A 72089-nucleotide genomic window follows, 5' to 3' on the forward strand; every position below is an offset into this window, starting at 1 on the left:
CAATACCTAAGCGAGATCCTACCCCGCTGTACCCTACTATACGAGGGGGATAGACTACGTCTATTTTAGACGAGAGGTATTTAAGGGCCCTTGCTCAGCATCGTGCGCCACCTCTCAACGGTGGATTAAATTGGCTGCTTTTGACTTCAGAAATGTGGGTTGGAGTCTTAGATTATCACCTATATGGCATATCAAACCAAGCCACCACATACCGTCTGATTGAGTACGCTCGAGAGGTATATGGGTGCACTTGAGCAAGTGTGGTCAGATAAATTGCATTGCACGTAGTAAACCTTGAGTCTAGAAGCCTTCTTATCTATGGGTGTTCCCGGGTTATTCTATTTAATCCAACCAATAGGTAACTGAGTGGACTAATCCAGATCGTTCAAATTAAACCCACTATATCGACCCAACCCAATTGGTGAAATATACCGATCAATTTGAACTAATTAAACCAGTTGGCCCAATTGACAAATGGATCAAACTGATCAATACCAAATCAGTTTGACTAATTAGTTTCACTTTTAAAGATCAAAATCACTTTATATAGAAAGATTCGATCATAGGATCAAATTAATTTGTTTAATCAAAGGTTCAATCCCAATCAGGGGTAGACCCGTATTTAACATTTCTCACTTTCTTGGTCACCATAGACTTATAGTGCATTTGGATTAGATATTTCCCACCGGACTTATGCTATTCTATATCAAAACTTTAATCATATGGTTAAGAGCCAAACCTTTAGAGTCAATGGTTAACCTTGGTTTACTTCCAATCAAGTGATAATTGGTCACAAACGTTCTAAACCTCCATCTGTACCACTTTGGGTCTGTGAAAAAAATCGTCTTTCCAGAGTACCATTGTCAAGTAGTCAGTCTTTGCCCCAAGAAGAAACTAGTATCATGGATGAAGCTGCGCTCCGTTAGATTTTAGAATCTTTTATAGCACAGATTATTGCTTCAGTCCAAAAACAAATTGACTCTCTAAAATTAAAAAGGGAAAAGATAAAGATATAGAACCTCAGGATGTATTTGACCTTGTCGAAAACCAAGAAGATGATCAATGACCTGTCGACCCTATCTTAGCTCATCGAATAACTCAGGTTGAAACTGCTTTGAAAAATATTAAAGACCCCAGCAATCTTATTCTTGGATTAGAGGCAATGACCTTGTTTCTCATGGTCCATCTGTTAGAGAAGTTCACAATGCCAAATATGGAGAAGTTTGATGGTATTGGACGCCCTAGGACTCACTTAAAAGTATATGTCGGCATAATGCAATCTCAAGGTCTGAGTGAAAAACAGATGGCTCAACTTTTTCAAAGAACCGTTACAGGTCCTACCCTACGCTGGTTAATGTCATTGGACTCATCTTGAGTAAGAACATGACATGAATTGATGAAAGAGTTTATTAGTCGGAATTAATTCAACACGAATATTAAACTCACAAGAAAAGACCTAGAAACTACTAAACAGAAACCCGAGGAAACTTTCATTGAGTTCATTACTCGATGGAGAGCTAAAGTCGCTCAATTGTGGGACCAACCTCAAGAGAAGGAACAAGTCAATATTATCCTTAGGAATCTCACTCCAAATTATGCCAAGTACTTGATGCCTCAGTACCTTCTCACTTTTCAATCCCTCATTGAGGCTGGAAATCAAGTTGAGAATGCCTACTCTTCGGGACTTTTTGGTAACCCGTCTGAGTCAAAACCCAAACATTTTAAACCTAATGTCAATTCCTTAAAAGTGGCCAACACCTCCTTCTCACTATCTCCTCAAGCTAATCAGCCTTCACAAGCCAAGCCTATGAGACAATTTGCTAATCTTGAAATGTCCTTTAGTGTTGCTTATCAAAAATTGATGAAAAGGGGATTGCTGACACCTTTACAACCTAAGCCTTTGCCTAATCCTCTTCCTCCAAACATGGATAATAGGCAATTATATGAATTCCATCAAATGCTTGGTCATGTTCTTGACAGGTGTATTACTCACCGATATGCTATCCAAGACTTGATTGAACAAGGAAATGTCACCATACCCGCTCCTACCGCACCTAATGTTAAAACTAATCATTTACCTACCTTTCAAAATCAACATCCCCTACTTTGAACCTGATATCCCTATTCAAATCCTATTCGGTTGACCCAATTTCCTTCATTTATTCAGTCGGTCCCTAACAGTGTACCCCCATCACACCGAGATGAGCATATCTATCCCAAGGCAGTACTAGAACTAAAGAACAGAGAGATTATTGAAGCAACGGGTTGTCCCGCATATGACAGGCTTGAATCGGAATATGAAGAGATAATAAAAGCAGGCAAGTTCAAGTCATCCATCAAAGATAACCGAAGTGGTATAGACCCTAAAATTGTGTCCTTCCATTCAGAGTGATGTCGTCTTTTTAAGTCTTCTTAATTTTTTTTAGCTTCAGTTGCGTCAATCTTTGAGTTCAATTAGTCATCTTTAGTTTTGGGCTTTAGTAAAGTTTTGTCAGTCTATGTTCTTTTCTAATAAATAAAGAAGCTTTTGATTATTATGTATGCAAAATGATGTGAATATAAAATCTAATATGAGAAATGACTTAAAGCTCACTAACCAAATTTGATAAATATTATAATTAAAGAGTACACTCAAGAAGTACAAATTGATGATATGTTCTTGCATGGTCTCATAAGGATATATGGATAGATCACACAAAAACATAGATCAAGACATAAAGTCGATGGTGAACTTCAAAGTTGAAGTTTATCGGTCAAGAATGATGTAAATGAAACCATCGACAAAGATGCTAAGACCCACAAGAAGAGATCCCTCATGTTTTTCACTCGAGAGAGAGAGTTCTCATTCACAAAAGAATGAAAGATTTTCTGGAAATTCTAGAAAAGTTGAATAGTTAAATACAAAGAACTCAATCACACTCAATTTAGTAGAAGAAGATTTAAGATTACTCTTTTTCAGAAGAAGATTGAAGATTTCTCATTCACAAAAGAAGACCTTACTCGACAGAGCCATCAAGATAACAAGTTCATAAAACCTTGACCAAATCAAATAGTTTTTCACCAAAGTAGGCCTTCTTTGGTCGAACTATTTTCCTATCTTACCAAAAAAAAAAGATAACTTTTTTTAGCCCCTCGCAACCTCTAAAAAAATCAAATAGCCTGTTTCTTTCTAAATCACACTGATCAACCTTGGGAGGAAATCTTAGTATGAACTACGTTTTAATCTGATCCCAAAAGAAAAAAAATATTTGGGGTGCGTAGGCAACCTAAGAAGTTACTTCAGACCCAGTCACGTAAAAAAATGTATTCTCTTGAGAAAACTGTCATCCAAAAGGAAAATCCCCTATTGAACGGTTCAAAAGAAGAAAAAAAAATACCAAACTAGGGGCATTAAAAAAAATTGACAAAAAAAATGCCAAACTATGGGTATTAGAAAAAAAAAGAGTTAAAAGAATTTACAAAAAATAATGACAAAAAAAGATAATATTAGACTAGAGGCATTTTGGGAAGTCGAGCATTTTACCCTTTCTTTCTAAACCATGTCCTAAGCCTACCTATTAAGTCATCCTGAATACAAATTGACTAGGTTAAGGTGTAGGGAACCAAGAAGCTGTCGAGTTGAATATTCAAAATCATTGAGAAAAAAGATAAGCCCGCTAAGTCAAAAATCCGAAAAGGTGACTTAGACAAAAATTAGGGCATAATCATAAAAAAAAACCTGCTAAGTTGAAAACCTGAAAAGGCAACCTAGGCAAAAATTAAGGCATCTTTAGAAAAAGAAAAGAAAAACCCGCTAGGTTGAAAACCTGTAAAGACAACCTAATAAAAAATTAGGGCATCATCAAATGGGAGGAAAGGTCTCATTAAGAAGAAAAATTCAGAAGAAAGCTTGTGCAGAAATTAGGAAATGCAGAACCATTCAAGCCACAACATTCGATGAAAACAATGTTGAAGTCGAAGAAATTCATAAGCCATCTTGAACATTGTAGAATATTTAGGAGTATATTTATTTATTCAAGTGTTCGCCAAAGGAAAATGTAGAATTATCAACCACTTTGAAAAGGAAGATCTTTTATTCTAATATTTATAAAGATTTTTTAAGTCTAGCTCAAGCATTTTTCAAAATAAATTTGAAAGAAACTGAACAACCCCTTATTGCACATATGATAATCTTAAGAGTCTTAAATTTAAGGGAATGTCAGTTCTTCTATCTGTCATACATCAGAATTCATATTTTTCAAGCGTAATCCACTCCATCAGTCTCATAGTCAAGTTCTAGTTAAAGCCAACCTTGAAACTAGGGGCATTTTTGAAAGTCATTTAATTTCAAAATTTTATTCTTAATTACATGATAAAAAGGAAAATCTTACATAAAAGTCTGATGAAGTCCAATGATAATTATGAATCCAGATGCATGATAAACCAATAAATGCCCGATCTTTCAAACTTTGAGCTCGATTTTGAATCATAGAATGAATTAATAGGATTGTTTAAGTTCCTATAAATCTAAGCCCGAGAAACGTGGCTTAGTAAGTTCGAGTCGGATAAACGAACTCCAATTTTTTTAATCATAGAATGAGTAGGCTTTTTGAAGTGCCTACAAACCCAAGTTCGAGTACGAGAAACGAAACTCCAACTTTTTGAATCATAGAATAAGTAGGCTATTTGAAATGCCTACAAACTTAAGTCCGAGTCTAAGAAACGAGATTCCAACTTTTTGAATTATAAAATGAGTAGACTTTTTGAAGTGTTTACAAACCTAAGTTCGAGTCTGAAAAACGAGACTCTAACTTTTTGAATCATAGAATGAGTAGGTTTTTTGAAGTGCCTACAAACCTAGATTCGAGTCCGAGAAGCGAGACTTCAACTTTTTAAATCATAGAATGAATAGGTTTTTTGAAGTACCTATAAACCTTAATTTGAGTCCAAAAAACGAGACTCCAATTTTAATAGGATTGTTTAAGTTCCTGTAAACCTTAGCCAGAGTCCGAGAAACGAGACTCCAACTTTATTTGAATCATAGAATAAATTAACAGGATTGTTTAAGTTTCTTAGCTAGAGAAGCGTGACTACAATAGGCTCGAGTCCAATAAACGAAACTCAAACTTTTTCGAACTCTAAAAAAGAATTTCAAATAGGATTTAACGAAGTTCCTACAATGTTATGATTCCAATTACCTCATTGTTCAACCTTGTCATAATTGTTTTCGTTGCATAAACACATTTCAATTTTGAATCATTATTGTCAGTGAGAGAAGATCTCTAGACCTGACAAATTTTACTCAGTAATCATCACACTATTGTACACACGTGCACTTTTGCATTAGTCAAGGATAATTTTCTAAAATTCAAGGATCTGACACTGTCAGTGAAAACTCACGCTCGAGGACCTGACAACATTTTTGTTTAGGGAGAGTTTTACGTTCAAGGATCCGAACGCCCCGATGAATTACTAAATCATGTTGCGAAATGAACTGTCACTAGTTTTGGCATTCAGATATCGCACTATCTACCAAAATAGATTTGCTATATAATTTGCTTCAACCCTCTGCCAAAGAGGGGCATCTGTGGACACCCCATTTTTGCACTCGCCTGATTAATCTACTCGTCAACCTGATCGCAACGGTTCCCAATGATGGATGATCATTCCAATGCTTTATTTGTTACTAAATATGTTTCAAAATTTTGGATGAGGTATTTCGAACTAACAAAACTATAGAAACCACGCCACACTAGGAATATATAACTCCAAAAACATAGAAATTATCATCTTACAGACAAAATGAAGTTTCACAGTAAAAATCACTAAAAAATAATCAAATTATCAAAATACCCCTAACATCAAAACATCTTTAAAGCTTACATTATGCTTACAAAAATCTATTCAAATACATAAAACAACAAATCGAAATCAAATAAGTCATTTCGTCAATTTTCACAAAATTTAATAAAATTATGAAAATGCTCCTCATAAAGTTCATGACCATTTCACACAAAAAATTTCATAAATGACACAAACCAATATTCCCATTGAATTTCGTACGAAAAATCGATTCTAAAATATCCTGGAACATCAAAAACCGACTTGAAACGCAAAAGTTCTCTTCAGGGACAAAATGATAATTTTTCAATTAAAAAAATTTACAATTCTAAATTAATAAATAAAATATTAAATAATGTAAAGTGAAACATTAATCAAATTAATTTAAAATTTTAAACTAAAAAAATCGATCAATCAGGCTCTCAGAAAAAATTATTGATGGTTGCCTAGATATTTATTAAAGGACCCCTCAATTTGGGGGCCCAAAGAATTAAAGATATAATAAATGGGGGTTCTCCAAAAAATTAAATTCAATCAAGTAAGATTAAAGTCAATCAAGTAAGACTAAAGTCAAGATCTTAAAGTCAGTCAAGTAAGATTAAAGTCAATCAAGTAAGACTAAAGTCAAGATCTTAAAGTCAACCAAGTAAGACTCAAGTCAAAAAATTAAAGTCAATCAAGTAAGACTAAAGTCAAAATCTTAAAGTCAATCAAGTTAGACTAAAAGTCAAAATTCTAATAGAGTTCTAATTAAACAATAACTCTATTTAAAATAATCCTGATTAAATAATAACTCTAGTTAAAATTATTCTAATTAAAATATAACTCTACCTAAAACAATTACAATTAAACAATAACTCTCTCTAAAAGAATTATAATTAAACATTAACTCTATCTAAAAGATACTTAAAAAAATCTATAAATAGGGGTCCCTACAACTTATTTTCGTATGAAAAAATAAACCCTAGAAAAAGTAGGTCAAAAAGCTTCCTTAACCTCCCATAAACCCTAATTTTGAAGTTCTAACTCCTTACCTAACATCCATACCCCAACTTTAGCTCAAAAAACACTTAGAAGCTCTTCAAAAATACCTAAAAATCGAGAAAAAGTCAAAAAGTTCATATCTAAGAAAGAAGTACCTCGTCTTGAAGATATGAAGCAAATCTAGTGACAAAACGAAGCGAGGAGTGATGTATAAGGAATTGTTTTATCAGATTTGAGGGAACAAAATCGTTGCGTTTGTAAAGGTACACATTTTTATTTTTTATTTTTATTACTTAGGTCTTTTTAGCAATGTAGTTTTATTTGAGAATTAGTAGAGATCGACGTTTGCCGGGCGAGGTTGGTGTTTAACACCTTCCAATCCCGTAATGTAATCCCCGGACCTATATTTTCTTTCGTAGATTAGTATTATTTTCCTTTTAGAGTCATTGTTCGATTCCTAGACCGTAATAAGTAGGTGATGACTCCCAAACCTCAAAGGTCAAAAGCGGATTCATGCACCCCGCGGATCAAGGGCGCGTTTGATAAGAAGAGCCACTCGCACGTTTGACAAGAAGGTCAAAGTTCGTCACTTACAAGTCAAGGATTTAACCTTCAAACTTCAAAGAAAATCGAGCACCCCTCATCGATCATAGGATGAAATCTAAATCCAATTAGAGAGATTCATTCATCAGAAAGGAAACACCGCCTGAAAAAACCATTAGACATCAAAGAAAATTGAACACTCCTCCTCGACCATAGGAAGAAGTCTTAACTCAATTGGAGAGATTCATTTATTAAGGAAACATTACCTAAAAAAGTCATCAGACTTCAAGATCATGATGAAATTAAACTACCAGAATCAACCAACCTTGACCAGATCAAGTAGTACTACATTTAAAGTGGTCATCTTCGACCAAACTAATTTTCCTGTTACCGAGCTCAATGTTTCCCTTCTCAGTCCTTTACAGTCTTTTTTAAAATAATAATAATAATTAAAAAATATCTTTTTCTTTCTCAGCCCTGTCACCCAACCTAGGGGAGGGAAATCTCAAACTATATTTTGGTCTGATCCCAAACATTTGGGATACGTAGGCAACCTGAGAAGTTACTTCAGGCCCGACCACGTCAAAATAAAAAATATATATTCCCCCACAAAAAAAATATCCAAAAAAGGATATTGTCAAAATATGAAAGAAAATTCAAAGAAAAAGAAAAATTTAAAAGAAATACTACACAAGGGGCATTCGGGTTTTTTAGCCTCAAACTTCCTTTCTTTTTATGCCCAGTCTAAGCTTACCCATGAAAGTCCTCCCGAGTATCGTGCGAAAAAGTCAAGGAAGGTAGCAAAGCATGATCAGACAGTAACTCCAGAAGTTCAAAAGGGAAGAAAAAGAAAAAAATGGGGTCTACTAGGTTGAAAATTTGAAACGGTGACTTAGACAAAAATTAAGGCAAGCATGTAAGGTTGAAAATCAGAAAAGACGACATTGTTAACAATTAGGGTAAAGAAAAAAAAACCAACTAAGTTAAAAACCTAAAAGGATAACTTAGGCAAAAATTAAGGCAAGCTCACAAGGTTGAAAATTCGAAAGGACGGCTTTGACAATAATCAGAGTAAAAGAAAAAAGAAAAAGTAAAAAAGTTATAATGCTAGGGATCTAGGCAAAATCTTGAAAAGGAGATCTAGGCAAAAGTTAGAGCACGCTTGTTAGATTGAAAAATTAAAAAGGCAATCTAGGCAAAAGTTAAAGCAACAAAAAATCAAAAGAAAATCTTCGTTGAGTTGAAAAGCTAAAAAGACGATCCAAGCCGAAACATCGGAAGTCCGAATGACCATGTATCAATACCCAGCTTAAACCAGGTAAAGATTCAGAAGCCACGATTATCTTGTCCACGATTAATTTGAAAATTTTTTTTCTTCCCTAAGTGAACTAAGAGGGAGAATGGTATATTCTACGATGAATCTCAAAAGAAAATATTTTGTTCTCTTGAGCCTAACTCAACATCTTCAATATAAAAAGTCAAAATTAAAAGTTTAATCTTTATTACACTTGTGATAGTCAAATATTTCAAACCTTCATAACAAGAGGCACTTTCTTTTTCTATAACATGTAGTTTTTCCCTTAATACTAAGGGTATTTATTTTTTCAAATTGTATTCAATTATCTCCAGTGCAATGTTTCCTATCAAACGAGGGGCATTTTGTTCTTAAGCTTGATTAATGTTGTTCGTAAAGGATAATGGGAACCCCAAATTTAAGATTACCCACTTAATAATAATGTTTTAAAAACCTCCGAAGTTCAAAGGAAATTAAAATTTGGGTTTAAAATTCATAAATTTTTTGAAAAACCTTAAGGTTCAAACAAAAGCATTTCTAATCTCATATTTAATTTTGCCTACAGAATAGTTCATCACCATTTCACCCAGAATAGTAGATAGGGTATTCATTATTTCTCAGATTTATTTATTCTTTTTCAGATTTATTCATTCTTGCTCAGATTTATTCATTTTTGTTCTCTCTTATCAGATTTTGCTCAGACCTCGTAGAGATTTTTTTTTCAGATTTTGCTTAGTCATGCTCAAATATGCTTAGACATCGCTGAGATTTTTCTCAAATTATACTTAATTTTGTTCAGATCCCACTAAGATTTTTCTTAGATTTTGCTCAGATTATGCTTAGTTATGTTCAGATTATGCTCAGACCCCACTGAGATTTTTCTCAGATTATGCTCAAATTTTGCTCAGTTTTTGCTTAGATTTTACGCAGACCTTATTCAGATTTATCATACTCAGTTTTTCATTTTGAAGTTTATCATCTACTCATCATGAATGCACAAAATGGAGGCGTCTTTTTCAAAATTATCATTACACAATTGCACACACATACTCATTTGTTCCATTTGCATTGGTTAGGGAGAATTTTCTGAAATTCAAGGATCTGATGTCATTAGTGAGAGCTCACGTTCGATGACCTGACAACTTTCGTTCGGGAAAAGATCCGAATGCCTCGACGAATTGCTGAATCAGGCTGCAAAATGAACTATCACTAGCTTTGGTATTCAGATATCACACTATCTACCAAAGTAGATTTACTATCTAATGTGCTTCAACCCTCTACCAAAGAGGGGCATTTGTAAACACCCCCATTTTTGCACTTGCCTGATTAATCAACTTGTCAACCTGATTGTGACGGTTCCCAATAATGGATGAATATTCCAATATTTTTTGTTGTTTACTAGATATGTTTCAGAAATTTGGATGAGATATTTCAAACAAGCAAACTTTAGAAATCACACTACACTAAGAAAGTTGACCTAAAACATAAAAATCATCATTTTAAGACAAAAAGAAGCTTGACAAGAAAAATCACTAAAAAATGATCAAATTATCATAATACCCCTAAACATCAAAACATCCTTAAAGTCTACATTATGCTTAGGAAAACCATTTCAAACACATAAAACAACAAATTAAAACCAAATAAACTATTTCGTCAATTTTCACAAAATTCAACAAAATTACGAAAATGCCTTCATAGGGTATACGAGCATTTTACGCCGAAAACCCATAAGTAACAAAAATCGATACCCTCATTGAATTCCTCACGAAAAATTAATTTTAAAAATATTAAAAACAACATCTCAACGCAAAAATCCTCTTTAAAGGCAAAACGGTAATTTTTCAATCCTAAAAATTCAAAATTTTGAAATTAAAAATTAAAACATTAATTAACGTAAAGTAAAATATTAATAAATTAAATTAAAATTTTAAAAAAATAAAATCAATTAATTAAGTCTACAGGTCAAATTTTAAGTAGTGATCTATTTATTTAAGTGGGGTCCACATGATATTTATTAAAAAACCTTCCACTGGGTGTCCCAAAGAATTAAAAATATAATTTAATAAAGAACCCTCCATCGGGAGGTTTCACTAAAAACTAAAAAAAAAATTTCTCATTCTACCTAAGATTTAAAACTTTAATTCAAAACTTAATTAAACTTTAATTAAACAACTTAATCTTATCTTGAAGAGACCTAATCAAATCTTATTTTCTCAAAAAACTTTATAAAAATGAGCCTCCACAACTTAAATTTATAGTTTAAGAAAAAAACATAGGAAAGAGAGGCCAAAAACTCTCCTAAGACTTCCAAAAACCCTAAATCTAAAGCCCCAAGTCCTTACCTAACACCCAAATCCCATTTTTTACCTAAAGAAAACACTCAGAAACCCTTACAACACTTAGAAAAACTAGAAAATATTCATATTTAGGAGGAGAATATCTCATCTCGAAAATCGATAATGAATTTAGTGACGATGAAAAAAATAGGAAGACTCACACGAAGAACGCTCTTCACCAGTTCTGAGGGAATCGACCATCGCAATCACCCAAGTAAAAAATATATTTTTTATTTTATTTTAATTTTTAGGTCATTTTTTTGCAATGTAAAACTTTTGAAAAAAGTAGAGACTGGCGTTTGCCGGGCGGGATTAGTGCTTAACACCTTTCAATCCCGTAATGTGATTCCTGTAAAACCCTGAGTTTTCAATTCGTATCTCGAGAAAAAATAAATAGTGAAATTTTAAGAAAATCTTGAAAGTGAGACTTAAGGGTAAAATTTCAGAATGTTTCTGATCATTTTTAATGGAATTTGACCTCACCATTGATTTAAAATGATCGAAAAACATATTTTAGCCTGTAAGCACGCTCAAATGCGAGTCCGAACATAAAAATTACAAAATCCTCGATTATCGAGTCGGATCAGGCTAAAATAGTGACTTTTTACTAAAGAAAGAATTATTAAGATTCGATCATACCATTGGGTTTGTAATAAAAAATTATTGAACATGAACAATTTATTTATTATTTTTGGAGATCAAGAAGTCGAATTATCATCGAAAACAAAAATAACGTCAGCTTTAGGGGTCATCTCAGGCTAAAAAATGTAAATTTTTGTTAGAGATATAATTTATAGAAATTGACTACACTATTAGATCCAGAACAAAAAATTAGATGAAATAGAGTATTCATTTGTCAGTTTTGGAGTCCAGATAGTCAAGTTATCGTCGATCAAAATAATAAGCGAAATACCAATTTTGTCCCAAATTTTAATATTTTTTTATTACTTCGTCTTCTCCAACCCGTCCAACAACAATCAAAATTTTTTTAAAAAAAAATTGTTTTTGTTCAAATTCAACCTCAGATCTCTGACAAACGGTATACCGTTGACTTCCGACATACAAGGGAGAAACGTCCGTACCCTCGACATCTACAAAATCCACCCAAATTCCTTTCGTTTTCTTTTCTTTTTTGTCCCGTATCATCAAAAAATAGTTGTATATATATACGAGGGCTTCGTAACTTAGATTTTGGATTTCATCTGTTTCGGGGTTAAACCGTCTTTCGTCACAGAATGGAGAAAAGGCGACGGCGTCGAGATTTTCGAAACCACCAGGTTAGATTTAAAAATCAGTCGTCTCAAACTTCGAACCATCTCGATTTCTGCATTATTCGCCTCAATTTCCATGAACGTGCTTCGATCCTTTCGCACAGAGATTGTAAGGAACTCTCAATTTCTGTTAGTAATCGTAGATTGTGAAAATTGCATTTAAGATTTTATTAAAAAATTATGGTGAGTTTTCAAAAATATAAAATTCAATTGGTTATTTCAAATTCACGCCAGAACTTACATATTTGATATGTTTAATTGTATTTTTTTTATAAATTATACGTAGATAAGGATATTTCAACGGGCTATTTCTGTTAGTTGGGTCCTATGCACAGCTCGGACCCCGTTTTGATCTAAGTGTTGTACTTTTTCAATATTATTGATGAAAATAAATTTTATAATTGAAAAAAAATGATTTAATATTCAATGAACTCAATTTGAGTTGATGAATATCAGAAAGTGGATATTTTATTTGAAAGATTGAAAACGATAAAATGAAAAAAAGATAAAAAATGGTATGAAATGATAAAATGTCAGAGTCACACTCGAGGGGTGATCTCTGCATTTTACATTTTCGTGTTGTATGTAAGTTGATGAACGAATATCCAGGGATAATGTTACTGGTTGCATGTTTATTTACTTTCTGTTAGCACGAGGTGCTGTTTACGTTTCCGTTATGTTATTTATTTTAGGCCGTTTGGCCATAGTTTCATGGTAGGAAACTGGATATCCATTCTCAACCTTGTATTATTAATTTCTCTTTTGTTTTCAAATAAAAATAATATATATATATCTATATATATATATCTATATATATATATATATATATATATATATATAGCTATTTTGTGAGCTGTTAAAGAGTCTGTGAATGCTTGAAGGGATAGTGCGTCATATCATCCGGAGTGGTGTACTGTTCTAGGATGTACGGTAGGGACCACCAAGCTCATACGTGGTATGAGACGCGTATGAGAGTGGAGTCACAACTGGAATCCGGATTTATTCCTTTCTATCTTTATTAGTAAACTTGTAATGTAAAGGTGGTCGTATACGAATGGTTTATATATTTGGGAATCACATGTACGCCTGATAGGCATAGATGAAGATGATTAGTCAGTGATCACTAATAATATATAGTAGTCAAACGTTCTGGCACATCAAAAAGAGACCCATTGCTTACAGTCACGTCAAACGGCCAGCCTGAACCAGATAAATGATCAACCAAGTGTGGTAAGTGTAGCGATCGACCACAAAATCAGGAACTAAAAGCTAGAGAAGAATTATAACATCATGTCCTGACTGGGAGCGATCTAGTCGTGAATCCCAACTCTCTAATTCCAATACTCCACCATTGTGTATTATGTATATATTGCCTTATTTATATATATAAACTAAAATGCATGTTCAATGTTTCCATTTAATCAATTAGATTTGTATAAAAAGATAATGTTATAGTGAGTACTGCTGATCGATGTAATGTGAGTTTTAAAATGTTTAGTTGCTAATCCTTAGCTATATGTACCAGTTAATCGTAATTTTTTTTTATAAAATTTTACATATTTTAAAATGATTCAATATGTTTATTCGTTCATGTTAGGAGAGGTTATTGACAGAAATTGTTTGCTTCCTTACTGGGTAACCATTGTTACTCACCCTTTCATTCTCTATTTTTTTTAGTTTCAGATCCGAAGCTTAGCGAGGCAGGTGTAGAACATAAGTGAGAATCATCTGGTGGGTCAGATAGACAGTCAGAGTCCGTCACTTGGTAAGTATTGTGGTTATACCCCCTAGTGGTATTGATTTGTCCAAAAGTATTATAGATTTTGTTCTGAGCATTAGGATTTTGTTAGAGTGAGAAATGTTTGTATAATCCCGCGTATAAATTTCTTCTTCCGCACTCAGATCTATCGTACGTTATTAGATGTATATAGGCTTCTGCTAGTACTATATTTTGTTTGTTTATATGCAGGATTGTATGTCGTTTATTAGCTGCAGGTTGAACGCCTTGGAATGCTAACATAAACAGATGAGACCATGCCAAAATTTCGAAGTGCCACCTAGTACCTCGAAATCTGACATGGGGATTTGTGTTAGTGTTTGGTGGGGCGTCACAATTCCCAAACCCATTTTTTTCGTAGATCAATACTTTTTATCTATTTAGAGTCATGTTTCGGTTCTTAGACTGTAAAATTAGGTGGCGACTTCCAAAAAATAAAAAATGGATCCGCACTCACGGATCGAGAGTGCTTTCACTTAAATTTCTGGAATATGCATTTTTACTCATATTTTCAATTTCAAAAAGCATAATTGGATTTTTTTTTCCACAAGATTAGTTTTCAAAAATAGTGTTGGCGAAATGAGATTTTGGATTCTAGAAATTAGTTTCTATTGATTTTGACAATCCATAATCATAATCAAGAATCGAGATCTACAATCTGAACCAAACCCCCCCTTAAGTTTCCTAATGGTGTTATCATGAATAACGAATGAAAATGATATACTACTTTTTTTGAACTTTTAGATGTTTTTTTTTTCAATGATTTATAACAAAAAAATGAAGCTAAGGTTTTTCAATGGTTTGGCTTTTTCTTTTTGATGAAAATCGATCAAGGATGGTTACTTTAATTTGAAATCATCTCCACGAGTCGTTATATCAAGTTTTAAGTCAATCTTTCCATGTATTTTAGTTGGAAAAACTCGAAAAAATAAAAACAAGTGGGTTTTATAGCGTCGAATTTGACATTTATATTTTAAATTATCGACCTCTCTAATTTCTATTGTTGAGTTCGAGAATTTTAAAAAAAAATGTTGAACTCGACAATAATAATATTAAACTCAAAAATAAAAATTGTCTAACTCAATGCTGTAAAACCTACTCGTTTTTCCAATTAAAATAAATGGAAATATCAACTTAAAACTTGACATAATGACTTAGATGATTTCAAATCAAAAGAACCATTCTTGATCAATTATCATCCAAAAAAGAGGCAACAATTGAAAAACTCCAATTTTTTCATATATCTTCAAAAAGCTTGAAAAAATTCTTGAAAATGACTTCTTTTTCTTTCTCAAGTACTTTCTATTGAAATGGAGTCTTTAAATTGCAATGGGAATGCTGGAAATCCAATTTTTTTGGACGAAAATGATAAGTTTGAAGGTTAAGGTAATTTCAACATTTCAATCGTGAGAAATGTCTAGAATGACGATCAATGACTGAATAGAAAAGAGGGATTTATTAAATTGTTTATTTAGCTATTTTTTTTATAAGAGTTATTTTTCCTATTTTCTTTATAAGTTGTGTTGAAGTAACATTGAAATTGACATTGTTTCATAGATTGGTGCACACATAACCATAGATGCTTTTCACTTGTATCTCGATAAAAAGCATTTATGGGTATGTATGCACATCGTTTCAATGTTAAAGTAACATTGAAATGAACATTGTTTGACACATTGCTGGCATGGATGTATGTATAGAGCCATAGATGTTTTCATTGAGATATGAGTGAGAAGCATCTATGGTTCTAAGCACACCAATGTGTGAAACGAAGACAATTTAAATGTTGCTCCAACTCACAACTCTTTCTTTATTTATAATTGGGGCGTAATAAGTAAAGAGTAATGATTTCGGATGCCCCTCTCTAACATATGCCCCCATCACATAACAGTAGATCATTTGCTTAGTATATGCATTACCATAAATCTTTTTCTCGTGTATCTCAAAGCAAATGATATTTGGTTTGGATAGGGCAGGGCGCGTATGTCAAATGAGAGCGTCATATTGTCACGACTCATAAGTAAAAGTTGAGGTGCCAATAGCAGCGATCCTAAATAACCGTTAAGTGACTATTTTACCCTCTTAATGTTGCCCAAACTCCTCAAAACATCCTATCCTCTTTCTAAACTGTAACTATAAACCCATCGAAGTCGAACTAAACCCTAGCTTAGAAACTCACCATCATCTCTCGTCTTTATCTTTCCTTGTTCTTCTCAAGAGATTTTCGAGCAGAAAGCCCAACGGTTTCGACGGTTCAAGTGTCAAACTCAGATTCACTCTTGAGTTTCAACTGTCGAGGAAGGAGGAACAAAAAAAAAAAAAAAAAAAGCCTAAATCGAATCGTACTGCGAGTATAAGAACATTCTGTAAGTTATATTTTTTGTCTTTCTTTTTATTTCAAATCTGGGTTGTGCTTAAAAACGTGTTTGTTGATTTGGGTTTGAATTTCTTTTCTGTAGATTTTGGATGTTTATGAGTGTTTGGTGGTTGGGAGTTTGTAGTTGAGAGTTTAGAGATTAGGGTTTTGCTTAATAAAGTAGATTGCTGATTTGGTATCAGTGAAGGCCTCAACAACTGATGAGATCTTAAAAAAAGATCACTAATTTTGGGGGGGATTTTTATAGCTAATTTTGTAAGTCATATCAAACGAGATTTGGAGATTGTGTGGTTTGGCGAAGATGTCGTCTGCATCTCCTTCTCCAAATTCCTCACCTGCTGCAGCCCCACCAACTTCTCGTACTTCTAGTCCACCACCATCACCACCTTCAACTTCATCCTCTCCTCCAAACCCCTCTACTAATACTACTAGTCCACCATTGTGAATGAAACAATAGCTGCATTATATATTTTATGTGTCATTCATGTATATTTTGATTCTACCCACACACACTCATTTATATGTTTATTTTGTAAAAATGTAGAATCTCTATCCATTACTTTTAAGAAGCCCAACCCTGTTAAATCCTTTTGTGAGACCAAAAATTATGTATGCCCCAAATGCTGGTATCTGAAAAACATAGAAAGGGATCATTCAGGATAAGTTCAAAAGCGAATTTCTGATTCTCTGCTTCTTAAACTACTACAATTACAATAGTATTTAACATGTGCAGATGTTTAGTGTCGAAAAATCAGGAAACTATTGTCCGATTGGGCATGTATCAGCACTCTGCACAAACCATAATTATAAGTATTTTGATACCTTGTTTATACTACTAATAAGTAATGTAACCTTGGGTTAGCCCATAGGGATGGTCTTAGCGACACATCAAATTTAATAATAGACCAAAGCATGGTGGTTCACATGGCGCAAATGGGAAGATATTCCATAAAAAAAAAATAACAGGTTTATTAAGTTACTACCTAATAGTTGTAGTGGAACTATGGAAGTGACCGTTAAAATTAAAGTATTGCTCCTGTTCCCATCTCATCTAGCAATGCTGTCCCCATACTTAAAAAAACAGAGTGGTTGCAAATTTAGGCTCTTACATCACTTTAGCTGCCTAAGATGATAAATATTTAGATTGTAATATTATAGTTATTGATTTATCTTGCTTAGTCTGCCAACCTATATGATCTGTTTTCCTGGTAATTTTTGTATACTATACAGTGTGATCCTCATCAATGCCCTTTGGAATGGATGCTTATGTTTCAATTTTCTTTCTGGTGTTATGAATAAAGACATATTATTACTATAACTTGGAAGCAGTTGATTGAGATAATGAAACTTCTTATGAAAGAATTGAGTTTCCTTCTTCGTACAAAATTACACTGAACACTGCATTGAGCACATTGGCTATTTACTCTTCCCCCCTATTCAGTCTATTGTGATGTAAATCTCATTTTTTTAAAAGTAAATCTCATTTTTTTGAAAGTAAATCTCATTTTTTTAATGGCGGGACATTTTTATTTGCTAATGTAATCCATAAACAACTCTAGATTGACAAACAGTATGAAGGAGTGACTATGGGTAGTGAAACATCTCGAGATTGACAGAGAAGTGATGCGCAAATGGGAAGATATTCCTACATAGGCATCATAGAAAATTTGGCTAAGTCCCGGACCTTGATCCACACTGGTTGCATTCCATTAGAGTGGCCTAAGGTTCCAATGACGAGCATTTTTTGGGCACTCTTCTGCATCTTCGGTGATCTTTATTTTTATCTCTACCAAGTCATCACTGGATTCACCAAGTAGAAGCATGTGGGATTTGAGTTTTTTGGTAGCCCAGCCTGACTTAAATTTATGTATTAGAATTTAGCATCTTCGATGATCTATAGACATTGTTGGTCGTCTGCCAACTATAGATTTTATTTGTTGTGGTTATCACACCCATTGGACTACAGAGTTTGCATTAAATGTTGGAAGAATTCAATATTAATGGAATTTGCTCATTTCATACTTGTAGGATCGTATATTAAGATGCTGTTGAGATGCTACTTTAGGAAAAATATTAATGGCTGGGAGATCAATTCTTTAGCAAGTCTCATTAATCATATTCTTAATATCTCCCTTTGTTCCTCTTACAAGAAGACAATAGGATTATGCTCAAAGAGTGATAATGGAGTCTTTAAAGTCAATTCATTTTATCATTTCCTTGCAATGTTCGTGAAGTCTTGTTTTGTCTGCTCTCATCATTTGGGAGTCTAGCTTTGTGTCAGTTGCACACAACGCTCGTAATGTAAACCAAGAACAATTGAATAAAAAAGGATAATGTAGCTATTGTCTCATCCACAATATATTTGATATTTTTTAACAGGGGTTAGTCTTCTAAAAAGTAATGGATATAAATTTTTTCCTTCTACTATGTTCTTATTTCTTGCATCTCTTGGTGATAGTTGTTTTGTCCTTTGTATTAGTGTGTGTATAATAGAACCTTATGTTATAGAAACTAATAATATGTGTGCACAGTTCTATAGAGCCTTCTATTTTGATTTTTTTTCTTTGGGTTCTCTTTGATAGTATACCATCTTTTAATTTTCATTAAAAGAGGGGCATAAACATATAGATAGTCTCCGTTCACCTCACCTATAGGATCAAAATTTTTTTCGTGTTGTAATGTAGACATATATGCGTACGGTTAATTACAACATAGTTGTTATAATGATTTTTAATATTGTTATTGTTATAGTTTCTAGATAGATAGAGAGGAAGAATTGAATGATTTGCTTGATGAAGATTTTCTTGATGATAGTGAATTTTGGAGTAATTTTTTTTGAGTGGGATCGAAGGCGCTGTATGGCTGCACACATGGTTTGTCTTGTGACTGCTTATTTTGTTAAGCAGTCTGAGTATATAAATTATGTGGATTGCTCTATAATGCCGAACAAGTTAAAAAGAGAGTGTGTGAGATAAGAACAAGGTTGGAAATGGAATGAGCTGATGAATGCGGTTCTCATCGAGGCATTTGCTCACCAGAATGACAATGAGAATAGAGTTAATGGGACTTTCACAACCATGAGATATGAAAAAATTGTGATTGAATTGAATGAAAGGCTTGGGTATGAATTTAATTAGAAACTTATAAAGAACCGCATGAAAACAATTAAAAAGAACTTCAATGAGTGTTATGATATTTTCATGGGTGGCTTGAGTGGTTTTGCATGGAATCAAGCGACAAAGATGATGGGTGCTGAGCCTGAAGTTTGGAAGGCTTTGATTGAAGTTAAATTTTACTAATAAGTGAATTAGCTTCTAACAAGTCTGCAACTTCCTTACATTCCAAAAAGAGAAAGGCATCATCTTCAATAGATTACTCAGGAATGGAGGATTCAATGAGAGAGGTTGCTTTGGCAATCAACAAAGGAAATGAAATTCTTCAAAAAGGAACTGAAATTCTTGATAAATGAATTCATGAAAGAAATGAGATACTTCAGAGGACTCGAGCACGTGTTTACTCGGAGGATGATGTTTTGATGAGTTGGTAAAGTTAGGAATTGATTCAAAATTACTTGATTGTGCCTACTCTTTCCTCATTGAAAAATCAAGCAAGAATGATGGCGTTTTTTGGTAATTCAATTGAGAGGCATGTGCGATACTTGATGACGATGTTGAATGGTGCTGGAGATTCTTGATTCAGTTTGTTAATACTTTTTGTGATGTGACTTGATTAATACATTGGAGATTCTACTTTGGAGATGTTTTTTTGGATATATAGGCTACTTTTTGAATTAGTTGGAAGTCAATATATGTGTTAGTTTTCGTTTATTTTATATGTTAATGTTTATGCTTTTTTTGTGATATTGGGAGAATGTCGAGATGATGAATCCATGATTTCTGTGTCATAGCAGCCACAAGCCACAATACAAGGTTATAGAATTGATATAAAAGCTTGTTTTCAATTGCCTTGAGCAATCTGTTGTTTTAGGAAATCTTCATGAAGAGTGTTGTTATACTTCCATCTATCTTAATAGGGCTTGGTTGTTGATTATTTTGAGCCATATATTGACTTGGATTTTGGCATGATTGTGTTAGGTAAGGGGAATAATAGTCATTTGACTAAAAATAATTTTTTACAGCTCAACTCATTTATCGACTCTTTAGTCGAGTGTAATGGTTATTTGTTGACTATGAAGGGTGTAATAGTCATTTGACTAAAAATAATTTCTTGGTATGATATTTGGTTGGAAGATGAATATTTATCATGTTTTTTATAAATGAGTTTAGGTGTTTATATTTTGTATAATTGTACAAGTAGAGCTTTGTTCTTTAGACTATGAAGGGTATAATAATCATTTGACAAAAATAATTTCTCTTCTCTTCTTTTATGAATGCTAACCAAACAAGAGAAACTTGGTTTTTTATCTTCTCTTCTCGTTCAGTCCAAACAGGTTGGAGAGAAATTAGGTTTCTCTTCTCTGCTCTCAATCCAAGCATAGCCTTAAGGTAATTAGATTGACACCTATGTTTCCACTTTACAAAAAAGTGGTCATTTTAGATGACAAGGTGTAGAGAAGAGAGTATAAGAAGAGCAAAATTACATATTCTTTTTTTGTCTTCTTGATGTATTTGTAAACAGTGTTGTAAATCGCATATGCGATTTAGGGTTTCTGGTTCATTATACCATGGCATACAAAAGTATGTGATGGCATATGCGATTGCATATTGTAATATGCGATGGCATATACAGTGGCATATTACTCCAATGGGCAATGATTTGACTATTGGAGAATTAAATTCAAAATTTTTTTAATCTATCTTCTCGTACAACTACCCTATTTCCACCCCCTATTCTTGCGTTATTTCTTTTATTCTTTCACTCGTATATATTCTCTTTAAATCTTATTTTTACTTTATTTTTCCAAAATATTGAGTTTATGCATTCTAACATAAGATCATAGTATCCAATGATTAAACTATTAAAGCAAAATCCACGTTAATTATCTAGAGCTAGAACTAGAACTTGATAATTAAAGTAGGCCACCTTTGTATCATGAGTAGTTTATATATAATTGACTATTATCTTCTTGAGTTCTTTTATTCTTGTTACTAAATGAGTAAATGTAATCAATTTGAAAAATGAGTGCCATCCAAGATCCTAATATATTGTTATGGGTATGTTTTTATTTTCTTATATTTTTCTGATTTTTAAAACATTCTTTTTTTCTTATTTTTTACTGTATTTATTTATTTTTTTGAAATAAAAAAATATTTTGTGCAACATGCCACTGCATATGCCATATGCGATTTTGCACATGTGACTACATATGCTGGTCGCATATGCTATTTGATAACGTTGTTTGTAAATTTCTTGTTATAATTCAACTACAAAGAGAGCTCCCTTCAGTCTCATATATAATTCAAAATCCTTCCAATGTATTTTTTAGATTTCTTCTTCTCTTTTGAATTTTTTTTTGTTTATTTATATATTTTTATGGAGGGAAAATTATCCAATTTGGCTGGAACCAACAGTGAATTTTGAGATTCTGATTATTGAGTTTTGTTTATTAATGAATGCAAGAACAGACCCATCTAGAATCATCAATAAGGAAATTCTCATGGATCTTCATCCTTCAATGGCGTTTCTAGGAGTGTTGGAAACCCTAGCAACGGAAATTCAGTTTCTGTGATTAAGAATTCAAGTCAAGTTCATGCTTTGAAGCACAATCCTGTTGTGCTTTGTTCCATCCCCTAAGTGCCATGGGTACTCACCCCTAAAAGACACAGAACCTTGAATGTTGGGCCCACCTCTCGCTTCACTCACACCAGATATTTAGTGATTTCTTGTTATTTATTCAAGTTAGTTGGCTTGATAGTAAACCATTTTCATGGTTTTCACTATGCGTTTCTGAAGAATCTGTTATGAAACCCATTGATGATTGAAGAAAATCAAGGGTTTAGGGGTGATGTTTTTTGAATTACAGAATCTGTTATGAAGCCTTGATTTTCTTTCCATAAATTTAAAGAATGATATAAACAGAACCTGTAGTGTTTATAATTGACGTTTGCCACTTATCTTCACTACTCCTAGAAATTTGCTACAATTCCAAAGAACTTAATTTTCTCACATTCTCCATTGATTCATCTTCACTACTGCTCAAAATTTGCTTTGTTGGATGTTGCTAGATATGAAATTGGTATTTTATGAAATTAGTTGGTTTTACTTGGTGTTTGATTTTGTATTTTATGAAATTATAAAATTACTGTTATTTATGATGAGTTATGGATTTAGTAAATCTTCATATAGTGGTATGTATGTGATACAATTTATTTTCACTATATTATAGTTGTCATGTTTTTTATACAAGTTATCTTTATACATGATTTTTTTTCATATGTTCATTTTTTAGGGGAGGTTCTGCCAAATTTTTGTAAAAAAAACAAGTATATTTTGAGTTTAAAATGATAATATAACTCTTTTATGGATAAAAAGAGTAATTCTTACTTTTTAGGGCGTAATTAGTTGAGTTATAGTGTTAAAAATAGTAATTGGTACTTATTAGGGCATTCTGGTCATTTCACGAGAATCCAGAATGGTTCCCAAACACAAAACTTTGTCAGAAGTTCTTCTCAGAACCTGCATCCAAACACACATCACTTATTCAACTACTTTGATATTACTTCTATTCTAAGTATGCTTCTAAGTTGCCTATAAGTGGTATTCTAAGAATCATCCCTTACAGTAAACCAGAGCCTATTTGGATGTTGGACTCAATCTGCCCAAAATGATCTAATCCCATTTGCAATACCTCCTCTTAAAATGATCTAAGCTTTAATGACAACAGTTGCCGTATGGGAGGAATTTGGCATTGTCACAAGCTCTACCCGTTTTTTTGTTTTTTTTTTTTGGGTAAGTTAAAATTTCATTAAAAGTGGTTAAGACAACAAGCTGAAAAGCAGTACAATAAAGACCTAAGAGTTGGATAAACCACACATCCAATCCAAACTGCTTTCAAAATCAACAAAGAGCACCCATCTAAACTCTATAATTAAAGACCTTGCACCAAAATACGAGAGACTCAAAATAGACAACAACAACTACTCGTCGTCCTGCAAACACTTCCCCTCAAAGTAGTGGCTATTCCTCTTTCCACAATCCCCAACAAACCGCGAAAGGAACAATACTCCACGACTTCCTTTTTGCATCCTTGAAGGTTGGCCCAATAATGAAAGAGACTGAACTCGGCCAGGGAAGCAACCTCCTAACCCGAACAAGGTGAATAAATTGCTCCACAAGTCAGTTGCCACCTCACAATGAAGCAAGAGGTGGTCGATTGATTCTGCGTTCTTCATACATATATGAAAAATGTTCAGCCAGCTAAAACCCCTCCTGATCACCTGATCCAAACTCAGAGTTCTCTCAAGCACTAAAGTCCAAGCTAAAAAAGCCACTTTCGACGGAACTTTTGAACTCCAAATGACTGTTCCCGAAAATAGAGGCAACAACGCTCGAGCCTAAGAAGCATATAAGGAACTAACTGAGAACAATCCTCTCCTGCTCTTGGCCCAAACCCGATTGTCATCCCTATCCTCATAGAGCAAATCATCCCCCAAACAAGCCAACAGGGCTGCCACCTCTTCCAATTCCCAGTCATTTATTCTCCTTATAAAACCAATATCTCAACTCAACACATTCTGGATTTTGAGATTGTAGGAAGAGATGGGTAAGCCTTTCTTGATCGAGAGTTCAAAGCAAACCAGGAACCACTCCATGAATGGAACCTCCCCACACCACACATCCTTCCAAAATCTCATCCTCCTTCCTGATTCCACGCTAAACTGGATTCTCTTATGAATTGAAGGAAGGACATTGATAATCCCCTTCCAGACCCCACAACCATAGGAGGAGCGAATAGGCTTAGTTTCCCACTCGTTGTTTACTCCATACTTTGCTTCCACTACCCTTCTTCATAGATTGCTACTTTCTTCACCGAACCGCTGCAACCACTTTCCTAGAAGGGCTTAATTCATTAACCACAGATATCTGATGCCAAGGCCACCTTCCTTCTTAGGGGTGCACATTTTCTTCCAGCTCACAAGATGGTATTTCCTTCTTCCATGTCGTGTGATGGAGAAAAGTGACCAAAAACATACTGGAATACTAGTCAACACTCTCTTCATAAGAGTTAGTTTCCCGCCTTTGGATAGATAGTTGCACTGCAAAGAGTTGAGTCTTTTACTGACTTTCTCAATCATGGGATCCCACATGGCTTTGCTCCTATATTCCACTTCCTAGGGCAAACCCAAATAGACTGAGGGAAACTGCCCCACTTGACAGCCCAATGCAGCCTCTGGCAACCAAATCGTTGTTTCTCTGTTTCTCTTTCTTCTTTTGTGTTTTTTTTATATATTATTATTGAAGGTTCCCTGTTAACTTGTTTATTGGCATGCTTTAATATTTTTTTTCCTGTTTGAAACAAATGGGATTGTTTTTCTTTCATTTTGAGGAGTTGGTTCTTTTGGTGTAGTTATCAATTCGTAATGATGCTCATAAATTCATCATAAAATGATGCAATTCCAAAGCATCTGCTGCAGTTATGAGCTGTACATTCTACAATTTGGTTTGGTTATATTCTTGAAAAAATCTTTATTGAGGGGTTCGGGATTTCATCTTGCCTGCAAGAGATTCCCATGGTTCATCCACATATACTGTAAGTAGGTCTATTGGTATTTGAATTTTTTTTTTCAATGACTTTAATGCTACAAAAATTGCACAAAACAAATTCAGAATGAATAATAGTTGTATAGATAATCATATTTAAGCAGACAAACTAAATTGTTCATTTTTTTTTTCTTTAAAATTATATATTTTGCAAATTTGAGCTTTTCTATCTACCAAGCACTCATAAACAGTTGTGGGAATTTTCTAGAGTTTCCACCAAGCCCCAATAAAAGCACAAAACTTTATATTTTTATGGCAATGTGTAGCGTATTAAGCAGGGCTATATGTGAAACTCCTTGGTGGAGTTTTCAGTTCAAGCTATTTCCTGATTTGGTTATCTTCCAAGTCTAGTTTTAAAGATTGATCCATTGATTCTGCTTTCTCAGCTTTAGACCCTCTTATGGTTCTTATTCTGGTGGTTATTCAGTATTCTCTCTCTCTCTCTCTCTAATTGTTTTTCTGTATGTTGAGGTTTTGGCTTTTTGGGAATATTTACCACATAGTAATCTCTCACAAAAAAATGTGGTTAATTATTTTTTGAGTATTCCTTTCTGGATTTTCGACTTCATCTTATTTCAGTTACTAGGTCTTCTCAAATTTCTTTGGTTGAGTTGCTTATTCTTCTGGCTATTAGGCTGCATATATCTAGAGAGAAAGAGAAGAAGCTGTTCGAGTTATTTGGATAACTAGCAAAAATGCACTTTGTTAAGAATAAAGCAGGAGGATCGGGGATTTTGATAAACAGATTGTCCGCTCTTCTGAAATCTTACAAGGGGACACGTTCACCTGTTGAATTTTTGCTGGGACAGTTGGTTTGTGATGTGGGTGTGACTGATTTTTCTTCCACAGCGGTAGGGAGAGCAATCAGTACGGGAATAGATGATTCAGTTAAAAGGGTATGGAATCTCTCTGACAGTTAGTAGTAACATTGTTGTCATTTATTATTATTATTATTATTATTTTGGTTATTTATTATTGGGGCTAATTTATTAATTTCTTAACATATTTACATTTTCATTATTACATGAAAAAAAGGGAAAGAAACAAAATTGCTAGAAATTGTGTTCTAGATGTGGTTTCTATCAAATTTATTTATTTAAAAAAAAAAGAAGCTTGGAGCAAGAATATTATACTGAGGGCGAATTTTTTATATTAAGGTGAGACTTTTTGCAGCTAGATAAAATAGTAGAACAATTACAAAGTAAAGCTATCATGTATCCGCATTATTTTGGAAGCCAAGTGATTCAATTTGGTTCATTGCCATATTGTTGGGATGAGGTTATTCATATTTGGGGTAAATATCATCAATTTGTTCAATTATCAAATCTCAGTGTTTGAAATGCTTTTAGTTCGTTGAGCAAGAAAAGAATAAAGAGTGCTTGATTTAGAGTGAGGCTTTGGGAGAAAGTTACCTCAATGGACTTTCTTTGGTCCAATCCAGTTTGGGATAGGGCAATGCCACTCGTTGCATTCACAGAGGCTCTTGTGTAATGTGGGCCTGTGATGTTTGTTATCTTCTAGATCTTTATTGGACTATTAGTTATAATTCTCAACCACGTAGTGTCGTCCTCTTTTACCCGTATATTCCCTGGTGCTTGAGAAAACCAAAAGACAATAAAACATAAAAAACAAACTGAGAAAACAAATTATCAACTGAAGGTGCCAGCTTGCATAGTTATTTAAAGTCTCTTTGAGCGTTGAGATCACGACCTGGGTTCAATATCGATTAATTACTAACCACTAACTTGCTTGCTTATCAAAAGAAAAGAAAAAAAAAAGATCAACTAGCTTGTAAAAGAAAATTATATCAATGAAGGCTGGGGCTAAAACTATAACTAGTTGGGCTTTAAGGGCACAAGAAAATCACACAATAACTAGAGTAAGAGTTTTGAACTGACTACCAATCCTCCTATCTAGAAGCTGAATTGTCAAATGAAGCCCCCTTGAAATCCTGGGTAATGGAATTCCAATAAAATAGAAAAGCTTTAATCTTTGAAATGAGTGCCAAAATATCCGATTGTCATCAAAGATATGTTTAGAGCTATTATATTTATATTTATCTTTCTTTCCTGATAATGGGGGAATTGTGCGTATCAAAAAAAATAATGGGGGAATTGCCAGTTACACAGTGGCAGACAATAATAAGTATTTATGTATTATAATTAATATCACAATTTGCATGCTTTTCGGCCATGATTGCCTTAATGAATTTATCCATCTCTTCGAATCTGGTTGGAATTTCTGTGGTTCATCCTGTTATCAATTGAGCGGAGATGGTCACATACCTTGTAAACAAGGACTTAGTTGGTACAAGATAGGGTGTGAGGTGGAAGATCTTCTGGTTATCATTGCGAAGAATGCTTGTGTGTGGAACAATAATTGTATTCTATAAAACTTAGATTCTTTTATGTGATATGGAAAACCAGTCTTTTGATAATACAGTTTATGAGTATATACCTGAATTCCAGCCTTGCAACTATAGTTGAATGTTAAAACTTTTTGCTGATGACGCAATTGCAGGTGATATTGAAGTCAAGTCATATAAAAAGGACCACATCTGATGCAAATTGGATGAAAAAGGTGAAGAGACCTGTGTTTTTTTGTTACAAAATTCTCTCTTTTCCATTTTATTTTCACCAACCACATAACTTGAGACTGATCATTCTGCTTCACTTTTGTCCTGCAGGAGGTACCTTGGACTGATGGTCAGTTGTAAAATTTTTTTCTTCAAATTATTTGTTTTCCTTAATACCAATAACCATCATACTTTTCTTCTAACAATGCAAAGATTGCAATATAGTCTACTTGGGATTTCTATTGTTATTCCAATGTTGTCTGGCCATTGGTACGGTGATTTGGTGTAGCTTTTCTATAAAGGGAACAGTTGGATAAGGATGTCCACATTTCTGACCTTTATCCACCTATCCTTACTGGGTACTGATGGGTGGAAATGGGTCAAGGCTCTCCCACCTTACAGATTATAGGGATTACAAATTATCTTTGATGGAATGGTTAAATTAGAAAATTTTCCGGCTTGAGGGTCTTAGATGGTTCTTCATTATGACAGATTTTCTTACTAGCAACTTTGACGGTTCAAGTAAGGACTAAAACAACCTAGATAAATTTCAGATACTATTGTAATTAAGTGCTAAAGAAGTGGTGAGAATGTAAACCACTTCTGCATTATGGCCATTGGTATGGTGATTTGGTGTAGCTTTTCTATAAAGGGAACAGTTGGACAAGGATGTCCACATTTCTGACCTTTATCCACCCATCCTTACTGGGTACCAATGAATATCAAGGGGGTTGAAACCCATCAGTAGACGGTTCAAGGTTCTCCCACCTTACAGATTATAGGGATTACAAATTATCTTTACTGGATGGTTAGATTAGAAAATTTTCCTGCTTGAGGGTTTTAGATGGTTCTTAAATATGACAGATTTTCGTACTACCAACTTTGATGGTTCAACTAAGGACTAAAACAACCTAGATAAATTTCAGATACTATTGTAATTAAGTGCCAAAGAAGTGGTGAGAATGTAAACCACTTCTGCATTATGAAATGGCATCTTCTATCTGGTCCCATTTTTTTCAACTTCTCTGCCCTTATTGGATTCTCTTCTAGATCGTACTTTTCTCATTTTCAAAGTGGGTATCTCACAACTTCAACTCTCTAGTTTTTATATTATTTTTCCCGCGTTTACAAATTTTTGGAGGAGGAAAGTGTATTTAGTAAGATGGGCTAGGTATTAAAAAAATTATATTTGATGAATGCGGCTTTATTGGGGAAATGACTTTTGAGATTTGGTGTTGAGGAAGATAGCCTTTGGTGAGAAGTGTTGGTGGCAAATTTTGGGTTTGGTTTGAATGGGTGAGTGTGTGGTTCTGCTAATTTGGCGCATGGTTGTAGAGCGTGTAAAGGAATTCTTAGTTTCAAAGTAGGTTTGAGGGTGGGAGGGAGTCTGTTTCTAAGAAGATATGTGGTGTGAGTAGTCATCTCTTATGTTGCATTTCCCTTATTTATATGTAATATCGTAAAAGTAAAATCTTCCGAGTAGTTCGTTCATTGTGCGTCCGGTGAGTGTGGTGGTTTGGCATTTTGGCTTCTGGAGGAACTTTAATGATGGGGCATTGGAGGGGGTTGCTTCTTTGACAAGTTGGGAATCCGAATGGTATGTTCTCAACCAGTTTGTTTTATCCTTCCCTTCTGGTTCCAAGTATTCACCATTTTCGTGTGTCAGCAATTTGGGGCCCCAAGGTTCTGTCATAGGTGACATTCTTTATTTGGTTTGCTGTTTGTGGTAGTATTCTCACCCTAGATCAAGTCATCAAGAGAGGTTACCCTGATCAATATAGGATCAGGTTTGTAACCTTCTTGTGGGCGTACGGTGCCTATTGTCGGATGTTTTTTATCTTTGTTTCTTTGGGCCAATCATCTCGACCTCCTTTCTCTTTTATAATAAAAATAAAATAAAATAAAATTGTGATCGGTGGTTTTAACTTTCCCCTTGATTGTTAATAAGAATGCAGGTGCCAGCTAGCTTAGTAAAGTCTTTGGGTGAAGATACCATACAAATGGGTTAAATTCCCACATATATCAAGTTATTGATCTCATAAAAAATATAAAAAATAGGCTAACTGAATAGGAAAAAAAAAATTGATCCCTCCTAAGGAAGAATAGATTAAGCTAAATTTTTTGATGGATGCTTGTTTGGTGGCTCTTCTTGCAACTTTAAGGGAGAATCATTGTTGTTTGCTCAGGCACGTATTGGATTTTAAGAAAGAATCATCTTGAAGGCCACTATCTAAAATTTGCAGCCTTTGCAATGATCCTTTCCATTTCATGGTCACTTTGTTTTAAATGTTTTTCTTTTTAAGGATCTTTGATGGGAAGGAGAAGCCCTTGCATATGGTTATCGTCTCTATTTTGAGGCTTATCTTGTCTTGGAGTAAGATTATGAATGCATTTAGAGAGGTTTTCTATGAAGACTTCTTGTTTTAGTGGGATTCAGTTTATGAAGCTTGAATGCTTTTTCAGTTTGATTGTCACTTCTTTTCCTTATCATTGTTTTGTTGGGCTGTTAGCTTGCCCCCCCCCCCCCCCCCCCCCCCTTCTCTCTCCCCTCCTTTTTCCCCTTATTTTAATAAAATTATTTGCTTATAAAAAAAAGGATACTCTTTAAAAGATTGAAGACCCATTCCTTGCCTTCCCATACATTTGGTGTATGTGTGGGGAAGTGTGGGTGGGTGTTAGGTAAGGAGTGGAATGTGCTGATTTTTTGTGGGGATGATATTTATGGTGAGGAGATCATCCTCACAAGAGATCATCTTCACAAAAAATAACCCATTCCAAAATTTCTGACCATTGTTGGGACTTCTCATAAGTATCGGACTCTTAGATTCGATTCTATTTTAGTAGTTCTCTTACTTTAGGAATCCATAGTTGATACTTAGTAGGAAATAAATTAAGTTTTTGGAGGAAGACCCCCCTAGAAGTTGGATCAAATTTATTCTTAGGATTTAAGGATCCTATCATCTAGTATTAGAGCAAAAGATCTTGGTGCCAAAGAAGGTGATTGTTAAGGAGCTGAGTGAGAGAATCGACTTGTTTGAGCCTCGGTTTGATTAAATAAACACTGATATTCATAAGTTGAAAGAAGGGATGCGGGTGATTCAAACCACCCTGGTATGTTTGGTTGCAAACCAACCACCTGTTTGGGAAGCCCCACGTGCTCATGCTAATATACAACAAAGAGTCGAAAATCAACTAGGCATTATACCAATACAAGGTCGTCCGCTTCGTATCGATTTTCCAAGGTTCGACGGGGATGATCCAGAAGGTTGGATTTTTCGGGCTGAACGATATCAACAGTTTAACGGCTTGACCGATGAACAAATGGTTTCCGTAGCCTCAGTTCACCTAACCAGAGATGCCATTGCATGGTATTGTTGGATGTCTTGTTCGATCGGATTAATGTCATGGACCCAATTCACTCGGGCCATATGCTCTTGCTTTGGTTCATGGGAATTCACAGATCCAGGTGCAACATTAGCTAAACTTAAACAAACCAATACAGTTCGTGAATTTCAGGGTCTATTTGAGAAGCTTGCCAATTGAGTTACTGATTTACCAGTCATTCTTAATTAGTTGCTTCATCTCGGAATTGTGCAACAACATACGTGCTGGGGTTCAGCTATTTCGGCCTGCCTCACTAATCGAAACATTCGACTTGGCTATTTGCCAAGAAGAAATTATTAAGTTAACCCAAGAATTTTCTATATGTCGACCACTTTCTAGGCTTATTGTTGCTCAGCCTATTCCTTTTTCTAACTCTGTCACTATACCGACACATCTTCTGATTCGGCGACTTACAATTGAGGAGCAAATTGAACGATGCAAGAAGGGCTTATGATCTAATTGTGATGAATTCTTCAAACTCGGGCACGGTTGCAAGCTACCACAACTTTTGCTTCTAGAAGGGGACGTGTCTCAAATGGAAGGGGAGACCAAGAATGATGAGGACAACACGAAGCTTGAGATATCTCTTCATGCTATTTCGGGCTCTAATCACGCACTATGAGCCTTATAGGCTATTTGAAGCAGTGTTTAGTTACAGTTTTAGTCAACTCTGGATCAACCCATAACTTTTTTTTTTTTTTGATCAGTTAAGATAAATTTTATTGAAAAGAAGAACGAGGGGGGTCGAGGGGACCAACCCAAAACAAACAGAGGAAACAAGAAAAAAAGGAAAACCACAACAAAGCGAGAGCAACAAATCACTTTTGTGACAAATAACAGACCCTATCCCATGTCACAATGAAATCTTCAAAGAAGACCCCCCTTAAATTCCTTATACAGTTTGCTCCAAGAAAACATGAGGTCCAAAATCGAAAGAACTAGTCCTTCCAACGTAAACACCTTCCCCTAAAAAATACAGTGATTGCGATCTATCCAAATTCTCTAGCAAATCGCAAACGAAGCCAATAACCAAAGAATCCGTTTAGATGATGAGAAAGATCCTCTCCATGCCAATCAAGAATCCAAAGCCGACTTGATTGATCTGGGAAAACATCCCACTATACCAAACAAGGATAAGAAGTACAATCAAATGTGGTGCGCCACCTGGTAATGAATGAGTAAGTGATCCACCGTTTCCTCCTGTAATTTACACATACAACACTAATTCGGAGAAATAAAACCTCTTTTGATTAACTGATCCATAGTTGCGAGTCTCCCTAAAGCCGCCAACCATAGAAAAATCGATATCTTAGGAGGAATCTTACCACCCCATAACTTCTTGCATCCATCACAAGCTCAACAATGTGGCTGTTTGTTATCTAAGTCTGATCCCATACAAGTTACCATCACCAATGGAGGTACCCTCTTTAGCCACGGTATGTGTCAAAATGTGCGTATCAACCTCCAAGGGTACGAATTAAAGTTGGATTTTTTCTTATATGGTTTTGGGTGCAGAATGGCTTCGTTCCCCAGGTACCATTTCATGAGATTTTGCATAATTACTTATGACCTTTATGATTGATAAGAAGACCTACACATTGATAGGTAACGGTTCCCCCATTGAACTCGTTGCCAACCAAAGGGAGTTGCATTGCTTATTCTAGCAGGCCAATCATGGGTTTCTTTTCTAAATATTAGAGAAAGTACCCCCTTTCAATGATTCTGTGCTGCCACCAGCTATTCTCAGCATTCTTACTAAATTTTCCAACATTTTTGGTGAGCCCAATAGACCACCTCCTCCATGTGCACATGATCATCGTATACCATTGGTTCTCGGTAGCTCACCAACCAATGTGAGACCTTATCGGTATCCTTATTTTCAAAAGGCAGAAGTTGACAAAATTATAAGAGAAATGATTGAGGCTGGGTTAATCCATCCCAGTGTAAGCCTTTACTCTTCTCCGATATTATTGGTGTACAAGAAGGATAACTCGTGGCGTATGTGTGTGGATTATAGGGCTCTTAACAACATTACAATCAAGGATCGATATCCCATTCTAGTGATTGATGAGCTTCTTGATGAATTGCATGGGGCAATAGTTTTTTAAAGCTTGATATTCGTTCCAGGTATCATCAGATTCGTCTTCATGAACCAGATATTCAAAAGACGGCTTTCCGGACAAATGATGGGCACTATGAGTTTCTTGTGATGCTTTTTGGACTCTCCAACACACCTGTAACTTTCCAAAATCTCATGAATGAAAAATTCCGGCCTTATCTGAGGAGGTTTGTGCTAGCATTCTTTGATGATATTTTGGTTTATAGTTCTTCCATGCAAGAAGACATTGAGCATCTTTCTTTGGTTTTGCAATGTCTTTCCCAACACCAATTGTATGTAAAACGTTCCAAGTGTTCTTTTGCTCAGTCCATTGATTACTTGGGACATGTCATTTCTGGTAGTGGTGTACGAGTTGATCCAGAAAAAATTCAATCCGTTCTTGAATGGCTGAAACCTATTACTCCTGAAACCTATTACTCCCAAGGCCATAAGGGGATTCCTTGGCCTTAGCGGGTACTATCGTAAGTTTGTAAAAGACTATGGGAAACTAGCAGCTCCTTTAAGTAATATGCTCAAGAAAGATTCTTTTACTTGGCCTATGGAAGTAGAACTCGCATTTGAATTGTTGAAGAAAACTATGACATCCACACCGGTGTTAGCCCTACCTGATTTTTCTAAGGAATTTGTGCTGGAATGTGATGCTTCTGACGGTGGCATAGTGGCTGTTTTGATGCAAAAGGGGCGACTATTAGCCTTTGCAACTAAGGCACTATCCGAAAAAAATTTGAACTTATCCATTTACGATAAAGAGATATTGGCCATCATCTTTGTAGTTAATAAATAACGGCCATACTTGTTGGGTAGATATTTTAATATTCTCATAGATCTCCGTAGCCTTAAATATTTTTTAGAACAAAGTGTATTCTCTTTTGAGCAACAAAAGTGGGTGGCCAAGCTACTTGGGTATGATTATGAAATTCTTTATCGCAAGGGAATCGAAAATATCGTTGTCGATGCACTCTCTAGGCAATTTGAAGATACTCAAATATTCGCCATCTCACAACCACTTTTTTCTGTAACCCATGACATTAGTGTTGATTGCTACAACGACCCGGATATGGCGGCAATCATTAATTGTCTTCAACACTCTTCGTCCCCGGATCCACATTATACTCTAGTCGCTGGTATTCTATGATATCGTGGACGCATTGTTGTTCTATCTAATTCTCCACGGTTTTCTAAAATTCTGACAGAATTCCATGCTTCTCCTATTGGCTGTCATTCGGGTTTCCTACGTACGTATAAATGGATTACTTGCAATTTTTACTGGAAGGGCCTTAAACGTGCCACCAAGCAATTTGTGGCGGAATGTGATATGTCAGTGCAATAAGGCGGAATTGGTCTCTCCTCCCGGTCTTCTACAACCACTTGCAGTTCTGGATCAGGTATGGATGGATGTCTCCATGGACTTCATTGATGGGTTGCCTCATTCTTATAGAAAAACTTCTATTTTGGTTGTGGTGGACTGTTTATCTAAGAACGCCCATTTCAATGCGCTCAAGCATCCTTATTCTGCGTCATTAGTGGCTGAAATCTTTATTCGTGATGTTGCTAAACTCCATGGAATGCCACGTTCAATTGTTAGTGATCGGGATCCTCTACTTACCAGTCAATTTTGGGAGGCTTATTTTGAAATGCAAGGCTCACAATTTTGTCAAAGCTCCGCATACTATCCTCAATCCGATGGGCAGACCGAGGTGGTGAATCGTTCTCTTGAGGCTTATTTGCGTTGTTTTGTTAGCCAACGTCCTTCTTCATGGACCACATGGCTTCCTTGGGCTGAATGGTGGTACAAAACATCGTATAATCCTTCCATAAAGATGTCCCCATTCGAAGTTGTTTCTGGGTACTCACCACCTCGTATTACTTCATATTTACCTGGTGCCACGGCCGTCCATTAAGTTGATTTGGCACTTCGTGATCGTGACTCAATTTTAAAATTGCTTAAGGAGAATTTGCAAGAAGCACAGGCTCGTATGAAATTCTTTGCGGATCGAAAGTGCACAGAATATTCCTTCAACATGGGAGATTGGGTTTTCCTTCGTACACAACCTTATTGCCAACTTACACTTGCTTCGGGTGGCTTTGATATCGCCTCTATTATATGGCTCTTTTCAGATTCTCTCACGCATTGGGGATGTGGCTTACAAGTTGGATCTCCCATTGAATTGTCGAATTCATCCTGTCTTCCATGTATCATGCCTCAAGAAGAAATTGGGATCTCATGTTCCAGCACTTGCTCATCTACCTCCTATAACAGATGATGGCACATATTTTTGGCAGCCATTACTAATTTTGGACCGTGGAATTTTTAAAAAGCACAATTGGAGAGTTACAAGATTATTGGTTCTATGGGAGGGTCTCTCTCATGAAGGTGCGACTTGGGAAGATTACGATGCGTTTGTTGCCTGTTTTCTAGATTTTCCGACTTGAGGACATCTTGGTTCTCTAGGGGGGAGGGGATGTTAGCACTCATATGTATCGGACTCCTAGATTTGATTATATTTTTGTAGTTGTCTTACTTTAGGTATCCATAGTTGATAATTAGTAGGACTCTTCTTTATTTTCTGTTAGTATGACTTTACTTTCTGTCGTTGGTGTGATAAACCCTATAAATTAGAGAATGTTATTCATAATACTGATTAGGAAATAAATTAAGTTTTTGGAGGAAGATCCCCCTTGAAGTTGGATCAAATTTATTCTGAGGATCTAAGGATCCTATCACCCATCAAAAGTAGTTTACAAAAAATGGATGGTCCATGATACTTCATCTTGTAAACTGAGGTTAGAAGTTGCAGAATGGGCTGATATTTTGTTTGGATGATCTCCTCATCCATATAGGACGAAACGCGTTGGACATTTAGTTGGCTGTTGATCCTGATCCATAAGGACGGTTCAGCAGCCCTAAAGTTTGCCAAGTTTGGTGCCAAACATTTTTCAAAATATGGGTTAGAAGCTTTGGAGTGAGCTGATTTTTTGTGAGGATGATCTCTTCACCGTAGAGATCATCCTCACAAAAAATCAGCCTATTCCAAAACTTCTAACCCTATCAAAAGTGATTTACAAAAAATGTTTGGCACCAAACTTGGCAAACTTTAGGGCTGCCGAACCGCTCCCATATATATATATATGGATGGGAAGTATTCGGAGACCCTAAAGAGAGCCGAACATTGTGCCAAACATTTTTAAAAATAAGAGTTAGAAGAATGGGCTGATTTTTTGTGAGGATGATCTCTATGGTGAAGAAATCATCCTCACCACAAAATCAGTCCATTCCAAAACTTCTAACCCTAGTTTACAAGTTGAAGAATCATGTACTGTCCGATTTTTATAAACCACTTTTCATGTGGTTTGGAATTTCGGAATGGGATGATTTTTGGTGAGGTTGATCTCCTCATCATAGAGATCATCCTCACAAAAAATCAGCCCATTATGAAAAATGTTTGGCTCTCCTTAGGGCCTCCAAACGCCACCCTATATATATGGATATGTATTTCTTAATGGAAGAAAATAACATGCTATTTCGAAAATCTACAATTTGTTGATCAAGTGATTTAACTATATTTTTTTCACCAGGAACCAGCTCTGTCTTGTTCAGAAGATGGCAAGCTAAAGAGTGTGCAATTAGTTTTCTAACCCCAAATCGAATCAGTAAATATCATGAAGGGCACCGCATGCTTCCTTCCTTTGCTAGATCCCTAGCATCCAGTTCAGCTTCTCAGTCATCAGGAAAAAACCGACAAGAGGTTTGAAGTTCAAACTGAAGTTGATTTTCTTATATGTGCATTACCTACATGCCCTTCTGAGTTCAATATTTGTAGGTTCAATTAGAATGATGCTCCTGTATGCACATGTACATGTATCCACTTGTTTGTTCATATTTCCATTCATGTAATTTCGCTGCACCCCCATTCATCAGTATGTCCAATCAACGCCCACACCACAACTAGGTTGGAGCTGCAAGTTTTACATTTCAATTGAATGTCTTGTTTTTCTTGTTGTAGCATAGAAAAGATGTAGCGACAGTTGACGATCCCTTTGATGCTCCGACATACAATATTCCTGAGAAACCGGTTACATTTGCTGAGGGGGCTTCCTACGGTGTTATCATACTTGCAGGGCTTGGTGTTGCAGCAGCTGCTGGATATGCTGTTTTCAAGGAGCTCATCTTTGAACCCAAAGAGTAAGAACTAAAGTTACTCCTGTTAAGCTACTTCTCACGGTTAGAAGGACCTTACTAGTATTCGAAGAGTTATATTTGTTTTGATTTTAAAGAGGTAAAATCGCATTTCATGTTTTAGATACAAGATTTTTGGGAAAGCTCTCAAGAGGGTTCAGGATGACAGTCAGGTTAGAAGGATAGTTTCCTTTTACTTGTATTCTTATTTTATTGAAGTTTGGTTTGTGTTTATTAATTACATGAGTCTTGAACCTTACATTATCAGGTTAGAGTGAGAATAGGGTCTCCCATTACGGGATATGGTCAGGAAAGCAGAAACCGAGCTGCTCGACAGCGGATTCCCAATAGGACATGGACTGATGAAGACGGTGTTGAACGGGTTGAGGTAACATCTTGACACAAGTATTTGGAAATCTTTGTTTTTTTCTTTACTTGGTCTATTTCTAGAAAAATTACTTTTAGCAAGTTTTCTTAGTATAAACATATGATTACATGAAGAACCTTATTAGAATTGGATTCATATTAAATTTATTGCAGGTTAACTTCTATATTCGAGGACCCCATGGAGCTGGAAAGGTTTACAGTGAGATGTTCAAAGACAAAGTGGACAAGCAGTGGAAGTTCACATACTTGATTGTTGAGATCAAATCGCCTTCACCAGCACAGTTGATGCTGGAATCTTATGTCCCGGCTTAAGATTGTAGAGGATGAGTACTAGAAGGAAAAGCTTGACGAGAGAGTTCTCTCTCACAATATAAAAAGTGAGATCAATATGGTTTCTTTTCAAATACTGACCGGCTCTATACCTTCAGATGCAGCAGAGATGGGGAACGTGCGGGTGCAACATAATTTAATTAAATCTTGTGTTAGTTTACTCTCACCCTTTGCTTTGGTTTGACTAGTGTCACAATTTTTGCTATGCCGTTAATTTTATAACCTCATACTATTTATCACCATGCAGCTTGTGATTGCTTTATTATTTCATAATAAATATTTAAAGCATTTTTTTTATGATTAATTTTTTTTTTGTACCTATGAAGTTCTAGGTGAATTATACTTCCCACAATTTTTTCTTTTTATCACTATTCTCTTAATTGCAATTACGACTTATATATATATAGATCCCTTGACTGAAGGAAAAAAAAAAAAAACAATCCCAACAGATTAAACAATTTTCCTATGGTTGAGATTGATCCTCAGGATAAGTTATCTCCTAGATTTGGGTTTTCAAGATGCACATAAATTTCAATTGTTGATGTTATCTCTAAACTGTATGTGTGTGTATATATAGGGTCTTTTACGACTGCCCACATTAGACAGACTGTGTGTTGGGAGTCAAAAATTGTCTTACATGGATTAAAAGTTTTGATTTGAGTTGAATTTTTGTGAGGATGATTTCAATGGTGAGATCATCCGATAAAAATAAAAAATAAAAAATCCTTACATTTTTAAACTTGTAACCCCAATAAAAAATGGTTTATAAATTACCAGTAAAAATTGACTGTACAAAATTCTTCAACTTGTAAATCTGTTTTAATGGGGTTGGAAATTTCAGAATGTGTTTGTTTGTTTGTTTGTCTTTATGGTGAGGAGGATCACCTCTCCATAAAGACCATCTTCACAAAAATCAGCCCAATGCGAAACTTTTAGCTCATCAAAGGCTAATTTTGAATCCTAACATGGTTTCCCTTAGGCCTGTCAACTGACACGATTAGAATTGGATTGAGGTGTGTATCTGAATTTGAATAAAAAAAAAAAAAAAAAATTGGCATTCGAATTTGAATCTGATTAACTTATCTGATATCTAACAAAATCAGATTCGGATTAAAATTTTAAAAAACCTTTGATTTTCTATTCGTCTTCCATTTTGATTCATATTCACCCTGTATAAGCAAGCCCCTTGATTATGTTTCTCAAATCCAGTAGTCTTCCACCTTTGATCCGTCTTCACCTTTGCCCCAAAAAAAAACCTTAAATTTTTTTCTCAGACCCATCATCTTAAACTTGTAAAATAAACAGTCCTTCACTTCTTCTCATCTTCTTCTTCTTCTTTTTCTAGCCCTTCTCTCTCTATCAGCTTCATCTCCTCTTTTTCTCATCTTAATCTTCTTCCTCGTCCTTTTTCTTGCAACCATATGGAGTAGAGGTTAAAGACTTTGCAAAGTTGATGATTGTAAGCGTTGTTGATGGTCTAGGAAAAAAAATAATTAGTTTTTAAAACCTGGAATTGACGAAAGTGCCTCTCATTGATAACATAGCATTCATGACACTAACTTACGACTGATAGCCTAACATTATAGCTTGTTAAACTTAAATGACTAATAAAAGAAGTTGCAATCAGTTCGAATTTTACTGGATCGGATGCTGCTACATCCAAATTCGTATCTGAAATGGATTCAAATATTAAAATCATATCCCAATTCGATTTTGATAACCATAATTTTTGGATATTTGTATTGAATTTAGATTTTCGACTATCCCATTGACAGGCATAGTCCTCCCGAATGTGGGCTGCCGAACGTGCTCTCTCTCTCTCTTTTATAAACAGTCCATGATCTTCAACTTGTGAATTGGGGATGGTCTCCTTATTAAAAATCAGCCAATTTCAAAACTTCTAACCTCATCAAAAGTGATTTACAAAGAACCGTTATCATAGTTGTTGTATGAATAGTTATATACATATGGGTCGGGTTCCGTGTACACAAATATCTACTCGTATATCTATAACGTGATTTGTCCTAGTGGCTAAAAGTTTCGGATTGAATTGATTTTAGGTGAGGATGATCTCTATGATGAGGAGATAATCCTCAACAAAAATCAGCTCAATCTGAAATTTTAAACCTCGTCAAAAGTGATTTACAAAAAGTGGACGGTCTATAATTCTTCAACTCATAAATATGGAGTTAGAAGTTTTAGAATTAGTTGATTTTTGGTGGGGATGATCTCCTCATCATAAAGATCATCCTCACCAAAAATCAGCTCAATAAATTTTTTTTAGCTCACATAAGACAAAACACATTGTAGATATATGAGTAGATATGTGTGTACACGGATCCTAATCATATGGGAACGGATCAAGGGACATATGAAAAAACATATGTAAAAACAATGTAACATTAATAAATTTTCAAAATATGGGTTAGAAGTTTCGGATTGAGCTGATTTTTTGTGAGGATGATCTCTATGATGGGAAGATCATCCAAAAAAAAAAAAAAAATCAGTCCAATCTGAAACTTCTAATCCCATTAAAAGTGATTTAGAATGTGGACCATCGATTTTTTGCCAATAGTTTGTAAATCACTTTTGATAGATTTAGAAGTTTCAGATTGAGCTGATTTTTTGTGAGGAATGATCTTCTCATCATAGTGACCATCCTCGCAAAAAATCAGCTCAATCCAAAACCTCTAACCCATATTTTGAAAAATCATTATTTTTACATATGTGCCATGAACCGCCCCTTATATTTATATATATGGGAACCCTATGCTTTACCCTACACTTTGCCTTACATGTTTTGTCCTACATGGGTTAGAAGTTCTGGAATGGGCTGGTTTTTGGTGAGGATGATCTTTACGGTTAGAAGATCCTCTTCATCAAAAATCAGTTCATTCTGAAATTTCTAGTCCCATGTTTATAAGTTGAAAAATCGTGGACTGTCCATTTTTTGTAAACCATTTTTGATGGAATTAGAAGTTTTGGAATGGGCTGATTTTTGGTGAGAATTATCTCCTCACCATAGAGATCATCCTCACCAAAAATCAGCCAATTCCAAAACTTCTAACCCATGTAGGACAAAACACGTAAGGTAAAGTGTAGGGTGCCGAACGAAAATATATATACATGTAGGACATGTAAAAAAATGATTTTTCAAAATATGGGTTAGAGGTTTTGGATTGAGCTAATTTTTTGAGAGGATGGTCTCCATGATGAGAAGGTCATCCTCACAAAAAATCAACTCAATTTGAAACTTGTAAATCCATCAGAAGTGGTTTATAAATTATTGGTAAAAACTTGACGATCTACATTCTAAATCACTTTTGATGGGGTTAGAAATTTCAGATTGGACTGATTTTTTTAAGGATGATCTTCTCATCATATAAATCATCATCACAAAAAAATCAGGTCAATCCAAAATCTCTAACCCATATTTTGAAAATTTATTATTATTACATTGTTTTTACATATGTCCCATGATCCATCCCATATATATATATATATATATACTAGGAGTTCATCCGTGCCTACGACAGGGGGATCTTCTCTTAGGTTAAGGGGGGTAAAAGTGGAAAAAAATATGGTTGGGGTATTATTATAAAAAAATGGAGATTAAAGAGGTAAAAGATGAAAAATAATAAAACAGATAAAATTGATAATTGAAAAAATATAATGAAGTTAGGGGAGGTGGAGAATAAATGAAATAAAGTAGGTCCTGAAAAACTATAGTTTGATGAAATGGGTATTATTAAAAAAAAGGAGATTAAAAGGGTAAGAGATGAAAAACAAAAACGTAGATTAAATGTATAGAAGAGAAAATATAATAAAATTAGAGGAGGTGAAAAAAAAAAAAAATAAAGTGGATCTTATGACACTATAACTTGATGAGAGGTTCCACAAAATTGTAGATGATAGGACGTTTGTGTCACATACAACTATTCTAATTAAAACATATAGTACAATTAGAGATTATGTGGCGCTCTGCCAAACGTTAACTCACAGTCCCATGTCAGATCTCGAGGCACAAGGTGGCACCTTGAAATTTTGGCATGGCCTCCTCTGTTTATGTTAGCATTCCAAGACGTTCAATCTACACCTAATAGACGACATATATAATCCTGCATATATACATACAAAATATAATACTAGCGGAAGCCTATATACATCTAATAACGTACGAAAATAAGAGTGTGAAAAAAGTAGTTTATATATATGATTATACAGAAATTCTTCACTCTAACAAAATTTCTAACACTCAAAATCAAAATCTATATAATCTTGACAACCTGACGCCGTTAGATATAACCCAGTGCTTACCATGAAAAGAACTTTGGTCGTCTATTTGACCCATCAGACGATCCTCACTCGTGCTCTATACCTACCTTGCCAAGCTTTGAATTTGAAACTAAAAAAATGGAGAAGGAAATGGTGAATAACAATAGTTACCCAGTAGGAAAGGAAATAATTTTTGCCAATAACCTTTCCTAATATGAACGAATAAATATATTGAATCATTTTAAAATATGCAAAGTTTTACAGAAGAAACTACGATTAACTAGTACATATAACTAGAGATGAGCAATTAAACATTTTAAAACTCACATTACATCATCAACAGTATCTACTATAACATTTCTTTTTATACAAATCTAATTGACCAAATGGAAACATTAAACATTCATTTCATTTTATATATCAAAATAAGGCAACAAATACATAATACACAATGGTGGAGTAGTGGAATTAGAGAGTTGGGATTCACGACTGGATCGTTCTCAGTCTGGACATGATGTTTCATAATAAAGTAGTAGTTCTTGATTTTGTGGCTACTCACTGTTTACCACACTTGCGGGGATCATTTATCTAGCTCAGGCTGACCGTTTGACGTGACCGTAAGCAATATGTCTCTTTTCGATGTGTTAGATCGTTCGACTACTATAGATTATTAGTGATTACTGACTAATCATCTTCGTCTATGCCTATCAGGCGTTCATGTGATTCACAAATATACAAACCAATCATATACGACCATCTTTACATTACAAGTTTACTGATAAAGATAGAGATGAATAAGCCCGGATTCCAGTTTTGACTCTATTCTCATATGCGTCCCATACCACGTATAAGCTTGGTGGTCCCTATAATACATCCTAGGATAGTACACTACTCCGGATGATATGACGCACTACCATTCAGGCATTCACAGACTCTTTAACAGCTCACAAAATAGTTATATATATATATATATATATATACATACCATGCAACTGTGGCCACCCGACCTAAAATAAATAACAGAACGGAAAAGTAAACAGTGCCTCGCTCTAACATAAAGTAAATAAACATGCAACCAGTAACATTATCTCTGGATATCCTTTCACCAACTTGCATACAACACAACAATGTAAAATGTAGACATCACCCCGCGGATGTGACTCTGACATTTTATCGTTTCATACCTTTTTTTTTTTTTTTTTTGGATTTTTATAATTTGTATTCTCTCAAACAAAATATCTACTTTTTGATATTCATAAACTCAATATGAGTTCATTGAATATTAAATCATTTTTTCAATTATGAAATTCATTTTTATTAATAACATTGAAAAAGTACAGAACTTAGATCAAAACAGGATCCGAGCAGTGCATAAGACCCAACTGACAGAAATAACCCGGTGAAATATCCTAACCACGTATAAGTTGTTATAAAATACAATTAAATATATCAAATATGCAAGTTCTAGTATGAATTTGAAATAAGGAAAAATAATTTTATATTTTGAAAATTTATAACAAATTTTCAATAAAATTCTAAAAGTAATTTCCATAAATCTATGGTTACCGATTGAGATTAAGAGTCCTTACAATCTCTGTGCGAAAGGATTGAAGTGCGGGCACAAAAATCGAGACGGTTGGCACAAAAATCGAGGTAGATCGAATTTCGAGATGACTAATTTTTGAATTTGATCTAATAATTTTGAATCTCTCGACGCCATCGTCCTTTCTCCCTTTTGCAACCGAGGATGATTTGACCTCGAACCATACGAAATCTGAGGTCGAAGTTACGAAACCCGCGTATATATATGTAGACACCCCATTTTTGCACTCGACTGATTAATCAACTCGTCAACCTGATCACAACAGTTCCTAACAATGGATGATCATTCTAATATTTTATTTTGTTATTGGATGTATTTCAAATTAACAAAACTTTGGAAACCACGCTACGCTAGGAAAATCTAATCCCAAAAGCCTAGAAATCATCTTACAGACAAAAAAAGCTTCACGGTAAAAATCATTAAAAAATGATCAAATTAGCAAAATACCCATAATATCAAAATATCCCTAGAGCTTACAGTACACTTAGGAAAATCCATTCAAACACATAAAACAACAAATCAAAATCAAATAAATTATTTCGTCAATTTTCATATAATTCGATAAAATTACAAAAATGCCCCTCATAAAGTTCACGACCATTTCACACAAAAAACTTCATAAATGATAAAAACCAATATTTCCATTGAATTTCTTACGAAAAATCGATTTCAAAATATCCTAGAATATTGAAAAATGACTTAAAACGCAAAAAGTCATCTTCGAGGACAAAATAGTAATTTTACAATTTTACTAATTAAAAATTCTGAAATTAATAAATAAAATATTAAATAATGTAAATTTAAACAAAAAAAATTGATCAATCAGGTTCTCAGGCAAAATTGTTGATGGTTGCCTAGATATTTATTAAAGGACCCCTCCATCTGGGGACCCAAAGAATTAAGGATATAATAAAGGGGGTTTCTCCAAAATCTTAAAGTCACTCAAGTGAGACTAAAAGTCAAAACTCTAATAGAGTTCTAATTAAATAATAACTCTAGTTAAAATAATTATAATTAAACAATAATTTTCTCTAAAAAAATTATAATTAAACATTAACTCTATCTAAAAGGCATTTAAAAAAATCTATAAATAGGGGTCCCTGCAACCTATTTTTGTATGAAAAAATAAATCCTAGTAAAAGTAGGTCAAAAAGCTTCTCTAACCTCCCATAAATCCTAATTTTGAAGTCCTAACTCCTTACCTAACATCCATACCCCAATTTTAGCTCAAAAAACACTTAGAAGCTCTTCAAAAACACCCAAAAAATTGAGAAAAAGTCAGAAATTTCAGATTTAAGAAGAAAGTACATCGTCTTGAAGATCAGAATTGAATCTGGTGATAGAACGAAGCGAGAAGTGCTGTACAAGGAGCTATTCTATCAGATTTGAGGGAACAAAATCATTGCGTTTGTAAAGGTAAATATTTTTATTACTTAGGTCTTTTTAACAATATAATTTTATTTAGGAATTAGTAGAGACCGGCGTTTGCCGGACGGGGTTGGTGCCTAACACCTTCCAACCTCGTAATGTGATCCCCGAACTCAATATTATTTTTAGTAGATTAGTTATTTTTCTTATTTGTTTCGAGTCAATGTTCGGTTCCTAGACCGTAATAACTAGGTAGCGACTCTCAAACCTCAAAGGTCAAAAGCGAATCCGCGAACCCCGCGGATCGAGGGCACTTTCAGTGGCGACTCCGCTAGGGACTATTGAGGATCAAACTTGAAAACTCCCAAGTATGGGAACATTACCAGGATGACCTAGGTTTTTTTTATTATTTAGTTTGATTTATTTTATTTGTTTATTTATTTATTTATTTTTGTGACTTTATTGTGGATGATTTTGGGTATTGTATTTTTGTCCAATTAAGGGTCACTTTTTTATGACCCCTAAATAATGAAAGATTCAAATTGACATATGAAAAGGATGGAATGATGAAGGTTAGGATAGCAATGTTAAAATATTTTTACAGAACATTCTAGTGAGAATTAAGTTTGGACACCTATTAATAAAATGTAGATCTCATCGATTAGATAATTTAGAACCTGAGTTCACTCAATTTTGTTATCGGGAGCCTTGGATATCATCGATGCAAGTTCGGATTGTATTTTGTAAATCTGGAATTGTTGCTGAATAAAGGTTGGGACAACAATGTTAAAATATTTTTACAGAATATTCTAGTGAGAATTAAATCTGGGAACCTTTAAATAAAACGTAGATCTCATCGACTAGATTAATTTAGAACCTGAGTTTACTCAATTTTGTTTTCGGGAACCTTGGATATCATCGATGTAAGTTCGGATTGTATTTTGTAAATCTGGAATTGTTGCTGAATGAAGGTTGGGACAGTAATGTTAAAACGTTTTTACAGAACATTCTACTGAGAATTAAGTCTGGGCACCTTTTAATAAAACGTAGATCTCATCGAGTAGATTAATTTAGAATATGAGTTCACTCAATTTCATTACCGGGAGCCTTAGATATCATAGATACAAGTTCGGATTGTATTTTTCTAATTCACAGAAAATCTGAATTTATCTAGTGTTAGCACAATTAATGTTCCTGATTCATTTTGTGAGAGCGAACTCATTTGGCACTAGAATCTTTCTCTTTGATTTTCTTTTGAGATGTGTTTCTAGTTTTTTTATAATTTCAAAAAAAAAGAGGTTCATCGCTCCTCATCTCAACAATTATCATTCTATCATCAATGTAATAGATAATCTCGATTTATTTTGGATCACCCAAAAGTGATCATTGATTGGACCATAAAATTATAGAAGTTATGCCTATTGCAATGTTTGAATCTGATCAATTATTTCATGCCATATTCATTGATTGATTTTTCATTGATATATACATGAAATGTGTATTGAACCATATAAATATGTTTTTAATCTTTCTCGATCAATGTATATATTTTACTTGTATGGTTTAATACCTTTACTTGTACACATGGGCCCATTTGTTTGGAAAAGACCCCGGGCACACCTCACCTTATTTTGCACACACCATTAGCACGTTTACTACTTTGCACACTTGCACGTCCCATATAGCCAACGTGGTACTAGTGCATGGTTCGATCTTTTCGGAGATGCGACGTCATTCATGAAAATCACAGCTCTAGTCACATACCTTAGCGTATATAAAATTGAGGCATCAATATCGTCTGATAAGATGACTGTGAAAGGTATATCGATGCACCCAGGTTAGAGCGATCTGAGCCTTTGACCTATTGTAAGCCACACAGTCACATGTCCCGATTGCCAACGTAGTACTAGTACGTGGTCGGTTCTCTTGTGGGATGCTAAACCATTTATGAAAGCTACAACCCTAAACTCGTACCCATAAGTGTATCAAAGATGATCTAAGTACATCAATTACATTTCTTGGTCAAAACCAGTATCTAAGCGAGATCCTACTCCGATGTACTACGATACTAGGAGGATAGACTATGTCTACTCTAGACGAGAGGTATTTAAGTGGGCCCTTACTCAACATCGTGCGCCACCTCTCAACTAGGGATTAAACTAGGTACTTTTGACTTCAGAGAAGTGGGTTAGAGTTTTAGATTATCACCTATACGGTATATCAAACCAAGTCACCATATACCGTCTGATTGAGTACGCTCGAGAGGTATATAGGTGCACTTGAGTAAGGGTGGCCAGATAAATTGCATTACACGTAGTAAACCTAAAGTCTAGAAGCCTTTCTATAGGTCACGACCTGAACTGACTATGGGTGTTCCCGGGTTGCTCTATTTAACCAACCAATAAGTAAGTGGGTGGACTGATCCAGACTGTGCAAACTAAACCCATTATATCGATCTGACTCAATCGGTGAAATGTACTGATCAATTCGAACCAATTAAACCAGTTGGCTCAATGGATCAAACTGATCAATACCAAATCAGTTGGACTAATTGGTTTCACTTTTAAAGATCCAGACCACTTTATATAAAAAAAAAGATTCGATCTTAGGATCAAATTAATTTGTTGATCAAAGGTTCAATCTCAATCAGGGGTAGACCTGCGTTTAACCTTTCTCACTTTCTTGGTTACCATAGACTTATAGTGCATTTAGATTCGATATTTCCCACCGGACTTGGGCTATTTTATATCGAAACTTTAATCATGTGGTTAAGAGTCAAACCTTTAGAGTCAATGGTTAACATTGGTTTACTTCCAATCAGGTAATAATTGATCCCAAACGTTTTAAACCACCATCTGTACCACTTTGGGTCCGTGAAAAAAGTCGTCTTTCCAGAATACCATTGCCAACTTTGCTACAAGAAGAAACAAGTACCATGGATGAAGCTGCGCTCCGTCAGATTTTAGAATCTTTTCAAGCAAAGATTATTGCTTCAGTCCAAACACAAATTGAATCCATTAAAATTGAAAAGAGAAAAGATAAAGTTATAGAACCTTATAATGTGTTTGACCTTGTCAAAAATTAAGAAGATGATCAATTATCTGTCGACCTTATCTTAGCTCATCGAATAACTCAGGTTGAAACTGCTTTGGATTAGGGGCAATGACATTGTTTCCCACGGTCTGTTTGCTAGAGAAGTTCATAATGCTAGATATGGAGAAGTTTGACGGTATTGGATGCCCTAGGACTCACTTAAAAGTATATGTTGGCATAATGCAATCTTAGGGTCTGAATGAAGAACATGTGGCTCAATTTTTTCAAAGAAACCCTTACAGGTCTTGCATTACGCTGGTTAATGTCATTGGACTCATCTTGGGTAAGAACATGGCATGAATTGATAAAATAGTTTATTGGTCGATATTCATTCAACACGGATATTCAACTCACAAGAAGAGACCTAGAAACTACTAAACAAAAACCCGGGGAAACTTTCACTGAGTTCATTGCTCGATGGAGAGCTAAAGCCGCTCAATTGTGGGACCAACTTGAAGAGAAGAAACAAGTCAAGATTATCTTCAGAAATCTCACTCCAAATTATGCCAAGTACTTGATACCTCAGTACCTTCCCACTTTTCAATCCCTCATTGAGGCTAGAAATCAAGTTGAGGATGCCTACTCTTTAGGACTTTTTGGTAACTCGTTTGAGTCAAAACTCAAATATTTCAAACCTAATGTCAATTCCTTAAAAGTGGCCAACACCTCCTTCGCACTATCTCCTCAAGTTACTCAACCTTCACAAGCTAAGCCTAGGAGATAATTTGCCAATCTTGGATTGTCCCTTAGTGTTGCTTATAAAAAATTGATGAAAAAGGGATTGCTGACACCTTTACAACCTAAGCCTTTGCCTAATCCTCTTTTCGCAAACATGGATAATAGGCAATTCTGTGAATTTCATCAGATGTCTGGTCATATTCTTGACAGGTGTATTACTCTCTGTCATGCTATCCAAGACTTGATTGAACAAGGAAATGTCACCATACCCTCTTTTACCGCACCCAATGTTAAAACTAATCATTTACCTACCATTCAAAATCAACCACCCTTTACTTTGAACCTGATATCCCCATTCAAACCTGAGTCGGTTGACCCAATTTCCTCTATTTATTCAGTCGATCCTAACAGTGTACCCCCACCATGTCGAGATGAGCATATCTACCCCAAGGCAGTACTAGAACTAAATAACATAGATATTATTGAAGCAACAGATTATCCAGCATATGACAGGCTTGAATCGAAATATGAAGAGATAGTAAAAATAGGCAAATTCAACTCATCCATCGAAGATAACCGAAGTGACAAAGACCCTAGAATCGTGTCCCTTCATTCAGAATGATGTCATCTTTTTAAGTCTTCTTAGTTTTTTTAAGCTTCAGTTACGTCAGTATTTGAGGTCAGTTAGTCATCTTTAATTTTGGGCTTTAGTCAAGTTTATCGGTCTATGTTCTTTTTTATTCTAATAAATAAAGACGCTTTTGATTATCATGTGTGCAATAATGATGTGAATATAAAATCTAACATGAGAAATGACTTAAAGCTCACTAACGAAATTTGATAAACATTGGAATTAAAGAGTACACTTAAGAAGTGCAAATTGGTGATACGTTATCCTCAAGAGAACATGAGAGAATATTAAACTTACTTGAGAAATTCAGCAATGTTCTTGCATGGTATCATAAGGATATATGAATGGATTACACAAAAACATAGATCAAGACAAAGTTAAGAGTGATTTCAAAGTCAAAGATTATCGGTCAAAAATGATATAGTTGAAAGCATCGACAAAGACGCTAAGACCTACAAGTGGATCTACCATGTTTTTCGCTCAAAAGAGGAGAGTTTTCATTCATAAAAGAATAAAAGGTTTTCTTGAAGTTTTAGAAAAGTTGAATAGTTAGAAAACTTGATCATATTCGATTTTACAAAATAAGACTGAAGAATATTCATTATCAAAAAAAGACTTTACTCAACAGAGCAATCCAGATATTGAATTCTTGAAACTTTGACCAAGTCGAGCAGCATTCATCAAAGGAAGTCTCATTTGGTCGAACCATTTTCCCGTCTTACCATAGAAAAAAAAGTTAACTTTCTTTAGCCCCTCGTAGCCTTTTGCAGTCTTTAAAAAAAGAATTAATAGCCTATTCTTTTTAAATCACACCGACCAACCTTGGGAAGGAATCTTAGTATGACCTACGTTTTGACCTGATCCCAAAAGAAAAAAAAATATTTGGGGCACGTAGGCAACCTGAAAAGTTACTTCAGGCCCGATCACGCAAGAAATATGTGTATTCTCTTAAGAAAAGTGTCATCTAAAAGGAAAATCCCCTATTGAAAGGTTCAAAAGAAAATAATGTCAAACTAGGGACATTAGAAAAAAAGTGTCAAAAGAATTTTTAGAAAATAATGACAAAAAAAGAGAATATTAGACTAGGGGCATTTTGGAAAGTTGAGCATTTTATCCTTTCTTTCTAAACCATGTCCTAAGCCCACCTATTAAGTCCTCCTAAATGCTAATTGACTCGGTTAAGGTGTAGGAAGCCAAGAAGCTGTCGAGTTGAATATTCAAGATTATCGAGAAAAAAGAGAAGCCTGTCAAGCCGAAAACCCAAAAAGACGACTTATGCAAAAGTTAGGGCATAACCATAAAAAAGAAAGTCTGCTAGATTGAAAACCTGAAAAGATAACTTAGGTAAAAATCAAGGCATCTTTAGAAAAAGAAAATACAAAGTCTGCTATATTGAAAATCTAAAGAGGCGATCTAGGCAAAAATTAGGGCATCATCAAATAGAAGGAAATGTCCCATCAAGAAGAAAAATTCAGAAGGAAGCTTGTACATAAACTAGGAAATGCATAACTATTTAAGCCACTACATTCATTTTTCAGCCAAGAGCTCACATCCGACGAAGACAATGTTGAAGTCAAAAACATTAGAAGTGATCTAAAAAATTGTAAGATCTTTAAGAGTATGTTTACTTGTTCAAATGTTCGTTAATGGAAAATGTAGAATCATCAACCACTTTGAAGACAAAGATCTTCTATTATAATATTTATCAAAAAATTTTAAGTCCAGCTCAAATTTTTTTCAAAATAAATTCGAAAGAAAATGATCAATATTTTATTGCACATATGATAATCTTAAGAGTTTTAAAATTAAAGGAATGTCAGTTCTTTTGTCTGTCATACATCAGAGTCCATATTTTTCAAGTGTAATCCATTCCACCAGTTTTGTAGTCTCCAGTTAAAGCCAACCTTGAAACTAGGGGCATTTTTTAAAGTCATTTAATTCCAAAGTTTTGTTCTTAATCACATGATAAAAAGGAAAATCTTACTTAAAAGTTTGAAAAATTCCAATGATAATTATGAATCCAGATGCATGATAAGCCAATAAATGCCTGATCTTTCAAACTTTGAGCTCGATTTTGAATCATATAATGAATTAATAGGATTGTTGAAGTTCCTATAAGTCTGAGTCCGAGAAACGTGGCTTAGTGAATTCGAGTCCGAGAAACTAGACTCCAACTTTTTTTGAATCATAGAATGAATTAATATGATTATTTAAGTTCCTATAAATCTGAGCTCGAGAAACGTGGTTTAGTAAGTTCGAGTCTGAGAAATGAGACTCCATTTTTTTGAATTATAGAATAAGTAAGCTTTTTGAAATGCCTAAAAACCTAAGTTCGAGTCCGAGAAACAAGACTCTAATTTGTTGAATCATAGAATGAGTAAGCTTTTTGAAGTGCTTACAAACTTAAGTTCGAGTCTGAGAAATAAGACTCCAACTTTTTGAATTATAGAATGAATAGACTGTTTGAAGTGCTTACAAACCTAAGTTCGAGTCCGAGAAACGAGACTCAAACTTTTTGAATCATAGAATGAGTAGGCTTTTTAAAGTGCCTACAAACTTAAGTTCGAGTCCGAAAAAGGAGACTCCAACTTTTTGAATCATAGAATAAGTAGGCTTTTTAAAGTGCCTACAAACCTAAGTTTGAGTTCGAGAAACGAGACTCCAACTTTTTGAATTATAGAACGAGTAGGCTTTTTGAAGTACCTATAAATCTAAGTACGAGTCCGAGAAACGAGACTCCAACTTTTTTGAATCATAGAATGAGTAGGTTTTTTGAAGTGCCTACAAACCTAGGTTCGAGTCCGAGAAACGAGACTCCAATTTTTTGAATCATAGAATGAATAGGTTTTTTTGAAGTGACTATAAACCTTAATTCGAGTCCGAGAAACGAGACTCCAATTTTAATAGGATTGTTTAAGTTCTTGTAAATCTTATCCAAAGTCCGAGAAACGAACTCCAACTTTTTTGAATCATAGAATGAATTAACAGGATTGTTTAAGTTCCTCAGCCCGAGAAGTGTGGCTACAATAGACTCGAGTTTGATAATCGAGACTCAAACTTTTTCGAACTCTAAAAAGAATTTCAAATAAGATTTAACAAAATTCCTACAATGTTATGACTCCAATTATCTCATTATTCAACCTTGCCATGATTGCTTTCGTTGCATAAGTATATTTCAATTTTGAATCATTATTTTCAGTAAGAAAATATCTCTAGGACCTGACACATTTTTACTCAGTAAGCATCACACCAATACACACATGTGCACTTTTGCATTAGTCAAGGAGAATTTTCTAAAATTCGAGGATCTGACATTGTCAGTGAGAGTTCAAGCTCGAGGACCTGACAACTTTTAGTTCGAAGAGAGTTTTACGCTCAAGGATTCGAACGTCCTGACGAATTGTTAAATCATGTTGCAAAATAAACTATCACTAACTTTGGCATTCGAATATTGTACTATCTACCAAAATAGATTTGCTATCTAGTTTTCTTCAACCCTCTGTCAAAGAGGGGCATCTGTAGACACCCCATTTTTGCACTCGCTTGATTAATCAACTCGTTAACCTGATCACAACGGTTCCCAATAATGGATGATCATTCCAATACTTTATTTTGTTACTATATGTGTTTCAGAAATTCGGATGAGGTATATCAAATTAACAAAATTTTAGAAACCATGCTAGGCTAGGAAAATATAATCCCAAAAGCCTAAAAATCATCATCTTATAGACAAAAAAAAGTTTTATTGTAAAAATCATTAAAAAATGACCAAATTAGCAAAATACTCCTAACATCAAAATATCCCTAGAGCCTATAGTACACTTAGAAAAATCCATTCAAACACATAAAACAACAAATCGAAATCAAATAAATCATTTCGTCAATTTTCACAGAATTCGACAAAATTACGAAAATGTCCCTCATAAAGTTCATGACCATTTCACACAAAAAATTCATAAATGATAAAAACCAACATTCACATTGAATTCCTTACGAAAAATCGATTCCAAAACATCCTAGAACATTGAAAAATGACTTAAAATGCAAAAAGTCCTCTTCGAGGATAAAATAGTAATTTTACAATTTTAATAATTAAAAATTTTGAAATTAATAAATTAAACATTAAATAATGTATAGTGAAACATTAATAAAATTAATTTAAAATTTTAAACAAAAAAAATTGATCAATCAAGCTCTCAGGCAAAATTGTTGATGATTGCCCAGATATTTATTAAAGGACCCCTCCATTTGGGGGCCCAAAGAATTTAAGATATGATAAATAGGGTTTCTCCAAAATCTTAAAGTCAATCAAGTAAGACTAAAAGTCAAAACCCTAATAGAGTTCTAATTAAATAATAACCCTATTTAAAACAATCCTAATTAAATAATAACTCTAGTTAAAACAATTCTAATTAAAATATAACTCTACCTAAAACAATTATAATTAAACAATAACTCTCTCTAAAAGAATTATAATTAAACATTAACTCTATCTAAAAGACACTTAAAAAAATATATAAATAGGGGTCCCTACAACCGATTTTTGTATGAAAAAATAAACCCTAGTAAAAGTAGGTCAAAAAACTTCCCTTGCCTCCCATAAACCCTAATTTTGAAGTCCTAACTCCTTACCTAACATCCATACCCCAACTTTAGCTCAAAAAATACTATGAAGCTCTTAAAAAATATCCAAAAATTGAAAAAAAATCAGAAAGTTCAGATCTAAGAAGAAAGTACCTCATCTTGAAGATCTGAAGCGAATCCGGTGATAGAACGAAGCGAGGAGTGCTGTACAAGGAATTGTTTTATCTGATCTGAGGAAACAAAATCGTTGCATTCGTAAAGGTAAAGATTTTTATTTTTTATTTTTATTACTTAGGTCTTTTTAGCAATGTAGTTTTATTTGGGAATTAGTAGAGACCGACGTTTGTCGGGCGGGGTTGGTGCTTAACACCTTCCAACCCCGTAATGTGATCCCCGGACTCAGTATATTTTTTAGTAGATTATTTGTTTTTCTTATCCGTTTCGAGTCAATGTTCGGTTCCTAGACCGTAATAACTAGGTGGCGACTTTCAAACCTCAAAGGTCAAAAGCGGATCCGCGCACCCCGCGGATCGATGGTGCTTTCAATATATACGGCTGATTTTTTATGATATGAGGTGAAAGAGAAGATGAAACAAAAAGAAGTTGGGTGGATTTTGTTGATGTCGAGGCTACAGACATTTTTCCATTCTACGGCGGAAGTCAACTACAGCCCGTTCACGATAGATTTGAGTTTGAAAATTTGAAAAAAAAAAAATTTGTTGGTTAGTTTTTAGTTGTTTAAAACGAAGATGAATAGTAAAAAAAATTTAAAATTTTATTTATATAAAATTTTGGGACAATTTCGATATTTTGCTTATTGTTTCGTTTGACAATAACTTGACCGTTCGGACTCCAAAAGTAACGAGTAAATATTCTATTTTGTATAATTTTTTATTTAAGATCTAATGCTATGTCAATTTTTACAAATTCTATCTCTAACAAATATTTATATTTTTGGCCCAATGGGACCTTAAAATTGACGTCGTTTTCGTTTTTAACGATAATTTGACTTTTTGTGCTAAAAAAATAACAATAAATAATCTATTTTTTATAATTTTTCGTTACGAATCCAATGGTATGATCGAATTTTAAAAATTCATACTCTACCAAAAAGTCATTATTTTAGCCTAATTCGACTCGGTAATCGAGGATTTTACAATAAGTTTGTTCGGACTCGCATTTGAGCGTGTTTACAAGCTAAAGTACGTTTTTTGATCATTTTGAATCCAATGAAAATGTCAAATTTTATTAAAAATAATAAGAACAAAATCTTACAGTTTTACCCTAAGTCCCACTTTCAGGATTTTCTCAAAATTTCATTATTTATTTTTTCTCGAGATACGAACTGAATATTCGAGATTTTACAGATTACCCGTGCCTATTGCACAGGCATCCTCTCTTGAGTTAAGGGGGTAAAAGAGAAAATAAAATAAAATTAGAGGAATAATATTATAAAATTTGAAATTATAACTTGAATGAAAAATATTATTAAAAAAAATTGAGATTAAATAGATAAAAGATGAAAAATAATAAAGTGGGTTGAAGGGACAAAAGAGAAAATATAATAAAATTATAGGAAGGACATCTATTTCAGATTAAGGGGGTAAAAATGGAAAAATAAAATTGAGTCGTGATAATTTGATGTCCCTCTACCATATGCCCTCATCACAAAACCGTAGATGACTTTCTCGAGATACATAAGAAAAAGATTTATGATTTCACATATTCCGAGGTAAATGATCTATGATTTTGTGATAGGAGCGTATGTGAAGGGCATAAGAAAATCATTATTCTTAACAAAAATACAAAAGGGTATTAGCTCCAAAGTGTGACTTTTCTATCTGCTTTTATGCCACAGTAATCCATTAATCACTTATTTCCTTTTAACAAGGTATCATTATACTATCAATGGACCAGCTAATCAATCATCAATTTTTTCTTTAAAAAAAAATAAATAAATAAAAATTAGTTTATCCTACTGAATGTACTCGAAACAACAAGGGATATCAAGTAAAGACTCAACGTCCCTTCTCTTGAGTAAATGACACGTGTCATGAGTTGTCTCCATTAGGACACATGGCAACTCATTCTTTTTACACGTTTCATTAGAAGTAAAATATTTCGCCACCTGTTGGTTATGGGAGGAACCGAAGAAAATCGGCAACAGACAAGGAGAGGAAGTCAAGATCAAACTCAAACCCAAAGTCGAGATTCAGGTTTCTCTCTTTCTCTATCACTGACAAAAAATGACCTTTAAAACAAGGATATTTCCCTCATACTGATTATTTGAATGAATTTGTTGCGAGTTGTGACCAGTTGGAAATAAGAATAATTTGCACTTTTTATTTCCTTTTTAAGTTTTTGTGGAATCAGAAAATCTGAAAAATTAATTTCTTTTTCGAACAATTTTCTAGATTTTTAATTTCCCATGAACTTCTTAAAAACTGTAAAATACCCCATTTTAATTGTTGGATGAAGTAAGCTGCTCTTTGAATGAACTGGAGGGTATTATGGTCATTTCAGGAGAATTTTGAAAATTTTCGAGGGAGTTGTGTGGGTTGTGTAGGTTTTGAGGATGGTAATTGGGTTAGGTAGATTGGTTTTGATGGTGACAAGTGTCCCCCTTGATGATCATGATTTTTGATCTTAGGTGAATCTTGATTGGTTAAGGTTATGGACATGGGTGTGATTTTGGGCTTGAGTAGAGACTTGATTTAGAATAGGCTTGTGATGTTGGGCTTAGGATTATCTTGTGATTTAAGTTAGATTGCATGGGTTTAGAATTAGGCTAGGTTATTGGGACTCTGGTTAGGGTTAGATTAGGTTGAGGCTTTTTAGGAGTTGGATTAGTTTAGATATTTTGAGAGTAATGGAGGTGAGTTAGAGATGACTCAGAGGATATGGATTAAAGTGATGTGTATGAGACTTATTTGCAAGCCCATTGACAAACTAAAAGCCTTGGATTTATTTTATTACAATAAAAAGTGAGAAAATTCAAGAATTGGATTACTAGGCCCTTATTGAAAATTCGACAAAATACAAATTTTTATGAGCCTTATCAAGGTGGGCCCATGCAAATTTGGGTGTCTACAATGAGGGTATTGCATACACCCCAGGACCAGTCCTTGGACAAGATCATGATTTATGGACTGGACAAAGCCCATGTATGGGCCCGGTCTGCTGCCTACAATGATATACGGTTATCCAAAAAAAAAACTATGCCCTGGCATGAACTAAAGTCGAATTCAACCCATCGGGTTCGGGTTTGGCCCACCCAAATTGCTGCCCTAGTGATTTGGATAGAAATTTCTTTTCAAAATATAGAAAAATTTGTTTAGCTTTATTGAAGTTAAAATCAAAATATCTTTTCGGTGATACTTTTTAAAGTTGTCATGAAATATCATGAATTTAAGTGCAAAATGGAAGAAAGACAGATTTTGAAATTGGGAGATGGATTTTTTTAATGCTTGATTTTAGTCTATTTCTTACTTTAATGATGTATTAGAAGTCGATGAGGGGAGAAATTGCAAGAAACGAGAAAGAAACTGAGATGAGGAATTAGAATCTTTACATTTTAATATTATAAGAGTTATTTTCATAAAAAATCAGTAACATTACAATTTCAGTATCCCTATAATCACATTAATTTTAAAATAACAATAATATCCTTTTCCATGTTCACAATCCCCTTAATATCTTAAATTACAAAAAAGCTTTTCTAATACACATGCGTTTGCACATGCCACCTACGAGTGGGAATTTAATGTCAGTGGGGAGGAAGAAAGGAAGAGAGAGAACGTGAAAATATGTAGATTTTAGAAAATATTAAATAAGAGAATACATTTTTTTTTATTTTATAAGTAGCATTTCATTCAAAACAACACTAGGCCAGTCGAGGTGACCAATGGAACTTATTTTCTTTTAATGATATTTTGTTGAGATGCAAGGCTTTACTTAATAACCCACTCATGGGTTGCTTAAGTGGTAAGGGCGAGCACGTGAAGTATGGGTTAAGTGCACGTCACGGGTTCGATTCCTCTCTTGAATTTTTCTCAAGATTTAACTGGGGGACCATGGCGGTGGGTTGCTGTGGTAGTTCTCCCCGAGATTAGTCGTGGTGTGCACAAGCTGGCCCAAACACTTGGTTAGCGAAAAAAAAAAAGGCTTTACTTAATACATGTTTTCTAAGATATAGAGGTGAGTTGCAATGCTATTTCCTATCTTGATAATGTAAAAGATTAATTAATCTGAATTCTAATAAATAATATCCTCACTTCTATAATTATAATTTGGGTAAGAACCACTCAAAATTGTGGGTTTTTGTCGTTGCATAATTTGTAATGCATTAATGGACTCGAATGCTCATCATTGAGTTGAAAGCTCAAGCTAGACGTGATTATATCTACCAAGGGAAGTGCGAATCTAAATCTTATCACACCCGTCGAAATGCTAAAAAGATAGCTTCACTTCTCATAAAAGCCCAATTCAGAGCTAACCCAAACGCATACTAAGACTTTTTTTTTTTTAAATTTTATAATTTAGTCGTATGGAAGTAGGTGGAGGCGATGACTTAAGAGAATGGTTTGAGAAACTAGACGAGCCATCCGAGTCAACTTGGATTCCTTGAGTGGGTTGGTACCAATCCCATCCCAAAAAAACAGGTTTTTAAAACCACTTTTCAATCCAGGTTTTCCTCAATACTCGAACAACTTCACCAACCTTGCTTTGATAAGTTTTCTTGAACAAAACAAGACAACCAAACCGTTATCTTTATTATAGATAAAAAGTCACAAGAATAGAGGATAAGGTAGTTGAGTATTTATTTAGCAAGCTTATTCCTAGCCCACTGCCCATTGTACCATCTCTTTGATGTAACATAACCCTACGATCGGAGGGATTAGATGTTTTCAAACTCTTGATCAATTCTTGATTATACATCAATGGAGAAGTCAAAGTGTTTTAATTTTGGTGGTTTGATTACCATGTTTACCTAGATGAGAGAGAGAGAGAGAGAGCAACAACCCAACCCAACAACCATATTTGACTTAAAAACAGCTCTTAATTCACCCATTGTTTTAAGAGAGCCCATGGGTTCAAAATCCTTAAAACCACGAAAAACATCTTAGATTTTCTCTCCTAACTCTTCAACCACCTACCCCTCTCTCTCTCTCTCTCTCTCTCTCTCTCTAAGTCCTTAAAACCACTAAAAAGTCCTTCTTGACTCATTTATGGCTCTTATATATAAGCCCATTTCTCTCCTCAACTCTTTAACCATCTCTCTCTCTCTCTTTCAATTCGATGGCTAATATTGTCACGAAATCGATATTGTGTACCTTTTTCGCAGTTATATTTATATCTCTCACAAAGTTACTATTCTTTTACATAGAAATCCCCTTCCCCTTAACTCTAGTCTCAATTATTATTCCATTCATCATCATATTCTTTGAATCGAATTATCAACAATCTAACCTCCCTCCGAGACCTCTATCCATCCCAATATTCGGGAATTGGCTCCAAGTCGGAAATGATCTTAATCATCGATTTCTAGCCTCCTTATCACAAAAATATGGTCGAATTTTCCTACTTAAATTAGGTTCTAAGAACCTTGTAGTAGTCTCGGACCCGCAACTTGCCACCGAAGTTCTACATAACCAAGGTGTCGAATTTGGGTCCCGACCTCGAAATGTGGTGTTCGACATTTTTACAGGCAATGGGCAAGACATGGTCTTCACAATCTATGGCGATCATTGGCGAAAAATGAGGCGTATAATGACCTTACCATTCTTCACTAATAAAGTGGTACATACATATAGCAATATGTGGGAGGAAGAAATGGAGCTAGTTGTCAAGGATTTGTACAAGGAGGAGAGAAAAGTGAGAGTAGAAGGATTGGTGATCAGGAAACGACTGCAATTAATGTTGTACAACATCATGTATAGGATGATGTTTGATACTAAGTTCGAGTCACCGGAGGATCCGTTGTTCCAACAGGCGACCAAATTTAATGCCGAGAGGAGCCGATTGGCGCAAAGTTTCGAGTACAATTATGGTGATTTTATTCCTATCTTAAGGCCATTCTTGAGGGGGTATCTAAATAAATGCAGAGATTTGCAGTCTCGGAGGCTCGCATTTTTCAATAACTACTACGTTGAAAAGCGGAGGTAAAATTTTAAATTTTATATAGTATTTTTTTTCTATAATATTTATTAAATAAAAAGGATATTGATTTGAATTTTACCAATTTATTCCATAAGATGCCCTTCTATGCCTGTCTTTGATATTAGGATGATTTTGATATATCACTCCATATTTTGTTGCATATTTGAGATTTTCAAACCCAAGACAAACTTTTGACAATGGTTAATTTTGAGAGATTAAATAAATTGGCCGGGATACCCTTGATATTTTTAACCTTTTACCCAAAACTCTTTTTTTTCTCCTAAAAATCCATCATCTTCAACTAGGTGGCTCCTTACATTGTTTTGATTTCAAGTAAGGATTAAACACATCAAAATATTGAGAAGAAAATAAATATACCTTTTACATCAAGGGAGATTTCAAAATAAATCACGGGTTGAAATAGATGCATTTTTGGGATAGTTTTTATTTCTCTTTCTCTTTTTCTTTTTCTTTTTCTTTTTCTTTGGGTAGATTGGTGGGTCTTGGCTTCTGGGATAATATTTTGACTAAAGATTATTTTGGTTATTTCGATTAGTTTCTTGCATATTTGAAAAACCAGAGATATCTCAAATATTTAGGATCCATAAAAATCCGACCCAATACTTTAATCAATCATTAAAAATTAAAAATTATCTTAATAATCCTCACTGTTAAACTATAATAAGATGCATTATAATTAGGTGTATTGTGATGCATCAAAATATTTTCTCATAAAGATTAAGATTGGTTTTGATTAGGGATGCAACTTGGGTGGGCAAAACCCGAACCCACTGGGTTGAACCTTACCTTGGGTCATGTCTGGGCATAGCTAACTTGGGTTCCGCCCTGAGTTCAAGAAACAAAAAAAAATGTCCAACTCAAATCGGATTGGGCGTGGCCATAGGTATTAGTCAACTCGAACTTAATATGATCCTAATTTAAAAATATTTCTTATCTTGGCTTCTTTCACCCTCATAATTTGTATTCCAATATGTATGTTTTTGTTTATCTATATATCAAAACTAATGTGTGATTATTTTCATTAGATAAATAATCAATCTTTATTATTAATGCTTTGTTTGAAATGTAGTTCTATATTGTCCTGCAATGATTATATTACAACTTTAAATCTTTTTTTGTCTTGAAAATTGAGATTATTAATAAAAATGATTATTTTAGTTAATCTTATTATTTTTCTTCTCTTTAAGTTTGCTTATTATTTTATGTATATAAACTTTAGAAACAAATGTTTAGGAAAAATAATTTAAATTTTAAATTCTTTTACATACCACTTATCTTTATATAAACCCTTACGGGTACTAAATTACCTAATATTAATGAGGAGTTTATTAACCCAAACAACCCGACCAAATTGGAGTTGGGTAGAGTTCAGGTTGAGCATTTCATATCCGAGGTCAGGTTGGGCAATGGTGTGGGTTGGTGTTGGTCAAGTTAGGGTTGGGCGCAGATTGCATCCAACCCACTCAAGTTGCAACCGAAGTTTAGATTAGATAAGATTTCCTTTATTAGATGGTTACAATGAGCTCAATTAGGATTTAAATAGAAATCAAAATAAAGAAATAAAACTTATGTAGTCTAATCAAATCCCTAACATAATTATAATCCTCATAATGTTTTGGTGCATCGCAATCCACCTTATTACAATGCATCTTATTACACTCGAATATTTGCCGAAATTTTAAGATTAGAAAATTCAACTTGACTCAAATGTCTATGACTTCAAAAAAAATCATTAAATTTATCAATCCCTAAATAATAGTTTTAATTAATTTTTTTAAAATAATGGCAAATATTTATTTTCATTCTCCAAAACAATATTATGTATGGTCTCTGATAACTGGTTGAGTTTCTAATCTGATTGGGTGCATTTTTTCAAGTATTGAGCACTAATCATCTTGAAATCCATTATGGTCTAAGCAACTCAACTGTATTTCAAATCGACTTGAAGAGTTTTACAAATATGGTCATCTTTATTTTTTCCATTGCCATTTTTATGTTTTACAGGAAAATAATGGAAGCCAATGGAGATGAGCATAAGCCAAGTTGTGCTATTGATCACATAATAGAAGCTCAAAGGAAGGGAGAGATTAGTGAAGAAAACGTATTATACATTGTGGAGAACATCAATGTTGCTGCAATTGAGACAACCTTGTGGTCTATGGAGTGGGCCATAGCTGAGCTGGTCAATCATCCAACCGTCCAACACAAAATCCGAGAAGAAATCTCGACCATCCTTCAGGGAAATCCCTTGACCGAGTCAAATCTAAACAAATTACCCTACTTACAAGCCACAGTCAAAGAAACATTAAGGTTGCACACCCCCATACCCTTATTAGTCCCACACATGAACCTTGAAGAAGCCAAGCTTGGTGGTTACACCATCCCCGAGGGGTCAAAGGTGGTGGTCAATGCATGGTGGCTTGCAAACAACCCGGCATGGTGGAAGAACCCGAAAGAGTTCAGACCAGAGCGGTTCCTAGAAGAGGAAGGGAGCGTTGATGCTGTCGCGGGTGGTAAGGTTGATTTTAGGTTTCTACCCTTTGGGGTTGGAAGGCGTAGTTGCCCTGGCATTATACTTGCATTGCCAATCCTAGGATTGGTGCTTGGGAAATTGGTCAAGAATTTTGAATTAAAGGCTCCACAAGGGAAGGAAAAGGTCGACGTGAGTGAGAAAGGTGGGCAATTCAGCTTGCACATTGCAAACCATTCGACAGTCATTTTCGAGCCCGTTAAGGCATGATCTGATGCCAAAATTATAATAAAATTTCAGTCTGTTATGATTTCTCTATGTTAGAATATCTTTGATGCCAAATTATACTCTTTATTGATGGATGCAATGATAAAAAATTTGTCTAAGCATACTAATTATTTTGGGAGGTCTCCAAGTGGGGAGTGTATTACTATAAGAGATAGATTCTTGTCAAATCATGTTGAGACCGATAATCATGTTGACCCAATCGGTCTCAAACTTTCTATTAACGATTTAATTTTTTCGGGTTTGGAGAAATAAATGAAGATAGAAAACATTTAATTTCACTAAGCAAATGATTTTAATAAATGAGATCTTTTACTTTTAAAGTTTAAACTACTTTTAGGGAATTTGAATCATCAACTTCAACTGAATTCAAAACTTTCTCACTTTTTAGGTTTGTTGTTAATTTAGCTGGTGCTTGTTTGCGCTAATTTTCAGCGCTTATTGTTGAAAAAATTTATTTTCAGCACTTTCTTAAAATTTGCACGTTTATTTATAAAAAAAATTCATCACAAAATGCTGAAAATTTGATTGAAATTTTTAACACAAAAAAGATATTGAATGCTTATTGCTATTTGCACTCAACACCATTTTTTTTTCGTGGACAAATATACCCTTCACAAATATATTTAGTTACCGCGTCTATCCTCATTTTCTATTTCATCCCAAACTACAAAAATCTGAAAACTCTCTCATCCCTCTCTCGACTGAAACAAACCCCAGCTAAAACTCTATCATCTCTCTCATCTCTTTCTCAACTGAGCACCGACTGAAACTCTCGCATCTCTCTCGTATCTCTCTCGCCAGATCTCTATCATCTCCGTCGTCTCCATCATCTCTCTCGTCTCTCACTCACCAGATCTCGCTCTCTCTCGCCAGATCTCAACAGATCATCAGGTTTGTCTTTATGCTTCCAACTTGAGTAAATCATATAAACTCAATGAAACATTTTACCATTGAGACAGTGATTGGTTGTCATTTGCATTCATTAACCCTTTGAATTACAATGTAGTAATTTAAATATACCTGGGCAGACATACACAAACAAATATGTTTTTGCATAAAGAAATGTCTTGAATAACAAATTCTCATGTTTGTACATTGGATTCTCTAATCCTATTCTTTACCTTCTTAATAAATTCTCCTTTAGCTTCACCAAAATCTATTGACCCCATGTTTTAGAAAAAATTTATTATTTTGTTTGTTTTTAACTTATACCCATGTGAATGGTATATGTTCCCTTGCACAGTCCTTCCAAAAACCTAGTCTTGAACCTTCATGTACCCTTAAAGGAAAACTAAAAGGAACTGGTTCCAAACCTTTTCATAGAATCAAACCATCAAAGTCTCGACCTGATTTTGTGTCTCTTCCAATTGCATTAATGATAAGTCAACAAGTTATTAAGTTTTTTTCAAAACAGCAGTCACTTGGAAAGTTGATCAAACATTTTCCAAATTTAAATTGGGAGTGACTTCATCTAGATTTAAAGTCTTTTTTCTCCAAAAGAACAGTATAATTTATTTTATTCAGTTTGATTTTGATAATTCTGGTAATCTAATCTTTTCAAAAGATTTCATAGTAATAGTTTTGTTTTTGTATCTCAACTAATTATAGTTCTTGTTGTCTCTATATCTGATCTTCAATTCTAGGTCTTATTATCTCTATGTATAATTTTCCACAAAATGTACATGACTTATTTTTTTGAATAAATGAAATAATTAGGAGAGAGCCATTTTTTTCACTTAATACTCCAACTCTAGTGTTAGAGCTCCCTTGATGTTCATGCAAGATACTGTTCTCTCATGATGCCTCTGATATTCTAGAATTTTCAAATTCTTCCGTGGAAAAGAAATTGGGAGTCACACACTGGTAGCCCATTGAATTGTCTACTTTTGTTTGGCAAAAACTTATCTAGGCGGGCTTCAACAATAATGCCGCGGATCAACAAGTTAGTGATCTACACTCTGTGTGTTGTTATTGCTTTTATGACCGAAGTGAGAGTAAAGACATATTTTTGGCTACCTTGATTAATTGATTGTGATCTTTTATCCGCAATTGATCATTGTCCACATTTACTTTGTGCATTGCACCCTTCAGATCATATTTGCTAGATAGAGAAAAAAATACACTACTAAAGTTGCAACCATAATTATCATGATGCTATAAACCAATGTGAAATATTATTATCAAATTGTCATAATCAACCGTGGGGTACATCATTTAGTGGCATCCCCCACCCCCTTTTTGAAAACTTCTGGTGTCATCCCAACTTTTACTTTTGCACCTCCATTAAAAAGAATATATATATAGATGGTAATTTAGAAATAACCCTCTGTGTTTTGATCAATATCAGAGTAGTAAAAAGTTACTCCAAACTAATGTAACAGAGACATGGATTTTAGGTGTTCAACATGGGTACAAAGTGTCAAGCACATTGACCAATATAATTTATTTCCCAAGTTGAGGGACATTTTATTTGAATTTCTTATTTTATCCTAAGTACGTAACATGGAAATAATGTTTTTAGATAAGTTTGTAGACATTAAAATGGTATAAATATTATGTAACTAGTAAGCTAATTTATCTTGTTTCCATTTATTAAGAGTGGATATCTGATTTGAAACGCATCCAGCAATGGAATTTTCAATATGAAATCTTATTACAATTTACTTATTTGAAGATTCTAGATGTCAATGATATTCATTTTCCTATCCTTTACTCTAGTCTTACAAATTGTTTATTAGTTATTACTAATTACTCTTGATGTGCCTATATTTTTCCAACGGTTCCATAAATGGTAGTTTGCACTATTTTCCATGTTTGAAAATAATTGACATCGATACGGATTATTTTTATAGTTATTTAAATTTGATTATTTTTATTTTTCTACTGCATCTAGATATGAATTCTAATAAAAGAAACCGAACGTGTTGGTTTGATGAGAGGATTAAATTTTTTTTATTAATCTATGTATTGAAGAAGTTAACCGTAAAGGAAGATCGAGGGGGACTCTAAAATCTCAGTCATGGAATAGAATTATAGTTGAAATGAATAACAAATTTTTAACTACTTTTAAACAAAGGCAATTAAAAAATCAATGAGATTATCAAAAGAATCAATATGGAATTTGAATGTGACTTACAACTTGCACGGGTCATGAATACAATGTAGAAACAAATACCATTCATTGGACTGATGAACGATAGGATGACTACTTGAAGGTATGTCTAAACCTATATTTTTACTATATATATATATATAAATCTTGAGAATATTATAAGTGGACTCACTTTTAATATGATTCTAATGTGTCTCAGAAATACCTAAAAGTAAAAAAATTTCATCATAAGTCATTGAAGTTTGCCCGTGAATTATGTACATTATTTGAATATACAATGGCTACGGGAGATATTGGATGGGATCCACATAGAGAAGGGTTGCTCATGGATGTATCATCTCAAGTTGGAAAAGATTCACAAAATTTTGATGAGTTTGAATCACAACATTTGGATGATGAATCTTTAGGACAGAGTATTCCCAATGTATCAACTCCTTCAGAAAATGTGAATAATTCAGTATCAAAAAGCATCGTAAAAAGAATGATCAAGATGATCTTCAAAATAATATTCAAACACTTATCGATATTCTTGTGATAGATACAGACAATGGACCATCGATACAAGACTGTATGAAATGTTTAAATGAAATGACGATGGTGGGGAAATGAAGACACCTCTACAATATAATGCTTAATGCATTTGCTATGAAAAATGAGTATAAGACAATTTAGATGGAATTGGTAGATCCAACATTACGGTTGTCTTGGCTTAATATTATTTACTTATCATAGGCTTTCAGATGTGATATCTTAGTGGTAGTTTTGTAAAAAAATTTGTCTTTGATGGAATATTTTGTTTGTTTCGTGTTTATGACATGTTGGAATACTTATTTTGATTGGATTTCTTTAGATTTCAATGTTGGAACTCTTATTTTGAATGAATTTCTTTAGATTTGTATATTGCAACACTCTTATTTTGAATAAATATTTGATTATGAAATGTTTGATTATCGTATTACTTTTTATATGTATATAAATTATTTATGCAACAATGACTATGACACCACAATAACAGAGGCTTCTAATAATATTAATATTAAAGTTTATATTGGAACATATTAGACAACAATCTATTACTCTAGATACAATCAATTTATCAACACTTACGAGTACACAATTTGTGAATGAATTCTTAAAGGGTCCTTCATTAAATTGTTATGAGTTGTTAAAAATGGAAAATGAGTCATTCGTTAACCTTTGTCGTTTATTTTAAGAACGAGAATGGCTTGTGGATAGTAGACATGTGAAAATACCGAAAATAATTGTAATGTTTCTTACGACAATACGTCATAATTGTCGATATCGACTAATAAAAAATTGATTTCAACATTCATTACAAACAATCCATAAGTATTTTCATAAGGTTCTAGTAGCTATGTTGTACTTTTCTAAAGAAATGAACCTATTACCATCTTTCGATCAACTAATGGAAGAAATTCGAACTCATCGACATCTTAGACAAATATTTAAGGGACTAAACTTTCTACCAAGATAATTTATATTTATGTTTAAATTCTTAATCAGTAATAATGTATTTCTTTAATTAATTAACAAGGGTGTTTTTGGTGCTCTTGATGAAACACTCATCTATGCTTGCATTTTATCGGATAGAAAAATTCCTTACAGTGGAAGGGAAAGGTTTGAATACTATCAAAATGTAATGACTATTTGTAATTTTGATATGATATTTACATACATGTAAGTTAGATGAGAATGAGTGGTACATAATTCAAGGGTCTTAATAGAGACTATTCGTAATCCTGCAAATAGATTTCCAATACCTTCATCTGGTATTATTAGTATTTCATATAATTTTATTAGTAATAAATATAATATCTAAATATATTTCTAATTTAACGATGTATTCATTTTGATGTAGATAAATATTATTTGATTAATGTTGCTTACATGCACACACGATGATTTATGGTATCAATACTATATTGCAATGTGTTATTGGTCATCTAATTTTTGTCAAAGACGTCCTAAATGTAAGGAGGAAATATTCAACTATGCACATGCCAGACTAATAAATGTGATTGAGAAGGCTTTCAGAATTTTAAAGGTGCGATTCCCAATTTTAAAAATGATCACACCATACTTTTTTCCTACTCAGAGAAATATAGTGATTGCATGCATGGTAATTCACAATTTTCTTTGTAAAATTTCGATAACTGATGACTTTTTTTATCAATACGATGATGAAAATGTTCTTCTCAAAATAACTAATGGTAAATATACTCATTTCGACGTGAAAGAAATGTTTGGACAATCTGAACAAGCATTCATGATTACTTTACGGAATTAAATTACAAATCATCTTAGTAGTGCAAATATATGAAATGATGTTATTTTGTTGAGTATGACAATGTTGCTTTTCAATTTTAATGGATTATATGACAATGTTGATCTTAAAATTTTGATGGATGTGTTGATTTCAAATTTTGGTAACTTGTATGACATTCTTGTTTTTAATTTGAAATTTGTAGGATTTTAGAAATACAAATTATTATTTAGAAATTGAAAATTTTAGTATTATTTTTTTATTTAAAAATATTGCATTTTAATTTTATAAGAAATAATATATTTATTGTGTTTGATAAGAAATAGACATTTAAAACATGCAAACAATGCATATTATAATTGTAAGGGTAAAATAGACAATTTACCAATTTTCAACAATATGTAACAAAAATGATTCTGCAAATTCAGCACTTAATTTTAATGAATTCAACATGATTTTGACATCTTAACAAACAATATTTTCATCACTTAAATTCAACGCTTATAAGTTTCAACACTTATTTTTTTTCAGTTTAACAAATAAGGCCTTAGAGAAGTCAATCCAAACAAGTCCTAAGTCTTTTTTAGAGAAAAATATAAAGAAAGAAAGAAAACCTAAATATAAGAGGTTGAGAAGTTTAGATCTAGAAGAAAAAGATTAAGCTAAGTGATAGAGGTAGCTCATTGTATCAAATTGTCCAATTTTCTTTTAATGAAATCGGACTTCAACACTCATACCTTCATGAACATAACTTTTGGATAAATCATATAAAATCTTGTGTTGTGGATATTATGTTATTATTATTATTTTTTTATATAATTATTTATCTTTTTGATATTTACTGCTATTAATTGGATTTGTCATTAATTGTCATTATGAAACAAGATCTTGAAAGATGTGGCATACAAAATATTTGATAAAATATTCAATAAACTTTTTATCAAATTCCTAAATGAATTTTACAAAGGTATGCACATACACAAAACACTTACTATTGATAGTTTGTTCAAACAGTTGGCAATACAATTACTTTCCTTAAAAGTCAGCTTTTGAAACACGATAAAGAAGCAATCGAAGAACCTGTCACAAGGCTACGTGGGAGAATTTTTTATATTTTTTATTTTTTCGACTCAGTAAACGCCAGTCAAACGAAGGAAAAAATTTGTATTTATAGACATTTATTGATTACAGAAGGGCCGGCCAGGTCACAATCACAGAGAGTTAACAGACATAAAAAGAAATAGCCAAAAAATATCTTGTTGGTCAAAGTTTCGAACAAAAGATGCGTTTTGAATTTCCATGGAAAGTTTGCCATCTAAGTTTGACTACACCCATCATATTCAAATCTGCTTCTCTTAAATTTTGTAGAAAAATGGTTATTGATTCACCATCAGATAGGATTTAATACTTTATAAATGTAAATTCCTGTTGTTTGTGCTTCCTTGTGGGTATGTTTATCAAATTGGTCAAAACCTGATTTAAGTTTTATTATTAAAATAAAAATAAAAAAACCTTAAAAGTATGCATGTATTTCCTTCCTACCTGTAATAAATACCAAACTTATAATCATAAAAGACAATGCTCACAAAAACCGATAATTCATTAACTACCATTACAAAATCCGGTAGGACCAGTGGTTTAGACTGGTTTTTAGAACATTAAGAGGCGGGGGATGGGACTACACCAAAGAGAGGATACTCCTACTCCCATGTTGATTTGGCTTAGGGATTGTATTTGTATAGAGGTGATGTTTGGTGACTTTCTTTTCTTCAATTTCGCGACTTGCCCTTTAGTAGGAGCAATTCTCTTTTTTCTTTTAACAATCAATAAGAATTCTAGAGTTTGGAGTGAATTTTAGTGTCTGAGAGAAAGTGAGATAAAGAGATTGTAACCTAATTTTCACATAAATAGTGAGAAGATCCCCTCATCGCCACCTATGAACATAATAGGCTATCTCGCCAAACAACATAAATATCGTGTCACATTCTATTCACTTTTAATTTGAATTTTATTATTATTATTATTATTATTATTATTATTATTAATTCTCTCATCGTTTTATCCAACAAATCCTTTAATCAATAATAAAAATGGGATAAAAAGGGAAAGAAAAACAAGAAGAGAATACCACCACAGAAACAAGTATGTAGCATCCATGTTGCTGATGAATGTAGGAAGTTACCTTAGACACCCTTTGATGTTTGAGAGACCATTGGCATGTAGTCCAATCTCAATCAAATCTACAGGGCAAAGAAGTCTGAGAAGACATGATTAACAAGGAGGCAGAGTGCATCTTCTTCAAGTCACCGCACTATGGATCTCCAGAAAGATTACAAGAAAAGTAAGAGAATATGGCAGACATGCTTTTTTGCTAAAATATGTAGCAATGTAAAGTTGTTTTCCTTGTTATATTAAATTTCTATTTGTTGTAATTAATAATATTCAAAGTAATCATTCTTCATAAGGAGATAAAAACATTAAATCCGAAATATTCAGATTACATTTATGATTAATAATTCAAATATTTTTAAAATTCATCTTTCCCTTTCCTCAAACCCTGATTTAATCCACTCAATCCTATTCCTCCATTCAACTATAAACAGGGATCATATCTGTAACCATGGTAACAAATGTTGAATGAGGGGCCAGTTCCATTTAATTTGGCTCGGTAAATAAAATGGAAATTTCATAAATAATTACAAGTATTTTTATTTATTTCAAAAGTGTTACAAGTATTGACAAAATTATGACATGTCGACGCTTTGTGAACGATTTGTCAACAGTATGTAGTAGTTCTATCAACACATGTAACACTTCCGATATTTTTGAAACTGCGGTAATTATTTGAAAATTTTTCCTAAAAAATGGGGAACCAAATTGGGGATTACAAAAATGTTCTTAAGTAAGCAATAAAATGGGGATTATAAAAATGTCCTTAAGCAATAAAATAGGTGCTTTAGAGAATTAGAGTTTTGAGGGATGCAGTACCAGAGGTTAGGGCTCATTCAATCAGGGAAAAAAACATTTTTTTTTCTGATTCAACTATTCACTGACTAATTTGGAGAAAGCCTTACGCACCAAATTTATCCTATTTTTTGGAAAAATTAGGAGAATTTTGTGGCTACCCGCAAGTACATATTCAGAAAGTAGTACATACATATCCGCAAGGAGAATGTGCTACTGATCAATTTATTGAGTGATACACAAGCAACGTGTCACCAAATAGAAAATGATGAACTAGACAAAATCAGATCATAGAAAAAGATACCATGTGCAGAAACATGAGCTTTATGGTCTTGAATGTCTTCTGCACTCAATAGGATTGTGAGAATTTTCTACTAATGATATCGCTCCATCTTTTCCCTGTAAAAAACATCAAATCATTCTGTATGGACTCCCCAATAGTTTGCAGATTCCATTCAACT

The 72089-nt window shown here is 33.9% G+C and overlaps 3 protein-coding genes across 6 annotated transcripts in view; 2 read left to right on the forward strand and 1 right to left on the reverse strand.

Moving 5' to 3' along the window:
- The first annotated feature begins 16127 nt into the window (after positions 1 to 16127).
- On the forward strand, positions 16128 to 39062 carry SD3 (import inner membrane translocase subunit). Of its 2 annotated transcripts, none has more exons than XM_086417375.1 (9): positions 16128 to 16394; positions 25761 to 26022; positions 27647 to 27706; positions 27813 to 27831; positions 36781 to 36950; positions 37209 to 37387; positions 37506 to 37554; positions 37650 to 37769; positions 37922 to 39062. In XM_086417375.1, exons 2-9 carry the CDS (start codon positions 25822 to 25824, stop codon positions 38078 to 38080), a joined length of 957 nt encoding a protein of 318 aa, XP_086273501.1. In that variant the 5' UTR covers positions 16128 to 16394; positions 25761 to 25821; the 3' UTR covers positions 38081 to 39062. The 2 variants fall into 2 exon arrangements, with proteins under 2 accessions (XP_086273501.1, XP_086273502.1); XM_086417376.1 differs by lacking the exon at positions 16128 to 16394 and adding an exon at positions 24956 to 25115.
- Positions 39063 to 59610: 20548 nt separating this feature from the next.
- Positions 59611 to 63378, forward strand: LOC147391267 (cytochrome P450 CYP73A100-like). Its single transcript, XM_086417412.1, has 2 exons — positions 59611 to 60491; positions 62515 to 63378. Exons 1-2 carry the CDS (start codon positions 59629 to 59631, stop codon positions 63248 to 63250), a joined length of 1599 nt encoding a protein of 532 aa, XP_086273538.1. The 5' UTR covers positions 59611 to 59628; the 3' UTR covers positions 63251 to 63378.
- A 7319-nt stretch (positions 63379 to 70697) lies between these two features.
- The window catches only part of LOC147391268 (uncharacterized), a 4194-nt gene continuing 2802 nt past the window's right edge, over positions 70698 to 72089 (reverse strand). The window contains exons 5-6 of one of the 3 annotated variants that reach the window (XR_015182995.1): positions 71933 to 72027; positions 70715 to 70975 (exon numbers count right to left, since the gene is read on the reverse strand). The gene's annotated coding sequence lies outside the window, so the exon portion shown is untranslated. Of the gene's footprint in view, positions 72028 to 72089 lie in introns of all 3 variants that reach the window. The other 2 variants (XR_015182994.1, XR_015182993.1) reach the window with 2 other exon arrangements.

The sequence above is a fragment of the Akebia trifoliata genome, chromosome 11, assembly GCF_017979445.1.
Source record: "Akebia trifoliata isolate Shusen 1 chromosome 11, ASM1797944v1, whole genome shotgun sequence".
Classification (NCBI taxonomy): Eukaryota; Viridiplantae; Streptophyta; class Magnoliopsida; order Ranunculales; family Lardizabalaceae; genus Akebia; species Akebia trifoliata.

What these genes read in the sequence shown, in the direction of transcription:
- SD3 (XM_086417375.1), top strand. Translation starts at nt 25,822, where the DNA reads ATGCACTTTGTTAAGAATAAAGCAGGAGGATCGGGGATTTTGATAAAC. An exon ending in CAGGAAAAAACCGACAAGAG is followed by an intron (nt 36,951 to 37,208) that starts GTTTGAAGTTCA and finishes TTCTTGTTGTAG; the next exon opens with CATAGAAAAGATGTAGCGAC. An exon ending in ACGGTGTTGAACGGGTTGAG is followed by an intron (nt 37,770 to 37,921) that starts GTAACATCTTGA and finishes AATTTATTGCAG; the next exon opens with GTTAACTTCTATATTCGAGG.
- LOC147391267 (XM_086417412.1), top strand. Translation starts at nt 59,629, where the DNA reads ATGGCTAATATTGTCACGAAATCGATATTGTGTACCTTTTTCGCAGTT. An exon ending in TACTACGTTGAAAAGCGGAG is followed by an intron (nt 60,492 to 62,514) that starts GTAAAATTTTAA and finishes TATGTTTTACAG; the next exon opens with GAAAATAATGGAAGCCAATG.